This window comes from Triticum urartu, chromosome 6 (genome assembly GCF_003073215.2).
Source record: "Triticum urartu cultivar G1812 chromosome 6, Tu2.1, whole genome shotgun sequence".
Classification (NCBI taxonomy): Eukaryota; Viridiplantae; Streptophyta; class Magnoliopsida; order Poales; family Poaceae; genus Triticum; species Triticum urartu.
The window spans coordinates 375374458-375446546 of NC_053027.1; the positions used below are offsets into that span (position 1 = coordinate 375374458).

At 49.7% G+C, this 72089-nt stretch overlaps 1 protein-coding gene across 1 annotated transcript; it reads right to left on the reverse strand.

Annotated features, from left to right (window-relative positions):
- Positions 1-30852: 30852 nt before the first annotated feature.
- Positions 30853-31737, reverse strand: LOC125517611. The gene is made up of 2 exons (XM_048682821.1): positions 31492-31737; positions 30853-31367 (listed from the first exon to the last, which is right to left on the reverse strand). Exons 1-2 carry the CDS (start codon positions 31608-31610, stop codon positions 31157-31159), a joined length of 330 nt encoding a protein of 109 aa, XP_048538778.1. The 5' UTR covers positions 31611-31737; the 3' UTR covers positions 30853-31156.
- Between the last annotated feature and the right edge of the window lie 40352 nt (positions 31738-72089).

Here is a 72089-nt window from a genome sequence, read left to right on the forward strand (position 1 = left end):
GGCGAGAGACTGGTCGCTGTTCGGCGAGGTTTTTCGAGTCCCTAAAGACTTATGCCGCTTAGGGCGAGGGGCCGGCCCTGTCCAGCTTAAAGGCGTGTATAGCGCCCCGAATTCGGCCTTCCGAATACCAGGGGCTTCGCCGAAATTTAAAATTATAGAATTCTATGGCTAAGTGAGAGTGATAAAGCATTATTAGTCCGGTTGCCTTGTTCGTTGTGCTGAGCACCTCCCTCGAAGGACCCAAACATGGGAACAAGAGTGCTCAGGTTTATCCCGAACACCCCAGCACTCGTGGCATGGGGGTAGAAGCCGAGGACTAGCCATCTCTCAGATTGGATAAACAGCCAAACAGAAGGTAATATTTTAAATTCAAACAAGCGTTGCATAGCGCATATGAAACAAGTTTTCATAAATACTGGATAAAACGAGCAAGTTTACTCAAATATTACATCTTTCGAACACTCATCCGCGATAAGACGGGCACCCGGCAGAACACCCTTGTAGTACATCTCAGGGTGGCGGTGCTCTTTGCCCTCCAGCGGCCCCTCCTTGATCAGCTTCACGGCGTCTAGCTTGACCCACTGCAATTTCACACGGGTGAAAGCCCGACGTGCACCTTCAATGCAGACGGATCGCTTGACGACCTCCAGCCGTGGGCAGGCATCCACAAGCCGCCTCACCAGGCCGAAGAAGCTATTCGGAAGGGCGTCGCCAGGCCACAGCCGGACTATAAAGCCCTTCATGGCCTGATCGGCCGCCTTATGTAGCTTGACCATCTGCTTCAGCTGGCCGCTTATCGGCACCGAATGTTCGGCCTCAGCATACTGAGACCAGAACAGCTTCTCCATCGAGCTTCCGTCCTCGGCCTGGTAAAATTGTGCGGCATCGGACACACTGCGGGGCAACTGTGAATGCTCCTGAAGAGCTCCGGATCCGGGTAAGTAATCAGTAATTTACTTTTACATGCTTGCTTTGCATATAGGAAGCCTTACCCGTCGCTATCTTCTTCATTGCGTCGATCTCCTGGAGGGCCCTCTGGGCCTCGGCCTGGGCACTCTTTGCGCTCTCAAGGGCCGCGGCAAGTTCAGACTCTCACGTCTTTGAGTCAAGCTCCAACGCCTCGTGCTTTGTCATGAGAGCCTGGAGCTCTTGCTGCACCTCGCCCACCCGAGCCTCGTGCTTCTCTCGCTCGGTGCGCTCCTTGGCCGTTGCATCTTCGGCCTTGGTTAGCGCTTGCTTCAGGGTCGCCACCTCGGTCATGGCCCCTGGAAAACATACAATGATCCTGTCATTTTGCAATCGCGTCCTTTTTTATATATACATATCTATAGACGGGGTATTACTTACCCTTGTTCTCCTCGAGCTGCCTCTTGGCAAGGCCGAGCTCTTTCTTGGACCCCTCCAGGTCCTGCTTCAGTACGACGACCTCCGCAGTTAGTGTGGCGGATGCCAGCAGCGAAGCCTGCACATGCATATTGACATACTTATATTAGACTCCTGCGATATTATTTGATCCTCTGTTCGGCTTTTCTTTGTGAACACCGAACAAAGCATCAGGGGCTACTGTCTATGCGGTAATTTCTACTACATTTTAAAACACTTACCTCAAAGCCTGTTAGAAGGCTGGCACAGGCTTCAGTCAATCCACTCTTGGCGGACTAAACCTTCTGGATCACCGCACTCATGATAGTGCGGTGCTCCTCGTCAATGGAAGCGCTGCGAAGCGCTTCCAGCAGATTGTCCGGTGCCTCTGGATGGACAGAGGTCATCGGCACAGGCGTCTTGCCCGTCTTAGAAGGAGACCGCCTGCCCGAGCCCGGAACCGCTGGAGGGTCTGGCGCGGTGTTCGGCTGAGGGCCAAACTCGGAGCTCTCGGGGGCCCCATCCCCTCGGCTCCCGGAATCCGGAAGGCCGCCTTGAGGCGCCTTCGGGACTGTCTCCCCTCGATCCGGTGCCTCTTGAGACAACACCTCGGCGTCGTCAGCAGGATGAGAGGAGGTGGCGGTCGGGACCGGATCGCTATCCATGTCCGACGAGCCCAGGGAGCCGTCCGATGATACCTCGATATTGGCTCGTGGCGGCCTGCGTAATTATGTTCGGCGATTAGGGAAAGCAGTGCGACAAAGGAATCCTATGGGTTACTTTGGTATCCAAATACTTATGATCTCCCCGGGGGCTTGGCCCTGGGCAACCACTTGTCTTCGCCTTCGTCAGCGGCGGTGGAGCTGTCCGGAAGGAGAGTCCTTCCCTTCTTGGACCCTTCGCCCCCCAGTTGGGGCGACCTTCCTTTTTCTGTCTCCCCCAGTCGGTGGGGGAGCATCTTCTTCTTCTTCTTCTTCCTCGTCTTCGGGGGAAGTGTGTGCCGCAGAGTCATCGGACGGTGAGTACGACGACGCCTGGCACTCTTTCGAGCTCCCTTGGCCTTCTTGGTCTTCTTCGGCACCTTATAAGGGGCCGGAGTCAACATCTTCGCTAGAAGAACTTCTGCGGGGCCTTCGGGCAAAGGAGCCGGACAGTCGATCTGTCCAGCCATCTTCTGCCAGTCCTGTCAAAGGTACGGGAATTTAGATCTCGCATAGAGTCAATCTATATAAAAAATAAGTATTCTGTGAAAGGTAAAGCAGCTTACCGCACTGGCTTGGCGCTTCGCGCTGAATCCGCGATCCTCAGTAATAGGGGGAGGGACCTCAGCACTTTTGAACAGCACCCTCCAAGAGTCTTCATGAGTCGTGTCGAAGAGCCTGTTCAGAGTCCGGTGCTGCGCCGGATTGAACTCCCACAAGGTGAACTCCCATTGTTGGCACGGGAGTATCCGGTGGATGAGCATAATCTGGACTATGTTGACAAGCTTGAGCTTCTTGTCCACCATGTTTTGAATACATGTTTGGAGTCTAGTCAGCTCTTTCGAACTACCCCATGACAGGCCCTTCTCTTTCCAGGAGGTGAGCCACATGGGGATGCCAAATCGGAACTAGGGGGCCGCTACCCATGCGGGGTCGCGCGGCTCGGTGATATAGAACCATCCCGATTGCCACCCCTTTATGGTTTCCACAAAGGAGCCCTCGAGCCATGTTATGTTGGGCATCTTGCCCACCATGGCGCCTCCGCACTCCGCCTGGCGGCCGCCCACCACCTTCGGCTTGACATTGAAGGTCTTCAGCCATAAGCCGAAGTGGGGCTTGATGCGGAGGAAGGCCTCGCACATGATGATAAACGCCGAGATGTTGAGGACGAAGTTCGGGGCCAGATCGTGGAAATCCAGGACGTAATAGAACATGATCCCCCGGACGAAGGGATGGAGAGGGAACCCCAGTCCGCGGAGGAAATGGGTGAGGAATACTACCCTCTCATGGGGCCTGGGGGTGGGGATGAGCTGCCCCTCATCTGGGAGCCGGTGCGTGATGTCGTCGGGCAGGTATCCGGCTCTCCTCAGTTTCTTGATGTCTCCCTCCGTGACGGAGGAGACCATCCACTTGCCTCCCGCTCCGAACATGATTGGAGAAGGTCGAGGTGGGAAGTGCGGACTTGGGCGCTAGAGCTCGAGTGTGCGAGAACGGATGAGCAAGGGAGGAAGAAGGCGTGGATAGAAAGGTGAATCCTTATCCCTTTATATGGGCGGACGAAACTAAGCATCCCCACTTGCCTGGTAAAACTCGCTTATCCCCCAAGCACCGCAATTGATGGCACGGTTGGGTTACCCACGCCCGTATTGATGAGAATCCCGTAATAAGGGGACACGATCTCTGCTTTGACAAGACGTGTCGAAAAACTGCCTCGCGTTATGTGCGGGGCTGGTTAAAAGAAACGGTTCGAATAATCACCGGGCCATGGCATAACGTCGTGCTGCCAAAACAAGCCAGGAAATTAGATCTGCGAAAATATTATTCTCTCTGCGGTGGAATGTGGAACTTATTTTGCAGGGTCGGACACTATCCTCGTATTAAAATTCTTCTGCGGTATATTCGGAGAAGGAACCCGCCTTGCAATGCCGAAGACAATACTGCGTGCCGGACTCATCGTCATTGAAGCCTGGTTCAGGGGCTACTAAGGGAGTCCTGGATTAGGGGGTCTCCGGACAGCCGGACTATCTCCATTGGCCGGACTGTTAGACTATGAAGATACAAGATTGAAGACTTCGTCTCGTGTCCGGATGGGACTCTACTTGGCATGGAAGGCAAGCTAGGCAATACGTATATGGATATCTCCTCCTTTGTAACCGACCTTGTGTAACCCTAACCCTCTCTGGTGTCTATATAAACTGAAGGGTTTTATTCCATAGGACAACAACCATAACATACAATCATACCATAGGCTAGCTTCTAGGGTTTAGCCTCTCTGATCTCGTGGTAGATCTACTCTTGTACTACCCATATCATCAATATTAATCAAGCAGGACGTAGGGTTTTACCTCCATCAAGAGGGCCCGAACCTGGGTAAAACATCGTTTCCCCTGCCTCCTGTTACCATCCGGCCTAGACGCATAGTTCGGGACCCCCTACCCGAGATCCGCCGGTTATGACACCGACACTTGGTGACGCCCCGGAGCTTTGGCTTCGGCACCGCTCTAATGGAGATTAGCACTCTCACGAGTGTGAACTTCGGGATAAATCCGTGTCCCCGACTCACTTGTGGTTATCTCATACCCACACCCTTTACTTTCCGCAATTCATACTTGCCCATATTGATATATCTTGCGATAGTTGAATTGCTTAGTTGTTCCTTCATTTCCATATCTTATGATATAGTTGTGCTTGCTAGTTTGCTTAAGTGCATATCTTGTTTAGCATAGGTTGTTGGTGCACTTAGTTGATCCTAGCATATTTAGGATTTGTGCTTGAAAAGTGTCTGTTAGTTTAATTCTGCATTAGGATAAAGCCAAATCCGAAGAAGTTTTAAAACTCCTATTCACCCCCCCTCTAGTCGTCATCTAGATCTTTTCAGCCTCGTTGTCGAATTGAGGTAGTAGTTTACGCTTCAGGTAACTTTTGGTTGGGCGCTCGAGGCCGTATTCCTTGGCTACCAGGACATTAGTCCACCTGTCATTAAGTAGGTCTTGATCAGCTTGAAGCTGCTACCGCTTCTTTTTCAGGCTCCTTGCAGTGGCAATTAGCTGGCGCTTAAAGCGCTCCTGCTCGAGGGGTTCCTCAGGCATGATAAAGTCTTCATCGCCGAGGCTCACCTCTTCCTCGGAGAGTGGAAGATAATTACTGTCCCCCGAGTCCTTGTTTACGGCCTGTTCATCAGGGCTAACTTGCCCATCTTCCCGATCGTCCTGTGTGGAGTTTGGCTCGACGGGGTCTCCTTGGTCTTCGGCGTCGTCCGGAGTATTGTTGTCTCTCGTGCCAGTATCGCTGTCTTTTCCATGGCACGATTTAGAGCGGCGCCGCTGACGTCGTCGCTTTGGCTGTATCACAGGAGGTTTATCCTCGACTGGATCTTTATCATTATCGTCGTTACCCTCTTTGGGTGCATCCGCCATGTATACGTCATACGAAGAGGTGGCCGTCCACCGTCCGGTAAACGGCAGGTTTTGGGCTTGCTCTTCTCCGACATCATCGTCCATATCGTCGATGTCTTCGGAGCCGTAATCGAGCATGTCAGTTAAGTCCTCGACAGTGGCTATGAAGTGGGTGGTGGGTGAGGCATAAAATTCCCCGCTGTCGGCGTTCTGGGAATGGGGGTCCCCAGACTTGCCTGCCTGCGGCCTGCGGCGTGGCTCAAAGGGGGCCCCAGCACGGCCCATCTTCACCAACGCAAACTCAAGACCCTCTCGAGGGGCCAAGCCTCGCGGGGCGGACGACACAGAGCTTCCTCAGGCACGGCCTCATCAGGCTGGCTCACGAGGAGGCGGAGAGATCAAGGCGGGGTATCTCGCGAGGTGCCCGTGACGCAAGCCATGACGACTCAGGGCGCCAGGCGGATGCCAGCCCGCGCAGCGTCCTCCTTTCCTCTTTGTCGCAAAGGGGGCAAGCGCAGCCGCGGAGTACTAAGGCATCAGGCAAAGGTTGCCGTTTTGGTGCAACGTGACCAAGACCAGGAGGACTACGAGACGGAGGTCACCGTGGAGCCCAAGACGGCGTCATCACCAGAGCTTTGCGCAGGCGAAGACTACTTTTGTCAGGATAGTTGATACTTGCTGTCCCCCTTCAAATTAGCCCGCCATTGTTGGCTGCCTTCCCGCTCAATATTTGGGGAGAGGACCAGGGCCACTATAAATAGGACCGGCCACCCGCGTAGCAGGGGGTTTGGCTCAGTCTCCTCCAAGGGCTCGACAAGTAGAGAGGTGGTAGAGAGAGAGAGAGAGAGAAAGGTGGCTGAACTCCTCCCAGCAGTTCATCGCCCCAGCCAAGAACAGACCCTCGCGAGGCTGTTCTTCCTTGTACTGTCCATTATCATCAGCCCAAGAGGCAATCCACCACATCACACACTGGAGTAGGGTATTACACCACAACGGTGGCCTGAACCAGTATAAACCCTGTGTCCCTTGTGTTGTTCTTTTCGTAGCTTTGATCCTAGCGTGGCGGAGGGGTGCAGGGAGGTAGGAGGTGAAATCTCCGCGCGCACCCCAGTGTTCGAACCTCAAGGGTCTGCCGGAACCCGAAATCCGACATTTGGCGCGCCAGGTAGGGGTGCGCCGGAATTTGTCTTCCACCGCTCCGTGCCCCGTCGCGTCGTCATCACCATGCCCGGCGACCAGGAGGGCAACCCAGACCCATGGGCTGTGTGGCCCGCCCGCGCAGAACCGCTCGCCTCGGGCGACCCCGTGCCCCAGGCAGCTCGCGGTCCGCAGGGCGCTGCGGGCCGCGGGCGACGCGGACAGGCTTCGACAACTCTTACACCGCGGCAGGCACGGTCGGCAGCGAGGGCCTCCAATCACGCCGCGACCACGACATCGTACACCCGCCGGGAGTAGGCGAACACGAGAGCCGCACTCACGGTGGCTCGAGAGCTGCTGTAGTGCAAACTGCTGGAGGGCAGCCATGACGTGCTGCTGGAGCGAGTGGCAGAGCTCCTGGGCTTCGCCGCCTCGGGGGCTCACCCCTTCTCCACCCAGCTCCCATCTCAAGCCCAGGGCGAACCACGCGGGGGCCCCGCGCGCGCCCACGGGCTCCAGGGCTACTTCGACGCCAGCAAGGCTGTCAGCGCCGGACCGGCGGCGGCGCTGCCCCCGCCCCCGGTCCGCGAAGAAGGACTCAACGCGACCCGTGGCCCCAGCGGGCGGCCGCGCTGCCACCCCACGGTGGGCGCGTCAGGCAGGACCACGTGGCATGCGGGGCATTACGGCGTGGCATTCGGGATGACGGCGCCGGAGGAATACGTGCCCCTCATGATGGACCAAGGACACCCTCACGAGAACGGACAAGGCTCGCTCCTCAGCCCAAGCTGGGGGGACGAGGCACTAGAAGCTGAGCCTTTCCAGGAGCCCCGGGACGGTCCCACTGGCCACGCTGGAGGCAACGATTATCAGGTACCGCTAATTCTTCAGGAGCAGGTATACGCTAACCATGGATTGCAGGAGGTGCAGGTCGCCGCAGCGAGCAGCTGCCCCGCTCCCACCGTCTCCTACCCCTCGGGAGGAGGGCGCAGGGGGCTGCAGGAGAGAGGCAGGGATCCGACATCGCCACCGCGGCGTTCGGAGCAAGGCGTTCTCAAGAGGTAGGCCCTCCGCTGGGGAGGTGCCCCAGGGCCTGCCCCCGGCGGAGGACCCGTGGTCGTCGGGGGAACCGCTGGCGACCACTCTACCCCATCGGGCGGCGTCCTGGTTTCCGGTCGTTGCTGATGGCACTAGAGTGTGGCGCAAGGCGGGGCCCTCATCTGGCGATATGAAGCAAGGCCAGTACCTGTGAAGAAAGCCCAGTGCCTGTGAAGCTCGCCGCCCCATGACACTCTCACGTAATAATGAGTGGGGCTGTACACGCCCCGGAGTCTCAGGGGTGCCGGCCTCAGGCCCTGGGGCTCCCTCCCACGCCCAGTGGCAGCACATAGCTCCGCGCTGGTGAGAAGACGTCCAAGACTAGACTAGGTGCCGGACGCGGCCTTTTGTTTGCTTTTGTTGCTCTTCCCTTTGGTTGCCGCTTTCCCCCGCTGGATTCAAGTTGGATTCGGATTTGAGATTTGCGTGTGTTCGGGGAAGGGGTGCTTAGTATCGTTCGAGCAATTTCTCTCGTTTCGGTTACCGCTTCGCCTCAGCTGCCTCCCCTCGTGAGCCCCTCGCGAGGCGGGTTAGGCCTAGCTCGCGCGCAGCCCAGACTGCCGCCGCCGCGTCCTCTCAGGAGGGCGTCTTACTGCAGGTCCGACGGATTCAATCAGGAAACACTCCGGGCTCCACAGTCTCCTACAGGCTGCCCCAGGGCCAGCACGGGACAAAGGTAAATTAGCCGACCAGCGCGTCGCTTAAGCCAACCACTTGGCGCGGGCGCATGGGCAATGTAGCTTCTACTGATACGATAAGCACAAGTTTTACATGAGGGGCTCCCCCTCCAAAATGCTCTCACAGCTATCAGGCCAAAACCTGAGTCCTATTCATACAGGGTAAGCAGGAACGATGCGCAATGAGTCGGATGAATCTCCCAATGCGTCCTCAGGAGCGCCATCGGGGCCGTTGCTGGCGTCGCTGAACTCGCCCCCGCTGCCCGCATTGCCACCAGCGGCGTCAGGGCCACCCGTCACGCCGCCCTGTCGGCCGCCATGATCGCGTCGTCGTTGTCCGAGGCGAAGGCCCTGATAAGAGCCTCCACATGGTCTTCCACCCAGTGCGCCAGTTCACCTCGGACGGCCTGGGGGACTGGGGCGATTGCGGCGTCGAAATCGAAGTGGGGATCCATGCTCCAGAGATGGCTGAAGACACGAGAAAAGGCGCGCCTGAGCAGGGCGCAACTCCTCTCCTCCACCAACCTGTCAGCCCTGATCGATCGCGCCTCCAGCTGCGTCACCACGTCAGTAAAGAATTGAAGATTGCCCGCGTAGTTAACCGCGTGCGGCTCGCCAACGATCTCCTCGCAGATGTTGCCCAAGGCCGCGTTGGCCCTCTCCCGGAGCGTGGTCAGCATGGGGCCATGCTCATGCTCCAGGAGCCGCTGCTGACGTATCTCGTCCGCATTCTGGCGCGCGACGGCCTCAGCCTCCTCCACCCGCTGGCGAAGAAGGAGCACCTCAGCCTGGGAGGTGGTTAGCCCACCTTGCGCCACCTCAAGGGCGGCCCGGGAAGCATCGGCCCGCCGCATCACCTCCTCCAGCTTGGCCCTCAGGGCAGCAGTCATGCCTTCGGCTTCGGCCCGGATCAACCCTAGCTTCTCCTCGAACTCGTGCTCGAGGTTCAAATGCGCCATCGCCACCCGACGTCCGACCTCCTCCAGGACACGGGCTTCCTGTGCAGCGACATCGTCCTCCGCCTGTGTCACCAAGCGCTCCCTCGTCTCCAGACGCTCGTACTCGCGGGTACGTTCGGCGGCTTCCAGCATCAGCGCCTCCTCACGCTTCTGGAGCTCCGCCAAGTCATCGGAGACCACCCTCATCGACGCGAGGGCTGCCTCGCGCAGCTCCATCTGCTCCTCCAGCGAGTGGCACCAGGCCAGGAGCTCCCGAGCCCGCTCCTCTACAGCCGTTCACCGCCGGTCAGCCTCCTGAGCTTCCTCAGCAGCCCGTGATCGGGCCTCCCGAGAGGCCACCAACGACGCCTTGGCCTCTGCTTCATCAAGGTCGCGCTGACGGCGCGCAAGGGCGATGGCACCCTCCAGCTCGCGCCTCTCTGTAGCCAGGCGCATGCCCTCGGCCTCAAGGCCCGCGTCTTCATCAGCAAGCTCCTCACCAAGCAGGCTCACTGCGTCAGTCGCCCTTCGAAGGAATCCTTGGCGGAGAGCGTGACGCTCCCGAGCGCGCTCAAGCACGTCTTCCACACCATCATCTGCCCCAAGCAAGCGCCGGGGGCTGCAGGTCAGCACTCCCCCTCCGGGCTAGGGGCTGGGGGCTGGCGCTCTCGCGACGGCCAGGCACGCCGCGTCAGAAACCCGACCTGGGGCTAGCCCGACCTCAGGAGAAGAGCGCAGGAAGCGCCTCAGCCAATCGCAGTCCACGACCAGGCGAGAAGCCCATGGCAGGTTGGCTATGCCACGAGAAGGCTCGCGAAGGAGGATCGCGAGGTGCGCGGGGCCACGATACGCCTCAGGATGGTCCGCCTCCTCGATCGCCCTCACCACAAGGGCTCCGCTACTCGGGGCGCTCGAGGACGGTGGAGGGGGCAAAGCCAAAGGGGACGGCTCCTCAGCCGTCTCAGCAAGCTCGGCTGGAAGGGGCCTGCGGGGCAAGGGTCAGTAAGAGCAACGGAAGGATCAGGAGCAGGGAAAGGAGAAGGCTTACTCATCAGTGGCGAAGTACTTTCTGCGCTTCAGCAGGCGACAAGGGTAACCGTCGCCCAGGGCCTCCCTTCTCTTCCTAAGAGCCCCAAAGTCCACGCGGAAGCGGCCTAAGAGTCAGGCGCAGGGACCGACCTGCGACGAAGATGGAGCATCAAGACGATCAGCGTCAGGGGCGCCTGCCTGATGTGCGCCGCCAATCGCCTCCCCGAGAGAAGCAGCTGGAGCCTCAGGGGCCCCAGTCACAGGCGCAGAGGGCAGCTGTTTGTCACCCTCAGCCTCAGCGGTACGGGCCCCGATAACTGCTTCCTCGTGAGCCTCGTCCGGTGCCATCACCATGCCGGGAGCCCCGTCGACCTCTGGCACCTCGTACCTCCCTGCTCCGCCACTCGAGGGCGAGTCACCTTGGCCGACTGGAAGGGCAGTCACCACCACCGGATTCTCACGAGACCCCTGAAGGCCGGCGGGGCGCAGCCCCCACTCATCAAAGGCAGGCATCTGCTTCACAAAGTCGACCCTGCTCTGGCAGAGGTACAGCAAGGCCCCTCCCTGCCGGACGCTGCCGGGGTTGGGGTCCCCAGCTAGGGTCAAGAGCGCCGTGTTCAGCACCTCAGGAGCCAAGTCCTCTTCCTGGAGCCTCATACTATCCTCGCGCCCACGGAAGGCCCACATCCGGCGAGAGTGGCGTTCAAGAGGAGCAACGCAGCATAGCAGGAACTCCTTCACCACCTTGGGCGCTGTCACGCCAAGCGACCTTAAGAGCGCGAAGCGGCGCCAGACGAAGACGAGCCGGGGGCTCTCAAGCGCCACCTGGCCCCAGCCCGAATTGGGGACAGCAGGCGAGGTCGGCTCCGTTAGCAGGGGGCTGGGCACCCCCGCGTCCACATACAGCCACCGCTCGTGGAACCCAACCGCGGGCAGGGGGAGCTTGAAGTCAATCCCAGAGGCGGCAGTCTCTGGCGCGGCAACGAAGCTTACACACGCCCAGCATTGGGTAGGGTCGACAAGATGCAGCGAGAAGAAGTGACGCAGCAAGGCAACCGAAGGAGGGATGCCCACCATGGCTTTGCAGACGAAGGCGAACACCGAAAAGAGGGTGATGGATTCAGGACTCAGATGCAGCATGTGGATCTGATAGTGGGAGAGCACGGCATTGAAGAAATCAGAAAAAGGGGGAACCAGACCTGCCCACAGGGCGTCGGCGAAATATGGGACCTCGGTAACTATCCTGCCGATGGAGAAGTGGGACACGGGCCAGGCCGTCGTTCTCCCGCATTCATTGAAGATGGTGGCCAGAGCCAAGCTGACCTTACCCGAACCCTCGGCGGGGGCCGCCAACGGCGGCGGGCGAGGCGGAGACGCGGGATTCTTCCCTTCTTCGTCGGGGCCATGGCGATAGGAAAGGAGGGGAATGATTCGAGATTGAATTGAAAACAGAAACCAGGGTTCGAGCGGAGGAAGGACAGGAAGCGCTCGGGCGATAAAAGGGGAACGGCTGTGTGCGACTACGGGTCCGCCTAGCAAGGCGCAAGATAAGGAGGGCGTGGGGGAATAGTGCCGCCCACGTCCAATCAACCGCCACGCGGCGCTCAAGGCCGCAGGCTGTTAGGGCCCGCGGCGCTTCGCTCTTGCCCTTCCGCCTCCCTGCACGGCCAAGTCCGGGCGCGCCTTGGGCCCGGGGGCTACTGTCGGCGTTCTGGGAACGGGGGTCCCCAGACTTGCCTGCCTGCGGCCTGCGGCGTGGCTCAAAGGGGGCCCCAGCACGGCCCATCTTCACTAACACAAACTCAAGACCCTCGTGAGGGGCCAAGCCTCGCGGGGCGGACGACACGGAGCTTCCTCAGGCACGGCCTCATCAGGCTGGCTCACGAGGAGGCGGAGAGATCAAGGCGGGGTACCTCGCGAGGTGCCCGTGACGCAAGCCATGATGACTCAGGGCGCCAGGCGGGTGCCAGCCCGCGCAGCGTCCTCCTTTCCTCTTTGGTGCAAAGGGGGCAAGCGCAGCCGCGGAGTACCGAGGCATCAGGCAAAGGTTGCCGTTTCGGTGCAACGTGACCAAGACCAGGAGGACTACGAGACGGAGGTCACCGTGGAGCCCAAGACGGCGTCATCACCAGAGCTTTGTGCAGGCGAAGACTACTTTTGTCAGGATAGTTGATACTTGCTGCCCCCCTTCAAATTAGCCCGCCATTGTTGGCTCCCTTCCCGCTCAATATTTGGGGAGAGGACCAGGGCCACTATAAATAGGACCGGCCACCCGCGTAGCAGGGGGTTCGGCTCAGTCTCCTCCAAGGGCTCGACAAGTAGAGAGGTGGTAGAGAGAGAGAGAGAGAAAGGTGGCTGAACTCCTCCCAGCAGTTCATCGCCCCAGCCAAGAACAGACCCTCGCGAGGCTGTTCTTCCTTGTACTGTCCATTATCATCAGCCCAAGAGGCAATCCACCACACCACACACTGGAGTAGGGTATTACGCCACAATGGTGGCCCGAACCAGTATAAACCCTATGTCCCTTGTGTTGTTCTTTTCGTAGCTTTGATCCTAGCATGGCGGAGGGGTGCAGGGAGGTAGGAGGCGAAATCTCCGCGCGCACCCAAGTGTTCAAATCTCAAGGGTCTGCCGAAACCCGAAATCCGACACCCGCCCTCAACCCCTAGTCCGGGCTGGGCGTAGTTCGAACGTTGCTCCTCTATAATGACGAGGGATCGCATCAAGTCCAGAGCCTCGCTTAAAGGTGAGGTTTGGCTTGGGAGAAGAGAGTCCGTGGAGTACGGCGGGAAGGAGACTCCTTGGCCGAGCTCATACGATGCTGACTCCGAGGGTTCGGAGCAAGTGTCCGGAGAAGAGTCCGGCTTCATGATGGTTACCAGTGACACTACTTCCTCCGGGTCTCCCATACAGGGCTTAGTGATTGCAGATAGTCCGGTGGGCTCAAGAATCCCATCTTCGGACCCGGAGATGCACTCCGGATATAAGGCCGGAGCAGAGGTTGGGGTTGTGAACCCTTGGAAGATCAAGTCTCCTCCGATATCAGCGACATAGTCTAGATTTCCAAAACTAATCTGGTGACCTGGGGCGTAGTTGTCGATCTGCTGCAGATGGCCAAGCGAGTTGGCCCGCAGTGCGAAGCCGTCGAATACGAAGATCTGGTCGGGGAGAACCCCCCTGTTGGGGAACGTAGCAAAATTTTAAAATTTTCTACGCATCACCAAGATCAATCTATGGAGTCGTCTAGCAACGAGGGAGAGAGGAGTGCATCTACATACCCTTGTAGATCGCGCGCGGAAGCGTTCAAGAGAACGGGGTTGATGGAGTTGTACTCGACGTGATCCAAATCACCGATGACCTAGTGCCGAACGGACGGCACCTCCACGTTCAACACACGTATGGTTGGGAAGACGTCTCCTCCAACTTGATCCAGCAAGGGGGAAGGAGAGGTTGATGAAGATCCAGCAGCACGACGGCGTGGTGGTGGATGCAGCAGGATCTCGGCAGGGCTTCGCCAAGCGCAAGCGGGGAGGAGAGGTGTTACGGCGGGAGAGGGAGGCGCCAAGAGCAAGGGGTGCAGCTGCCCTCCCTCCCCTCTCTTTATATAGGGGCCTTGGGGGGTGCCGGCCCTAGGAGATGGATCTCCAAGGGGGCGGCAGCCAAGGGGTGGCTTCCCCCCCCCCCCAAGCCAAGTGGGGGGCGCCCCCACCCCTAGGGTTTCCCTAACCCTAGGCGCAGGGGAGGCCCAAGGGGGGTGCACCAGCCCACTAGGGGCTGGTTCCCCTCCCAATTCAGCCCATGGGGCCCTCCGGGATAGGTGGCCCCACCCGGTGGACCCCCGGGACCCTTCCGGTGGTCCCGGTACAATATCGGCGACCCCTGAAACCTTCCCGATGGCCGAAACTGAACTTCCTATATATAAATCTTTACCTCCGGACCATTCCGGAACTCCTCGTGATGTCCGGGATCTCATCCGAGACTCCGAACAACTTTCAAAGTTACTGCATACTAATATCTCTACAACCCTAGCGTCACCGAACCTTAAGTGTGTAGACCCTATGGGTTCGGGAGACAAGCAGACATGACTGAGATGCCTCTCTGGTCAATAACCAACAGCGGGATCTGGATACCCATGTTGGCTCCCACATGCTCCATGATGATCTCATCGGATGAACCACGATGTCGAGGATTCAATCAATCCGTATACAATTCCCTTTGTCAATCGGTACGTTACTTGCCCGAGACTCGATCGTCGGTATCCCAATACCTCGTTCAATCTCGTTACCGGAAAGTCACTTTACTTGTACCGTAATGCATGATCCCGTGATCAACCACTTGGTCACATTGAGCTCATTATGATGATGCATTACCGAGTGGGCCCAGAGATACCTCTCCGTCATACGGAGTGACAAATCCCAGTCTTGATTCGTGCCAACCCAACAGACACTTTCGGAGATACCTGTAGTGTACCTTTATAGTCACCCAGTTACGTTGTGACATTTGGCACACCCAAGGCACTCCTACGGTATCCGGGATTTGCACAATCTCATGGTCTAAGGAAATGATACTTGACATTCGGAAAAGCTATAGCAAACGAACTACATGATCTTTGAGCTATGCTTAGGATTGGGTCTTATCCATCACATCATTCTCCTAATGATGTGATCCCGTTATCAATGACATCCAATGTCCATAGTCAGGAAACCATGACTTTCTTTTGATCAACGAGCTAGTCAACTAGAGGCTCACTAGGGACGTGTTGTGGTCTATGTATTCACACATGTATTACGATTTCCGGATAACACAATTATAGCATGAACAATAGACAATTATCATGAACAAAGAAATATAATAATAACCATTTTATTATTGCCTCTAGGGCATATTTCCAACAGTCTCCCACTTGCACTAGAGTCAATAGTCTAGTTACATTGTGATGAATCGAACACCCATGCAGTTATGGTGTTGATCATGTTTTGCTCTAGGGAGAGGTTTAGTCAACGGATCTGCCACATTCAGATCGTATGTACTTTACAAATCTCTATGTATCCATTTTGAACACTTTCATGAATGGAGTTGAAGCAACGCTTGATATGCCTGGTCTTCCTGTGAAACCTGGGCTCCTTCGCAAGGGCAATAACTCCAGTGTTTTCACAGAAGAGAGTCATCGGGCCCGACTCATTGGGTATGACTCCTAGGTCGGTAATGAACTCCTTCACCCAGACTGCTTCTTGTGCTGCCTCCGAGGCTGCCATGTACTCCGCTTCACATGTAGATCCCGCCACAACGCTTTGCTTGCAACTGCACCAGCTTACTGCCCCACCATTCAAAATATACACGTATCCGATTTGTGACTTAGAGTCATCCAAATCTGGGTCAAAGCTAGCATCGACGTAACCCTGTACGATGAGCTCTTTGTCACCTCCATAAATGAGAAACATATCCTTAGTCCTTTTCAGGTACTTCAGGATATTCTTGACCGCTGTATAGTGTTCCATGGCGGGATTACTTTGATACCTTCCTGCCAAACTTACGGCAAGGTTTACATCAGGTCTGGTACACTGCATAGCATACATGATAGACCCTATGGCCGAGGCATAGGGGACGACACTCATCTTTTCTCTATCTTCTGCCGTGGTCGAGCATTGAGCCGTGCTCAATCTCGTACCTTGCAATACAAGCAAGAACCCCTTCTTTGACTGATCCATTTTGAACTTCTTCAATATCTTGTCAAGGTACGTACTCTGTGAAAGACCAATGAGGCGTCTCGATCTATCTCTATAGATCTTGATGCCTTATATATAAGCAGCTTCTCCAAGGTCCTTCATTGAAAAACACTTGTTCAAGTAGGCCATTATGCTTTCCAAGAATTCTATATCATTTCCCATCAATAGTATGTCATCCACATACAATATGAGAAATGCTACAGAGCTCCCACTCACTTTCTTGTAAATGCAGACTTCTCCATAAGTCTGTGTAAACCCAAACGCTTTGATCATCTCATCAAAACGAATGTTCCAACTCCGAGATGCTTGCACCAGCCCATAAATCAAGCATTGGAGCTTGCACACCTTGTCAGCATTCTTAGGATCGACAAAACCTTCTGGCAGCATCATATACAATTCTTCCTTAAGGAAACCATTAAGGAATGCCGTTTTGATGTCCATTTGCCATATCTCATAATCATAGAATGCGGCAATTGCTAACATGATTCGGATGTACTTCAGCTTCGCTACGGGTGAGGAAGTCTCATCGTAGTCAACCCCTTGAACTTGTCGATAACCCTTAGCGACAAGCCGAGCTTTATAGATGGTTACATTACCATCCGCGCCTGTCTTCTTCTTAAAGATCCATTTATTTTCTATGGCTCGCCGCTCATCGGGCAAGTCAGTCAAAGTCCATACTTCGTTTTCATACATGGATCCTATCTCGGATTTCATGGCTTCCAGCCATTTGTCAGAATTCGGGCCCGCCATCGCTTCTTCATAGTTCGAAGATTCACCGTTGTCTAACAACATGATTTCCAAGACAGGGTTGCCGTACCACTCTCGTGCGGAACGTGTCCTTGTGGACCTACGAAGTTTAGTAGAAACTTGATCTGAAGTTTCATGATCATCATCATCAACTTCCTCTCTAGTTGGTGCTGGCACCTCAGGAACATTTTCTTGAGCTGCGCCACTTACCGGTTCAAGAGGTAATACTTCATCAAGTTCTACTTTCCTCCCACTTATTTCTTTCGAGAGAAACTCTTTCTCTAGAAAGGACCCATTCTTGGCAACAAAGATCTTGCCTTCGGATCTGAGGTAGAAGGTATACCCAATAGTTTCTTTAGGGTATCCTATGAAGACGCATTTTTCCGATTTGGGTTCGAGCTTTTCAGGTTGAAGTTTCTTGACATAAGCATCGCATCCCCAAACTTTTAAAAACGACAGCTTAGGTTTTTTCCCAAACCATAATTCATACGGTGTCGTCTCAATGGATTTTGACGGAGCCCTATTTAAAGTGAATGCGGCGGTCTCTAAAGCATAGCCCCAAAATGACAGCGGTAGATCGGTAAGAGACATCATAGATCGCACCATATCCAATAGAGTGCGATTACGATGTTCGGACACACCATTACGCTGAGGTGTTCCAGGTGGCGTGAGTTGTGAAACTATTCCACATTTTATTAAGTGTGTGCCAAATTCGTGACTCAAGTATTCTCCCCCACGATCTGATCGCAAGAACTTGATTTTCTTATCACGTTGATTCTCAACCTCACTCTAAAATTCCTTAAACTTTTTAAAGGTCTCAGACTTGTGTTTCATTAAGTAGACATACCCATACCTACTCAAGTCATCTGTGAGGGTGAGAACATAACGATATCCACCGCGAGCCTCAACACTCATTGGACCGCACACATCAGTATGTATGATTTTCAATAAGTCGGTTGCTCGCTCCATTGTTCCTGAGAACGGAGTCTTGGTCATTTTACCCATGAGGCATGGTTCGCACGTGTCAAATGATTCGTAATCAAGAGACTCCAAAAGTCCATCTGCATGGAGCTTCTTCATGCGTTTGACACCTATGTGACCAAGGCGGCAGTGCCACAAGTATGTGGGACTATCATTATCAACCTTACATCTTTTGGTATTCACATTATGAATATGTGTAACATTACGCTCGAGATTCATTAAGAATAAACCATTCACCATCGGAGCATGACCATAAAACATATCTCTCATATAAATAGAACAACCATTATTCTCGGATTTAAATGAGTAGCCATCTCGAATTAAACGAGATCCTGATACAATGTTCATGCTCAAACCTGGCACTAAATAACAATTATTGAGGTTTAAAACTAATCCCGTAGGTAAATGTAGAGGTAGCGTGCCGACGGCGATCACATCGACCTTGGAACCATTCCCGACGCGCATCGTCACCTCGTCCTTCGCAAGTCTCCATTTATTCCGCAGCTCCTGCTTTGAGTTACAAATGTGAGCAACCGCACCGGTATCAAATACCCAGGAGCTACTACGAGTACTGGTAAGGTACACATCAATTACATGTATATCACATATACCTTTAGTGTTGCCGGCCTTCTTGCCCGCTAAGTATTTGGGGCAGTTCCGCTTCCAGTGACCATTTCCCTTGCAATAAAAACACTCAGTCTCGGGCTTGGGTCCATTCTTTGACTTCTTCCCGGCAGCTTGCTTACCGGGCGCGGCAACTCCCTTGCCGTCCTTCTTAAAGTTCTTCTTACCCTTGCCTTTCTTGAACTTAGTGGTTTTATTCACCATCAACACTTGATGTTTGACGGTGTCCTGGACTAGGGGGTACTCACCACGTCGTCTCCCAATCTATTAGATTGGGCCAAGGACCCCCATGGCCGTATACTCATGGGAAAGTTTGGACAGCTGCCGCATACAAGGAAGATTCCACAAGACTTGGCGATCAAGACAAGGACTTCTCCCCACCGGCGTATTCGGCTAGGACTCTTGTTAACCTAGGCCTCTGGTGCATTATATAAACCAGGGACAGGCTAGTCGATAGAATATACAACATACACAACAACAATCATACCACAGGCTAACTTCTAGGGTTTAGCCTCTCCGATCTCGTGGTAGATCTACTCTTGTACTACCCATATCATCAATATTAATCAAGCAGGACGTAGGGTTTTACCTCCATCGAGAGGGCCCGAACCTGGGTAAAACTTCGTGTTCCTTGCCTCCTGTTACCATCCGGCCTAGACACACAGTTCGGGACCCCTACCCGAGATCCGCCGGTTTTGACACCGACATTAGTGCTTTGATTGAGAGTTCCACTGTGTGATCGACAAAAGGATCGATGGCTCGCCTGCAGATCAACTGCGACTTCGGCGTCTTCGTCACCAGTTCGACTGGTCACCTTGGTTCGACCAAGAATTGCACCCCGTGTTCGGATCACCATGTTCGGACGAGGGCCTTCATCAAACATCAACTACGATCTCTATCAAGATCACAGAAGAATCATCTATGGAGCTAGGGGCTCAACGTCAACATTGCCCTCATGCGACCGTGCTGTTTTTTTTGGACAGCGAACTCGTATCTGCCGCCACCACCTCCTCGAGTATCGCTTTGACGATCGCTTTGGTGGAATTGTGCAGAATTGAGTCTATAACAACCCTGGAAAATTTCGTCGAGTTCCGATGGATGAATCTCTGGCAATCCACGATATACCGGAGCCCTGTCAAATCTGGATGGGAATTTGGATGAGTTTAGGGCGTGGTGTCCAGCTTCTAGCTCGAACGTCCTTTGGAAGATCCAACCGTTGATCGGCTGCGGAATTCCTATATCTACCACCTCTCAAAATTTCAGCTCGATCTGACCGTCCAAACTCCAGGAACCTTCCGATTAGTGCATCACTTTTCGGATCTGTTTTCTGTGCGAAAACGAATCCGACCCGAGTTCATCTTTTTTATGAACGGGATTTTGGACATCCCTTTTGAAGGAAGTTTTGTATGGGGTATTGTGTTTTGTTCCCGAACACATCCCACGGCTGCTAGTGTCAAACCAGTCCGGCAATATTACTCCACGGCTGCCGACCTGCGCTAGACACGTCGTCACTTTAGCCGAGCTCAACTTCTTCGGATCATCATCTCGGCAAGCTGAACAAGAGTCCGGCATCGTGAAGGATAAATCATCATCAACATCGCCGCCCCACGGATTACACAGAGCGGTCATACCGGCATCGCTGCACGGTCGCTTCATCAAGCCGGCATCGACCACGTCACGACATGCATCGACAGGGCCACACTATTGCTTCTTCAAGCTGGTGTCCATCACGCCGACCTACTTCGACTCATCGGCTGACGTCGAGGCTTCGACATCTCAGCTGGACCGGGGGCTTCGCCATCTCTTCATCAACCTACTCCGGACACTTCGGCGTCACTAGCCGACCAGCTCCCTCACGTTAGCTGGGCCGAGGGCTTTGCCTCGGCGAGTCAACCTTTACCAGCATTGCCATGGTGTCGTTTTATCGCCCATCAGGCAATAGGTGTGCGGAGCGAGTCCCAATTTTGGGAATCACCTTCCTTCGAATTGCTACAGCAAATAAACCAGGTGCTATTAATCCCAGTATTTTTTGCTTGTTTGGGTTCATTTTTCCCAAGGAATTATTACTCTGGTTTGTCCATGATATGTACACAGGTCTATCAAATGGTGACCGCATTAACGACGGTCGCGTGGTGGTTCGATCAGTTTCCGTACATAGTCCGGCGAACGCCGCATCCGGAGCTCGGACCGACCTGTGAATTCAGGCTTTGCCACGCCTTTACTACATCACGCCGACGCCCTGCATCGGCATTGACTTCGGCACCAGGCCATATTTCTTCTATTCCTCACTTTGCATAAATTATTTATTATGCAACATTTTTTTAATTATCATTATTACTATTATCTTCGGTTTGCACTATTTTTTGTGCACAGGAAAATGATCCGGGGACTTCGGCGTCACTCTGCCGGTCTGCATTGACCGTGCTATGTCACCACTTTGGTGTGTCGAGCTCTCCGCTCCGCCACCTCGGGACCAGCTTGGGGGATGGAACCTTGCCCCGCATCAAGCTAGGACCGCGTCATCAATACCGAACACATTAACTAGCTAAGCCGCTTTCATGCTCAAAGCTTTAATTTCTAATTTGTGTTCGGTTCGACCAAGCATTATACTTTTTTGGAAAAAAGTTGCTTGTAAAAAATTTCCTTGTCCAAACTTTGTTTGTGACGCATAAATTCAAATACCCAATTCATTTGGGGGCTTCCTTCATGAAGCTTTTCCACTTGTATATGATTATACTTGTAGGCTTCGTTCCTTGTTCGTGTATTACGCCACAATATGCACCATATTGACTTAAGCGATTTGCAAGCTGGGTTGCCTCGCTCCTGTGTTTACCCCTACATTCCCGATTGTTCGGCTAGGGAGTAAAGGGAGCACCTCTGCGATTGTCACGATCGGGTCGCCCGAGCCAGACCTCAGACTGGGTGAAGCCAAAAGCTAGCGCTCTTATAGTTTTCATTGATGGTCGGCACACAACGGAACTCATGAGTACAAAAAATCTATTGCACAAGTCTCATAATAACAATGAGCACCGAAGAAAGGTATGGATGGGGAAACTATTTTCTTCGAAGATGCTTCTTACACTTCACGGTAATATAGCATAAGTTCCCTGAGCGCGCTTTGTCTGTTATAGCCTTATGGCCTGATTGCCTGGTTATTGGAAACACCGTCGATATTCTCGACCAATGGAGTACATAACACTTTTCGGTCCTTGACCGAAGAGGGAGAAGCTGACGGTCGGTTAAGACGCGTTTAAAGTTCGGTTGAACATAGATATGATATAAGTACTTCGATACATGCAATCATTCTTCTACCCAAGTCACTTGGGGGCTCTTAAGTTTATTTGAGCCGTTTTATAATAAGTGTTCTTCTTAGTCGTTGCAAAGTTATATTATTATTTATCACTCCTTTTTTCAACACGAGTGTGCGGTCACTAGCCGGGGAGCCTAATTTCTCTCTCAAAGCCGCTATAGTTTAGTTTGCTAAACTGGCATGATGAGAAGTACTCCGCCCTCGGGATAGGAGGTTGAAGCCGTAGGCTGACCCGCTCGAAGTCTTGAGATAGGATGTATCATGTTAAAGCACGACAGATGCACTTCTTTTTTCTAAGACCAACTTTCGGATTGGCACCAAACACTTGATATTGTTCGGACGTCATGTTTTTACTGACGTTTCTTGGTTTTCCAAGCTTTTTGGCACTTTTAAACTATTTGTGCTTTTCCAGCATTAGTCTCGCAGTGCAACACCGGACACCTTTAGGGATTCGGCAAAAACATTCTCAGATATTGCTATATATGCATCGGTTTCGAATTGTGTCTTCGGTCAATAGTTGGGTTGCCCAGCTCTTGCGCTTGCCTCCTACGTTCCGCTTTGTTCGGCTAGGTGTGCAAAGGGAGAACCACTGTGATTGTGCTTCCAGCTCACATGGTTAAGCTCCTCAGTGGAGAAAGCCGAAAACTGACTGTCACAATAAGCGCAAACTGGTCAGCGATCCGATGACGGTGTTAAATGACGGGCCATTCATAACAATGGCCGAAGTGTTTACGGCTTGATCTCGACTGTCGCCAAACACTACCGGGGGCTAGTAACTGGCCTCCCATACTAAATCCTCAATATTATGCTCTTACGTTGGAGCTGAGGTTTCATGATCATGCTCAGCATTACAACCCAAAGAAAGGAATCGATAGCGGGACTATTTTCTTTGGAAGACATTTCTTCTGTTAAACAGTAATATAACATATCTCTCTGCGTACCTTTGTTTATAAAACCGTATGGCCAGATTGCCTTGTTTGTTGTAAATCTTTGCCCTCATAAAGGCTTTATAAAGTAGAACAAACACTCCTCGGCTACTGGCCGAGGAGGTGGAAGCCGATGGTCGGTCAACAAAGTTTTGTACAATGCGGATCCGAGCATTAATGACGTAAAGTACTTGGATACATAGAGTCATTACACATAATTTGTGATTTTACTATGGATATTGATCCTTAATTCGGCCACCCGTGCCCGCATTAAGGCTCGGGGGCTACTGGGCTTCGGGCTTATTATTTACAAATATTAAAGGGGCACATTGATCCCCTGATCTGGTGTTACCACCCGACCAGTGTCTCGGGGGCTACTGCATTGCTTGTCCAATGCAGAAAATTTTATGTGCAATATAGTTTTCGAGGAGATTTTGATCCTCGGGTTGGTCGGCCGCACCCAACCTGAGTCTCGAGGACTGAGCACGCCGCTTTTAGTGTCCCGAAGTATTCTGCCGAGCTTGGACTTGATCCTCAGGCCGATTTTGCAAATCAACCTGAGTCTCAGCGGCTACTGGGATCAGCGGTCTTACGTCATCCTTCAGGTGCATCTCGGGTTTTAGACCGATACACACCTTGAGGGCTACTGGCTATATATCTCGGCAGAGAATGAATTGCACCAATAAAAAATATTCACAAAAATCGGCCCACATTCGGGGTGGTGCACCACCTCCGAAGCAGCCCGGCATAAAGCTCGGGCGCTAGTGGCTGGCTCCATAGAGGGCATTTCCGGCATTAAGCTCGGCTAAACTCCTTCAAACTTCTTTGAACCAAGGCGATTTAAGATACCTCGAATACAGTCCGGCGTTAGAGCTCGGACGCAAGAGGACGCTGCCGCCTGGGAAAAACTTCAAACCCGATGTGTGGCATAAAAATAACAAGGCATTGATAAAGGCCAGAAACTTAAAGGGGCTCCTCGGATACCCGACGTGTAAACTCATCGAATGCATTTCGGCGATCCTCAAGATCGAAGATGAGAAGATTTGTTGAACTAGTTTTCAAGACCGATGACCAAAGATGAAGAATAGTTCGGAAGAATCAAGGAGCGTCCCTAACTTGAAGACTGGTTCAGGGGGCTACTAACGGTGTCCTGGACTAGGGGTACTCACCACATCGTCTCCCGATCTATTAGATTGGGCCGAGGACCCCCATGGCCGTATACTCATGGGCCAGTTCGGACAGCTGCCGCATACAAGGAAGATTCCACAAGACTTGGCGATCAAGACAAGGACTTCTCCCCACTAGCATATTCGGCTAGGACTCTTGTTAACCTAGGCCTCTAGTGCATTATATAAACCAGGGCCAGGCTAGTCGATAGAATATACAACATACACAACAACAATCATACCATAGGCTAGCTGCTAGGGTTTAGCCTCTCCGATCTCGTGGTAGATCTACTCTTGTACTACCCATATCATCAATATTAATCAAGCAGGACGTAGGGTTTTACCTCCATCGAGAGGGCCCGAACCTGGGTAAAACTTCGTGTTCCTTGCCTCCTGTTACCATCCGGCCTAGACGCACAGTTCGGGACCCCCTACCCGAGATCCGCCGGTTTTGACACCGACAATGTTCCTTTTTGATTTCCACCTCTGCTGATTTCAGCATTGAATACACCTCAGGAATGGTCTTTTCCATCCCCTGCATATTGAAGTTCATCACAAAACTCTTGTAGCTCGGTGGAAGCGACTGAAGGATTCTGTCAATGACCGCGTCATCCGGGAGATTAACTCCCAGCTGAGTCAAGCGGTTATGCAACCCAGACATTTTGAGTATGTGCTCACTGACAGAACTATTTTCCTCCATTTTACAGCTGAAGAACTTGTCGGAGACTTCATATCTCTCGACCCGGGCATGAGCTTGGAAAACCATTTTCAGCTCTTCGAACATCTCATATGCTCTGTGTCTCTCAAAATGCTTTTGGAGCCCCGGTTCTAAGCTGTAAAGCATGCCGCACTGAACGAGGGAGTAATCATCAGCACGTGACTGCCAAGCGTTCATAACGTCTTGGTTCTCTGGGATAGGTGCATCACCTAGCGGTGCTTCTAGGACATAATCTTTCTTGGCAGCTATGAGGATGATCCTCAGGTTCCGGACCCAGTCCGTATAGTTGCTGCCATCATCTTTTAGCTTGGTTTTCTCTAGGAACGCGTTGAAGTTGAGGACAACGTGGGCCATTTGATCTACAAGACATATTGTAAAGATTTTAGACTAAGTTCATGATAATTAAGTTCATCTAATCAAATTATTCAATGAACTCCCACTCAGATAGACATCCCTCCAGTCATCTAAGTGAAACATGATCCGAGTTAACTAGGCCGTGTCCGATCATCACGTGAGACGGACTAGCCAACTTCGGTGAACATCTTCATGTTGATCGTATCTTCTATATGACTCATGCTCGACCTTTCGGTCTTCCGTGTTCCGAGGCCATGTCTGTACATGCTAGGCTCGTCAAGTCAACCTAAGTGTATTGCGTGTGTAAATCTGGCTTACACCCATTGTATTCGAACGTTAGAATCTATCACACGCGATCATCACGTGGTGCTTCGAAACAATGAACCTTTGCAACGGTGCACAGTTAGGGGGAACACTTTCTTGAAATTATTACGAGGGATCATCTTATTTAAGCTACCTTCGTTCTAAGCAAATAAGATGTAAAACATGATAAACATCACATGCAATCAAATAGTGACATGATATGGCCAATATCATTTGCTCCTTTTGATCTCCATCTTTGGGGCTCCATGATCATCGTTGTCACCGGCATGACACCATGATCTCCATCGTCATGATCTCCATCATCCTGTCTTCTTGAAGTTGTCTCGTCATCTACTACTTCTACTACTATGGCTAATGCTTTAGCAATAAAGTAAAGTAATTACATGACGTTTATGTTGACACGCAGGTCATAAATAAATAAAGACAACTCCTGTGGCTCCTGCCGGTTGTCATACTCATCGACATGCAAGTCGTGATTCCAATTACAAGAACATGATCATCTCATACATCACATATATCATTCATCACATCCTTTGGCCATATCACATCACAAAACACTTGCTGCAAAAACAAGTTAGACGTCCTCTAATTGTTGTTGCAAGTTTTTACGTGGCTGCTATAGGTTTCTAGCAAGAACGTTTCTTACCTATGCCAAAAACACAACGTGAATTGCCAATTTCTATTTACCCTTCATAAGGACCCTGTTCATCGAATCCGACCCGACTAAAGTGGGAGAGACAGTCACCGGCCAGCCACCTTATGCAACTAGTGCATGTCAGTCGGTGGAACCAGTCTCACGTAAGCGTACGTGTAAGGTCGGTCCGGGCCGCTTCATCCCACAATGCCGCCGAATCAAGATAAGACTAGTAATGGCAAGATAATTGACAATATCGACGCCCACAACTGCTTTGTGTTCTACTCGTGCATAGAAACTACGCATAGACCTAGCTCATGATGCCACTGTTGGGGAACGTAGCAGAATTTTAAAATTTTCTACGCATCACAAAGATCAATCTATGGATTCATCTAGCAACGAGGGAGAGAGGAGTGCATCTACATACCCTTGTAGATCGCGCGCGGAAGCGTTCAAGAGAACGGGGTTGATGGAGTCGTACTCGACGTGATCCAAATCACCGATGACCTAGTGCCGAACGGACGGCACCTCCGCGTTCAACACACGTACGGTTGGGAAGACGTCTCCTCCAACTTGATCCAGCAAGGGGGAAGGAGAGGTTGATGAAGATCCAGCAGCACGACGGCGTGGTGGTGGATGCAGCAGGATCCCGGCAGGGTTTCGCCAAGCGCAAGCGGGAAGGAGAGGTGTTACGGAGGGAGAGGGAGGCGCCAAGAGCAAGGGGTGTGGCTGTCCTCCCTCCCCCCTCTTCATATAGGGGCCTTGGGGGGGGCGCCGGCCCTAGGAGATGGATCTCCAAGGGGGCGGCGGCCAAGGGGTGGCTTCCCCCCCAATCCAAGTGAGGGGCGCCCCACCCCTAGGGTTTCCCTAACCCTAGGCGCAGGGGAGGCCCAAGGGGGGTGCACCAGCCCACTAGGGGCTGGTTCCACTCCCAATTCAGCCCATGGGGCCCTCCGGGATAGGTGGCCCCACCCGGTGGACCCCCGGGACCCTTCCAGTGGTCCCGGTACAATATCGGCGACCCCCGAAACCTTCCCGATGGCCGAAACTGAACTTCCTATTTATAAATCTTTACCTCCGGACCATTCCGGAACTCCTCGTGACGTCCGGGATCTCATCCGGGACTCCGAACAACTTTTAGGTTACTGCATACTAATATCTCTACAACCCTAGCGTCACCGAACCTTAAGTGTGTAGACCCTACGGGTTCGGGAGACAAGCAGACATGACCGAGATGCCTCTCCGGTCAATAACCAACAGCGGGATCTGGATACCCATGTTGGCTCCCACATGCTCCACGATGATCTCATCGGATGAACCACGATGTCGAGGATTCAATCAATCCGTATACAATTCCCTTTGTCAATCAGTACGTTACTTTCCCGAGACTCGATCGTCGGTATCCCAATACCTCGTTCAATCTCGTTACCGGCAAGTCACTTTACTCGTACCGTAATGCATGATCCCGTGATCAACCACTTGGTCACATTGAGCTCATTATGATGATGCATTACCGAGTGGGCCCAGAGATACCTCTCCGTCATACGGAGTGACAAATCCCAGTCTCAGTTCATGCCAACCCAACATACACTTTCGGAGATACCTGTAGTGTACCTTTATAGTCACCCAGTTACGTTGTGACGTTTGGCACACCCAAGGCACTCCTACGGTATCCGAGAGTTGCACAATCTCATGGTTTAAGGAAATGATACTTGACATTCGGAAAAGCTATAGCAAACGAACTACACGATCTTTGAGCTATGGTTAGGATTGGGTCTTGTCCATCACATCATTCTCCTAATGATGTGATCCCGTTATCAATGGCATCCAATGTCCATAGTCAGGAAACCATGACTATCTTTTGATCAACGAGCTAGTCAACTAGAGGCTCACTAGGGACGTGTTGTGGTCTATGTATTCACACATGTATTACGATTTCCGGATAACACAATTATAGCATGAACAATAGACAATTATCATGAACAAAGAAATATAATAATAACCATTTTATTATTGCCTCTAGGGCATATTTCCAACACCCCTCCCAGGGCGGCATTATTGTAGATGACTAATGGAGCCATGGAACCTTCTGATGACGACACAACGAAACTCTCAATGAAAACACCAATGTCGGTGTCAAAACCGGCGGATCTCGGGTAGGGGTCCCGAATTGTGCGTCTAAGGTTGATGGTAACAGGAGACGGGGGACACGATGTTTACCCAGGTTCGGGCCCTCTTGATAGAGGTAATACCCTACTTCCTGCTTGATTGATCTTAATGAATATGAGGATTACAAGAGTTGATCTACCATGAGATCGTAATTGCTAAACCCTAGACGTCTAGCCTGTATGATTGAGATTCCCTCTACGGACTAAACCCTCCGGTTTATATAGACACCGGAGGGATCTAGGGTTGTACAAAGTTGATTTGCAGAGAAAGGAATCTTCATATCCGAATGCCAAGCTTGCCTTCCACGCAACGGAGAGTCTCATCCGGACACGGGAGGAAGTCTTTTGTCTTGTATCTTCACGGCCCATCAGTCCGGCCCACGTCATATAGCTCGGACGCCTGAGGACCACTTAATCCAGGACTCCCTCATGCGGAGTAAATAAAAACGGAGGGAGTAATTGCATTTGTTGTGTGTGCCTTTTTTTGAGTTGGGTGGTGGATGCCTTCAAACAACATAAAATGATGCAGCTTCCCACTTTTTAATACATTGTTAATAGAAGATAAAATACTAACTCTACTACAAGAATCTTCATTTGAAGGGTCAGTTAAGGAATACAATAGGTGTATTAGCAAACATTTTAGCGCATCCTATGGTTCTATAATTGTGTTCGAGATCAACTTAGATTATATATAATTATCTTTATAATAATATGCCCGATCTGGTCAATCCAGGCAACCGGTGGTAACCGTTGTTGAAAAACATGTTAGGGGTATGCGACTATTTTCGGACAATAAAGGGCGGCTCAGATCTTACCTCTCCGGTTCTGTCAGACATTGACTTCTTTTTGTCAGTGTCATCTTGGCATGTCATTTGTTATGCCGGTCAAAATGCGTATATATTGGTAAAAAAATTGTCCTCTTCTAATTAAAAGGTAGCGTTCCTGCCAATTACTCGGAAAAAAAGTCAATGCTATCTCTTAGTCGTTGACTATCCCTAGTGACGACAGCTACAACCCGTCGTGCATAAATGTTGTGTCGACCTTTCATGATACGAAGAGATGGCAAAATAATAGGTTTTGACTGCTTCTGCGCATGATCTTTTGAGCTTCAATCTTCAAACATATTTTGTTTCTTATGGAACTTCCATTTTTTTTCTTTTTGTTTTCGGTTGGTGAGTATATAGCCTTCCATTTCAAGTTTAATATCCAACACTATGAGCTATAATGAGAAAGTTTTTGACAGTGACACCATATCATATCGAACAAAAAAATAATAGGATTTAAATGCAAAAGACATGAAAATAACCTATCCCAAGACATTTGTGTGTGTGTGTGTGGGGGGGGGGGGGGGGGGGGGGGTGTCCAGATTAGAATAGAATTGCTACATTTGGATCCAGACAATGTAGTAACGTGATTATTATTCATTTCGTTTCTTCTTACTTGATTTCGGGTTGTATGTAGGTTAGATTACTCTGATACTTATAGATTAAAATGTTAATAAAGATGTACAAAGAAATATAGCAATACAAAAATGCTTTTAATGACAACTGTATTACAAGATCCCCCTCTACCAGTAAATAGTGCAATAGTGTTTGGAAATAGGCACCGTTTGCACGATGCCGACATTTTGTCTCCTAGGGGCATATATATATGCTTCCTGATGAAAAGTAAAATTATAAAACATATTTAGAATAAAAAACTGAATTGTTTTACAACATGCATACCCGTGCCTTCTATCTTCCTGTTAGATTCCGCAAAAATATGTCATATGTTTTTATCTTGGCCAAAATGAAAAGAAAATCCTGTGGTGTAAAAAGCAACTTTTGAAGCACTAATTTGATTTGTTTTAGCACATGTCACATTCTTGTGTTTTTTTCATTAAAAATTTACATACATCCAAAGAGTCACGAACAAATACATCTGAACAGAATTATGGACTTTTTTACATTTGTAGAACTATTTTTCACATGTGGAAGCATATCCTCCAGCAAGCCGTTTTGAATATCCGCCAACTCTTACACATATCTTCCCTTGTTGCTTTTCATATAAGTAAAATATATCCTCCACAAAAAAGTAAGATATATAAATTATAAATAAAAATATTTTTCTTCACGAAACCATGTAATATTTCACATGACTAATTAAATACTATTATGTGTATTATGAGTCAACATTACTTAAAAGTAGAGAAGTTTTATTGTACGGTCTCTATGATGGCAATCTATAGATAGCAACTTTCATTAGCCATTTTCGGTAAATTTGTATCTATCAGCGGACGGTCATTCTTTTGTTTGTTTTGAGGGCAGGGGTTCTAGCTGGAGGCGGATCTAGGGTGGCGCTGCCAAAATTGTAAAATATTTTTTCTTATATACTTAACACTAGATAGTTAACAAGCTCATGCTATTTTAAGACTTTTTATTAAGACTATAATGATGTTTACATCAAATCTTACTATCTGTAGTGTAAATTTTCACATTTTTAAATTGTGGTACCCCCCACATTTTAGGTCAGGGGGCTCTAGGATGTTAGAAACAATGAAGAAAGTAGCATTAATTGTAGCTGAGTAGGATATGCTGATTTCGCAAGAGAGAGAGAATGTGTGTTTGTATGCAAGATAAGATCATAAAAACTACAAGTCGATCAATTCTCATCTCTCAAACATGCTTTATCACACTCTTAAAGTGCTGTGGGTGGTCGATAGCCCCCCCCCCCCCCCCCCCCCCCCCCCCCCCCCCCCCCCCCCCCCCCCCCACACACCCCTGGCCCTGTAATCCTGCTCATAAAGAAGAAAAGGAAGGTGGCCATAGACAATGCAGTCCACTGATGCTGGCTGGTCAAAGAAGGCATTCAAAACGGATTTGCACTGCACTCTGGGCAATAAATAAGAATACTTTGAACGGCCACTGCATTGACCGGTTTTGGGGGGCAACTGAATAACTAGGAACCTACTACTACACAGGAGGGCTAGATGCCCCTCACCTCACCTCACTCACACCGATTTTTTTCCCTACTACTACTACACACGACGAAGCCAATAGAGACGGATATTATGTCTAGCAAATTAGCTAGAGAATGAGGCTAACACAGTCACCAATCTAAATCAGGAGGCGAATTAGTCACCGCGAACAGTCACCGGCGAAGTCAGGACGAATCGAACTTGTAGTACTTGTCGACGGCGGCGACGACGTCCCAGGTGCAGCTGAGCCCCTTGGGGAAGACGACGAGGTCGCCGGCGCCGAACTCCACGCACTCGGACGACCCCTTGATGTGCGCCCGCACCTTGCCCTTCACCAGGTAGCACGTCTGCCTCGCGTCGAACTTCACCGGGAACTTCCCCGTCGGGCAGCCCCACCTGCACGAGCACGGCAAACAGGATTTAACCGCTGCACAAGCCCACTTAGACGCCCGCCCCCCCATGGAAATGATGGAACGAAGAATCAAGAAATAGCTGGCGCCGGTGATCGGTCGGTACTCACTTGGGCCAGGACCTGACGCCGAGCTGAACCAGGCGCGACTCCGGCGGGCCGTGCTCGACGGCGATGGAGAGGACGGGCGGGTCCATGTCCATGCTGACCGGGTTTGAGCTCGAGGCCATGAGCACCTCAGGAGACGGAGGGGGAGGAAGGAGATGTTAGTCTGGTAGGTGTTGAGGCCTCTGGGGCTGGGGAGTCTAGTCTAGGGGAAAGGGCAAGGCTCCAAAGGCAAGCATGACCGGGAGCTTCCCTGTATTAGTACAGCGGAGGGGAGGAATCTCTTTCTCTTCTCGTCGTTAGTGGTGAGGCGTGGGTGATTTTTTTATTATTTCCCTCCAGCATGTGTAGATATTGGGACAGCTGATTCTGTTGACGATATGTCGTGATATATCGACGCATAGTGCCTTTTCTACTTTATGAAAATAAGCAAACTGGTCTCCTTTTCCTAAAATTTAATCCGTGCTTAAATTTGACTATGAATTTCCCTTATAGTATGCCCCACAAGATAGTCAAATCATCCTCACGATGTATGCCCACGATAATATTGTTTGATCCATAACTTTTGCTTATTTTACGATTCCATTCAAAAAGGCAATGATAATCGATAATTCATCCTAGAGCCCGGGCTCAGCTGCTCCTGGTCAGCAAAAAATTCAAAACAAATACTAGAAAAATTCAAAAAATTCCAATTTTTTTTTGTGTGGTAGATAATTTGATACGTGAGATCCGCTCAAAATTTCAATTCATTTGGATATCTGAGTAGGTCTCGGCAAAAAAGACAAATCGGGTCAAAACAGTTCGTGAACAGTAAACTTTTTTACAGACCCCGATTTTGTCTTTTTTGCACAGACTTGCTCAAATGTCCAAACGAGTTGAATTTTTCAGCGAACCTCACGCATCTAATTATCTATGACACAAATTTTTTTTGTATTTGTTTTGATTTTTCCCGTGAGCGGGGGTGCAGCTGAGCCCGGGTGCAGATTCGCCGCACTCAATGATAATTTCTTAACATACAACTCTAAAAGATAATTAGTTCTCAAATTAAGGAGGAAAAACATGGAAGTTTCTTTCCAAATACATAATTCACTGCACTTTCATATGGTGTAGATTAAGGAGGAAAACACATGCTTTTTTGTTTCATATGTGCGCGTATCATTCATCGGGTTTAGATAAATGAGGGAAACGTAGGCGTTTTTCGCTTCCTATGTGCACGTCATCGTTCATTTGGCGTAGACTAAGGAGGGAAAACACTCAGGAACCATACGCCATATTAGAAATCACTAAAGCACGAGAAATCTCAAAGCACGAAGAGGGGCGACGGGGTGAGGTAGTCTCTTGCGCCCTTTTAAGCTTACACCATTCTTTTGAGAATGATGGGAGCAATGATAAAAATTATGAAATGTTGAATGCATCTATACTTATGTGCTCTATAGTTTGGAAGAAAGAGACTATTGGTGCAAACGATTGAGCACGACATTTTTTTGGAAATGGCTAACTAGGAAAATGACATGTCGGTTTAAGAGGCAAGCATCTAAAGATTGTCAGGGTTGATATCTTGTTTTGTGTAGCCTACCGCCCTCTTTAGATTGGTCTAACAGACTATTGGTGCAAACTTTTGAAGTTCTCTATCTTGGGGCACTCTTTAAAGTTCTTAGGGCACTGCCAAATTAATATTGTATATGTTGATACTTTTTACAAAGTTTGACCTGGCACAAATCTAATATGCGGAGTAAAAAGGACCGAAGGGAGTATAGAGAAATCATATAAAAGCTCTTCCAGACTTCAAAGTTGTTGTACACCTTTCTCTTGACCCTACACATGATATATTTGAGCTCCTCCTTAAAAAAAATTGACAAGTACTCCGGAGGGATGTGTGGAGTATATTGGTTTGGAGGAATGTGCTTCAAAATGAAGTCATTTCTAGTGGTCCAGATTGCCCAAAAAACAAGGGCATTGTTTGACTTATTTGCCACCCCCACTCTCTAAATCAGAGCTATGTCACTATCTAAATACTACCAAATCAAGATGTTAGAGCGTAGCCGGACTTGGTGAAAGTGCTAGTTATTGACTAGAGAAGGGGTGAGTAGGCGATTTTTATGAAAGTCTTCAAAACACGGGGGACTTTGAAGACAAACGATAGAAATGAACCTATTGATATGCAGCGGAAAGAAGACTACACTAGACAAGCCATAGTCAAGTAAGCAATGAAGTGAAAACACGAAGACTATCAGCAGCTAGGTAGTATGGATCAGGATGGAAGATGGTATGAAGCCAGACAGTAAAGAGTCTTCACTTAGTGAAGTCAATCAGATCATACAGGCATGCAATGACTTCATGAAGACAACCTGTAAAGTAAAGAAAATTGAAGGATAGAACCAGTAGCTTGATGAAGACAAGGATTTGATAGACCAGTTTCAGTTGCTGTGACAACTGTACGTCTGGTTAGGGAGGCTGAGATTCAACTCAGAAGATCGCGTCTTCACCTTATTCCCCTTGAGCTAAGGACACGCAGTCCTCGCCCAATCACTCTGGTAAGTCTTCAAGGTAGACTTCCAAACCTTCACAGACTTCGTTCACCAGTGATCCACAATGACTCTTGGACGCTCAGAACGCGACGCCTAACCGGCTAGAGGATTCACAGTCCTCAAGTGTAACAAGTCTTCAGGTCACGCAGACAGAAAGACTTCAGTGATGCCTAACACTCTTTGGCTTTGGGTGTTTTGGGATTTGTCCTTGCAAGGATCTCTCTCAAATGCTTCGGAGGTGGGTTGCTCTCAAACGACAAAAGTCGTGCACTAACTCTGAGCAGCCACTAATTTATGGTGTAGGGGGTGGGATATTTATAGCCAGGAGGCAACCCGACCTGATTTGTTCGAAATGACCCTGGGTCACTAAGGAACTGACATGTGTCCAACGGTCAGATTTCAAACGCACGCGGCAACTTGACTTGGGCTACAAGTAAAGCTGACTCATCTAGCTTTGGATAAGATTTGCTCTCATTGTCTTCACTCGAAGACATAGGATTTGGTTGAGCATCACTTCAGTCACTCTGACTTTGTTCACTTGGACCTCACTTAACAGTATGATGGTTCCTATGACTCAACAAAGAAGAAAAGGAAACTACGAAACAACTATGTCTTCATATTCCATAGTCTTCATACGATGTCTTCTCATATCATAGTCTTCAATGTGAATCTCTTCACAGACCACCATTGTCTTCAATGTCTTCACACATTTTTAGGGGTCATTTCTGGCAGGTAAACCGAATCAATGAAGGACTCCTACCTGTGTTATCCTGCAATTCTCACAAACACATTAGTCCCTCAACCAGGTTTGTCGTCAATACTCCAAAACCAACTAGGGGTGGCACTAGATGCACTTACAATCTCCCCCCTTTTTGGTGATTGATGATAAACTGGTTGAAGTTTTCAACGGGGATAAAAGTATATGAAAGTAGAGAATTATGGCATTGTCTTCATAAGTAGAAAGAGGCTCCCCCTGAAGATGTGCATATAAGTAGTTTGCTTTTGAATGCAAAGCACATAGCAGGTTTTACTTTGTGGAGATCCTTTTCAACTTATGAAGGCAATTTATCATGCATATAAAGGTATAACGAAGATAATGACATGCATAATGAAAAATGGGCGTCTGCGGAATGACTTCATGCGGAATTTATCATCGCATCACATAGTAGCACAAAAAGTAGGAGACGACCATCGAGTTTAAGTGTTACAACCCAAAGAACCAAATGTATCAAGGGACGAGAGTTGTAAACACTTGGCAAAAATAGTGCAACCACCCATAAGGACTCGTTTGAAGACTATCAACTCATATGCTTCTCCCCCTTTTGTGAGTAATGGCCAAAAAGGTTTGAAGACATAGAGTATCTACTTGTTCCCATCAGGAGTAGATGAAGGTGCAGGGTCGACATTGGAGTTCGATGGTGCAGAAGGGCCTGGTGCAGTGTCGAGATGCAGTGAAGCCATGGTTGGTGAAGTGGCATCGTCTTCTTCATCGACGACTCTCGCAACAACAGTTGCAGCCGAAGATGAATACTCAGAGTCTTATATGGAAGGAGACCGACGCCAGCTTGCATTCTGTGGAGGCTTGGAGTCAAATTTGAAACCTTCTGCGAAGCCATCTCGCGAAGATCTTCTTCAAGGCATAGGAGTGTGAGACTCTTCCAAGACCTTCGTGTAACGCCCCGGACACACCCGCCGGTGGTCGTTACTCCTGGCGGGATCTAGACTGGCCCCACAGATCAATACTAGTCTTTTCTGTGCACTTTGTCCTCACTCGTGCGCACCCGGGAGCAACTTCCCGATCGGTCACCCATCCTGAAACTACTCCAAGCTGAGCACACTTAACTTTGGAGTTCTTTCCGAATGGGATCCCAGAAAAGAAGAAATTCCTTATTGATATGAGTAGTCTATCATCCCTCTTAAGCCAGGCTATCACATACACGCCCACTCAGAGGAACCGACGTCCTCATCGGGCCATAGGAACATTCCTTCTAGGCACATACGTCTGTGCATCCAGTCCGGTACATGTGCCATGCCGTGTGCCACGACAGGTCACAAACGTCATGAACAACATGACCGCGCACCTGTCCGCAAACATCCGTGTAATCGCGAGGGTCAGCTCTGATACCAACTTGTAACGCCCCGGACACACCCGCCGGTGGTCGTTACTCCTAGCGGGATCTAGACTAGCCCCACAGATCAATACTAGTCTTTTCTGCGCACTTTGTCCTCACTCGTGCGCACCCGGGAGCAACTTCCCGATCGGTCACCCATCCTGAAACTACTCCAAGCTGAGCACACTTAACTTTGGAGTTCTTTCCGAATGGGATCCCAGAAAAGAAGAAATTCCTTATTGATATGAGTAGTCTATCATCCCTCTTAAGCCAGGCTATCACATACACGCCCACTCAGAGGAACCGACGTCCTCATCGGGCCATAGGAACATTCCTTCTAGGCACATACGTCTGTGCATCCAGTCCGGTACATGTGCCATGCCGTGTGCCACGACAGGTCACAAACGTCATGAACAACATGACCGCGCACCTGTCCGCAAACATCCGTGTAATCGCGAGGGTCAGCTCTGATACCAACTTGTAACGCCCCGGACACACCCGCCGGTGGTCGTTACTCCTAGCGGGATCTAGACTAGCCCCACAGATCAATACTAGTCTTTTCTGCGCACTTTGTCCTCACTCGTGCGCACCCGGGAGCAACTTCCCGATCGGTCACCCATCCTGAAACTACTCCAAGCTGAGCACACTTAACTTTGGAGTTCTTTCCGAATGGGATCCCAGAAAAGAAGAAATTCCTTATTGATATGAGTAGTCTATCATCCCTCTTAAGCAATGCTATCACACTTCGACAGGCTTCATGAGCAACGAATGAGTTCTTGGTGGCCAAGTTTCTGATGTGATTGACGTCCACCAAGATACTCTGCATCTGACGCTTTAGCCAGTCATGATGCTTGTCCTGCTTCTGATGTAAGGTCACAAGAAGCTCTCGGTCATTGAGAACACGAGAACGCTTCCGAGGCCTTTGAGCTATTGTGCTGTCAGTGGCTTTGGTGTTGGCACGGTGAGGCACACGTATATTACCAGCCAGAGGATAAGCAAGGGTAGCAGCATTTGGAACATGAATCCCTTCTATGGGCTGCGTGAAGCTTTGATGATCAACATTGTGAAGATATAGTGGCTCCTTGGCAGGCTCTGGATAGATGGCTCGACGAACAGATCAACCTCAGGCAGAAAGACAAGATGGTTGCGCGCTGAGGGCTGATAGTCAACAGTAGAGTGAAGCTTGATCAAGCGCATCACCCATGGAGCATAAAACTTTAGGCCAAACAGATCAATCCCAAATGCAGCAAGTTGTCTGGTGAAGAAATTCTGGGTGTTGAATCTGATGCCATTGATGATTGTAGGATCGAAAGTATGTCTAGAGAGGGGGTGATTAGACTACTTGACCAAATAAAACTTAACCTTTTCCCAACTTTAGTTCTTGGTAGATTTTAGCTAATTTAGGACAAGTCAAGCAATCATCACATGATTCAAGCAAGCATGCAAAGAGTATATTGGCAGCGGAAAGTAAAGCATGCAACTTGCAAGAATGTAAAGGGAAGGGTTTGGAGAATTCAAACGCTATTGGAGACACGGATGTTTTTCCCGTGGTTCGGATAGGTGGTGCTATCCTACATCCACGTTGATGGAGACTTCAACCCACGAAGGGTAACGGTTGCGCGAGTCCACACAGAGCTCCACCCAAGGGCAACGGTTGCGCGAGTCCACACAGGGCTCCACCCACGAAGGGTCCACGAAGAAGAAACCACCCACAAAGGGTCCACGAAGAAGCAACCTTGTCTATCCCACCATGGCCAACGCCCACACAGGACTTGCCTCACTAGCGGTAGATCTTCACGAAGTAGGCAATCTCCTTGCCCTTACAAACTCCTTGGTTCAACTCCACAATCTTGTCGGAGGCTCCCAAGTGACACCTAGCCAATCTAGGAGACACCACTCTCCAAGAAGTAACAAATGGTGTGTAGGTAATGAACTCCTTGCTCTTGTGCTTCAAATGATAGTCTCCCCAACACTCAACTCTCTCTCATAGGATTTGGATTTGGTGGAAAGAGGGTTTGAGTGGAAAGCAACTTGGGAAGGCTAGAGATCAAGATTCATATGGTAGGAATGGAATGTCTTGGTCTCAACACATGAGTAGGTGGTTCTTTCTCAGAACATATGAGTTGGAATGGTGTGTGTGTTCTGATGGCTCTCTCATCGAATGAGGAGGAGGTGGAGGGGTATATATAGCCTCCACACAAAATCCAACCGTTACACAGTTTTCCAATCTCGGTGGGACCGAATCAATAAGCTCGGTCGGACCGAAAATGTAAACCTAGTGACCGTTAGTGATTTTTGGTGGGACTGACATGCAACTCGGTAGGACCCATATGGTTAGGGTTTGGGCATAACGTAATCTCGGTGAGACCGATTACACAAACTCGGTGAGACCGAATTTGGTAATTAGCTAACCAGAGAGTTGGTCAGGCAAACTCGGTGGGACCGATTTGCTCTTTAGGTGAGACTGAGTGGAACTCGGTGAGACCGAAAAGTTACAAAGGGGAAACACTGAGTTTACATTGCAATCTCGGTGGGACCGATTCGCTCTTTCGGTAAGACCAAAAAGTTACGAAAGGGAAACAGAGAGTTTGCAACCCCATCTCGGTGAGACCGAGATCCTTATCGGTAGAACCGAATTGCTAGGGTTTGGCAGTGGCTAATGACAAGTGAAACTCGGTGGCGCCGGATAGGAAGAATCAGTAGGACCGAGTTTGGCTTAGGGTTTAGGTCATATGTGGATATGGGAAAGTAGTTGAGGGTTTTGGAGCATATCACTAAGCACATGAAGCAAGAGGCTCATTAAGCAACACCTCATCCCTCCTTAATAGTATTGGCTTTTCCTAAAGACTCAATGTGATCTTGGATCACTAAAATATAAAATGAAGAGTCTTGAGCTTTTGAGCTTGAGCCAATCCTTTGTCCTTAGCATTTTGAGGGTTCCACTTTCACATCCATGCCATGCCAATCATTGAGCTTTCCTGAAATAATCATCTTGGAATAGTATTAGCTCAATGAGCTATATGTTGTTATAAATTACCAAAACCACCTAGGGATAGTTGCACTTTCAATGATGTAAAACACCAAAATCTTCATGGGTGCTTCAAGTTTGGCTTCAGAAGTGTATCCCTTGATCGGCCATAGAGTACGCCTTAGGATGTGATAGACTGTGCGGGGCAAGTAGTCGAGGTTCTTGACAAAGAATTCCTTGGGATATTCAGCATCGTTAGGCAATGGCTTCATCATGCTGAGCATCTGACTCATATTTGGTTCAGGCCGCTGAAAGATACTCTGCAGTTCATTATTGTGAAGATGAAAACCAGGCTCATACAAGTCACCTGGAGTGGGCAGGGAAGTAAGCTCAATAATGTCTTGAGCTTTGGCTTCGTGGTGCACATCGCCTGACATCCACTCAAGGATCCATGTCTTCAGATCCCTGTTGTAGCCACGAATGTGAAGAGTGGCATAGAACTACAGCAAGAGCTCTTCATTCCAGTGCTCCTTGTCAGTGACGAACTATAAAAGACCAACCTCCTTGACGCAATCAAGGGCTTCTTCCAGACAGTGCAGCCCAGCAATGGCCTCACAATCAAGACGCATGTGTTGAAAGATTCACTATTGATTGTATAGGATGCATGAGTAGTAGTTGCGCTGTTGATAGCTCCAGAAGCGATCAGAAGAGATCTTGGGCTTCGAGTATGGATTCTTGGCACTCTCAAAGAAGGTATTGTGTGCCCTGAAGCTGTTCACGCTGAACGATCCTGGGGAGGTTGCAACTCCTGGAAGCCTTGGTAGCCTAGGCTTTGGCTTCTGAACTTGTGGCCTCTGCTCCACATGATAGTCATATTGAGATCCGGGAGCAGTGGGAGGCACCATGACTGGCCATTTCATAGTGACCAGCTGTCCATGATCAAAGGCCTGTTCAATTTTGTGAGGCCATGGAGATGGAATAGTGGCTTCAGGTTGAACTTGAGCTTCATGCAGCACATTGGCTTCAGATTCCATATTATCTTCAGGTGCCACATTGTTGTCAGGCGCCACATGGTCTTCAGCCATGACAATGTCATTGGCTTTAGCATCGGTGTTTGTGGCCGCCTCAGTAGTTTCAACCTTCGTTTGTTCAATGACAGGAGGGTCGGGCACACACTCATTCTCCCCGAGAATGACTGGTTCAATAGGAGGGGGTGTAGCAACTCTTTCTTCTTCTTCTCTTGTTTCTTGATTGTCATCGGCTGATGTAGCCGGGGTGTCTTCAGCAGTTTTTGCTTTAGACTCGAAGTAATTCATAGTTGGGGTGGCTTCAGGAAACACTTGACGTGCTACTGAGTTGTGTTGCACTTCCCCTTCTGAAATTCTCGACATGGTGACCTGTGGCCTGGGGCCTTTGTGAATCCTGCAGAAAGCGGGCGACGCGTGTGGAGACAGAGTGGTCTGAACCATGTAGCTATCATCTTCAAGCACCGGAGTGGTGACTTGAGGTGTTGGAGTTCTGGGTATGTCTTGATGAATGGGGGTGTCTTCTTGAGGGCGATCTGCCCACGAATCATCCTGAGCAATTGGCATCAAAGGACGACCAATGCTGATGAGTTCGATGCTTGTAAGAACAGGTGATGATACCAATTGATGCTCGAGTTGAGGACGGACTTCATCATCTTCAACATTGTCTTGATGACCAATTTCTTCAGCTGTGATGGGGTCAACACAATTGGAACTTCTTCATCTTCAGGAGCCCCTGTGGAAGCAGGCTTGTGGATCACAAGTTGACGTTCTTGGTTGGTGGAGGCTGGACAGGCAACAGAAATGGGCTCAACCACAAGGGGCTCAGAGGCCGCAGCACGCTCTTTCTTTGAAGACTTCTTCAATTTCTTCTTTGATGGTGTATCATCAGATGCATTCTTGTGCTTACACTTCCTAGCATCAGCTTCAGTTGCCCTAGTTTTCTTCAGTTCTGAAGCTGCTGAGGGGATCTTAGGCTTCGAGCCTGTCATGCTGGCAGGGAAGACAATACGAGGTTCTTCCTACCTTGGTGCTTCAATTCGGACCGCAGCAGGCTTATTCTTTTGTTTGGCAGCCATCTTGGGGTCAATGCCAGGGCGCCCAAGAGCCTTGCGTTTCTCAGCCTCAATATGTGCTTGAACACATTTCTCTGCGAAGTATTTCATCCGCTCTCTTGAGCCTTTAGCTTCTTCATGTTTCTTGTGAAACTGTTTCTTGAGCTCATGCAACATCTTCTTGAAGGTTTGAACATCAGCCACGCTGAGCTTTGCCATGTTCTTCTTGAACTGCGCCTTTTCATAATCAATCTTGTTTCTCAACTCAACGATTTTCTGAGCCAGGGCCACTTCATTTGCAATGGCTCCATGGAAGGTGACGCTGATGTCCACAGGAAGCTGAAGATCATCAATGCTGATGCTCCGGTTGTCAAACCATTCATCAATGAAATTGTTTTGTATGTCCACATCAAAGAGGGGCAGATCGTTGAAGATCGCCGCCTCTTGCTTGCTCTTGATCAGTATCTCAAGGGCTTCATCACCAAAGTCTTCGTCACTTGACAGATCAATGGTGTTTTCCTCGTTCCTGAGAATGACAGCGGGAGTCAGTTCATGTCCAAAAATCTTCATGGGTTTCTTCTTGGGCTTCTCCGTCTTCTTGGAGACACGAGAAAGATCTTCAGATTGCACACTGGGTTCAGGAGGTGCAGTTTCTAATGGTTTCACACATGAAACTTTTGGTGGGACAGAGGGCTTCGTAGCCTTTGTCTTCTTCTTCTTCTTCTGCGGCTTTGGTGGAGCTGGCGCTTCGTCAGAATCTGCATCATCAGTTGAGTGCTCCACAGTGGCCCCCTGTACAACTATGTGAGTGAGAAGGCCATCAAGGTTGTAGAAGGGGCCGATGACATTCGGATTGGCATCACGGGTGCCATCAGCCCTTGGAGCAGATGGACCAGGGTTGAAGTCGAGTCCCAGATCCTTCTTGTTCTTGACAGCAGACTCCTTGGCAAATTGGTAATTGCGCTTGAAGAGATTGTCATTGCGACACCATAATAGTGATGATGGGTCAGCATTCTCTGGCTGTGGCCCTCATGCAAGGGTAGAAGCCTTGAGAAATGGCTTCAGACTTGGACTTCGGCTGCAGATTTCTGTATAGAATATCTCCCCAGGGGCCCTTGATGGCATTCTTTTCAGCATATTCAATAGTCACAAATCTGTATTTGTACCATTCCTCAGCCCAATATCTTCGAATCCATTGGATTCGGGTCTTGCGCTCGTTGTAGGTTTCCTCTGGGTCTGTCTTGTACATTTCAAACAGATCAGGAGGTAAATCCTTAGCTGTATCCCCACGGCGTTGCCTGCTGCCCTTCCTGACAGATTTTTCAATTGCCATGAGATTCATACTGAAGGGCTTCAGAACTGTGAATGGCTTCCTTTTGCTGGTCAAACAGGAACTAGCTTCAGGAGAGTTGATGTGACACTGCAAAAACTCTGCAAATGAATGCAGACTATGAGAACCAAGGGTTTCTCCCATGGACATGTACCTGTGACAACATTAAGGTGCGAGGGAAGGGGAAGAGGTCATATGCATTCATAGAAGTTTTTGAAGATAAATCAGTTTGAAGACATTGACCTCATAGTGCGAAGACATTCACTTATTTGAAGAGAGTCGGTTCCAGATTTGTACGAATCCATGAATACGTACAAGTGAGGAATCTAACTATTTATGAAGCATAAGTGAATATACTTGGCATGATATGAGATGCAGACAAGGGCAAATCCAGATTTGGAAGTTGAGAAACCACTTTTGGTTGAAGTGGATGGATTTGACAGATCAAAAAGGCAGTAAAAAGGTAGGTTTTATTTACCACTTACGAACTGCTAGACGAGGTCAAAGATAGAGAGGCCGAGCAGTTCAATCTTCCGTGCCCTAACTTGGCGGCGGAATACACCTATGGCAGCGGCGGAGAAGACGAGGTCCGCGGCCGGCGTGAGGACAGCGTCGAAGAAGTCGTGGCAGCTAAGCACTTCGTCTCTGGCATCGACGCGAGCTAGCGAAGGCGCTAGAGTTTGTGCGAGGTGACGAGGTGGAAGAAGAGATAATGACCGCGGTGAGTTGTGTATTTAATGGAAAGGGACAGCACAACGTAATTATGCAGGTGCCCCTGGTGGTTCACATCTGAAGGACACGTGGCTTGCATGCAACTCATTGGGAGTTGATCCATGTTCCCACGCACGCCTGGATTGTCAGATGGTCATTGCCGCTTCTCCGGTATTCAGGAAACCAGGATGTGGCATTTAAAACAGTTTTAAACTCTTGTCACTTTGTCTTCTACTGACAAGGATTCAGAGAAGACAATCGACAGGTTTCTATAGAATGCATACGATTTGGATAGATAGAGTTTGAGATAGAAGCACAGAGTGGGTTAGGGTCCGATCACATTCACTTAGATCAAGAGGGATTCAAGCATGAAGACATAGCTATAAGTGAATGCTGTAGAGGACAGAGCATGAATATATATATATATATATATATCAGACCAACTCAACATTGCGAAGGAAAACCTTGAAGTTAAAATAATGTTGAAGACAAATCAAATGCGAAGACTATGTAATTATGATGCCACATGAAATCCTTCGAAGATATTGTGGTGGTGGCATTACCCACCGTATAGGAAGTATTAGACCCGGACACGACACACAATTATCATGGCATTCCGAAGACAAATTCCGCGTTAATGTATTCACACTTAGAGTGTATGTCTTCATTGATTGAAGATATACGTTATTTCGTGTGTTGCACATCTAAGTCATCAATATGCATAAGCGTTAGGATGTGTGTCCAATCACAGGAAATTTGAGGATTCTAAGATATTTAGATCACACCACAACTTGCAAAACCTTTTCTCATCCAAGGGCTTTGTGAAGATATCTGCCAATTGCTCTCTAGTGTTGACGTGATTGATATCGATATCTTCCTTCATGACATGATCTCTGAGAAAGTGATGACGGGTCTGAATGTGCTTTGTCTTCGAGTGCTGGACTAGGTTGTTGGCAATCTTGATGGCGCTTTCATTGTTGCAGTAAAGTGGCACTTGCTTCAGATGGATGCCATAGTCCTTGAGAGTTTGCTTCATCCATAGAGGCTGAGCGCAACAAGATCCAGCAGCAATGTATTCAGATTCAACAGTGGAGAGAGATACACAATTATGCCTCTTCAAAGACGAATAGACAACAGATCGTCCAAGAAAGTGACATGTGCCTGATGTGGACTTGGGATCAACCTTGTCACCAGCATAATCAGCATCTGAGAATCCAACTAGATCAAACTCTGAGCCCTTTGGATACCATAATCCTAGATTTGGGGTGTAAGCCAAATATCAAAGAATTCGCTTCACAGCTAAGTGATGTGACTCCTTTGGTGCCGCTTGGAATCGGGCACACATGCAAATGCTAAGCATTATACCTGGCCTAGATGCACATAAATAGAATAAAGAACCAATCATGGAGCGGTATACCTTTTGATCGAACTCTTTACCATTGTCGTTGGGGCCCAACTGACTTTTGGTTGGCATTGGCGTCGTGTGTCCTTTGCAATCTTGCATTCCAAACTTCTTCAGGCAATCTTTGAGGTATTTCTCTTGAGATATGAAGATGTCGTTGTTCTGCTAACGAATTTGAAGAGCGAGGAAGAATTTCAGCTCACCCATCATAGACATCTGATATTGCTCTTGCATCATGTGCCCAAACTCATCACTGTATTTCTTGTCAGTGCAGCTGAAGATAATGTCATCCACATAGATCTAGCACACAAACAGTTCACCATCGTTTGTCTTCATGAAGAGAGTGGGACCCAGGGAACCGGGTTTGAAGCATTTGCTCTTTAGGAAGTCTTTGAGGGTGCCATACCAAGCGCGAGGGGCTTGTTTGAGGCCATACAATGCCTTATTGAGCTTGTATACCATGTCAGGATGTTTTGGGTCTTCAAAGCCAGGTGGTTGTGCAACATACACTCCTGCTTCAATCTTGCCATTGAGAAAAGCACTATTCACATCCATTTGGTACAAGAGGATGTTGTGATGGTTGGCATAGGCTAGCAGTATGCGAATGACTTCAAGCCTAGCCACTGGAGAAAATGTTTCATCGAAGTCAATCCCTTCAACTTGAGTGTATCCTTGAGCAACGGGACGAGCTTTGTTTCTGACAACTTGACCATGCTCATCTTGTTTGTTACGATAGATCCATTTGGTGCCAATTATGTTGTGCTTGTGAGGATTAGGACACTTGACCATTTCCCACACATTGTTCAGCTCAAACTGTTTAAGCTCTTCTTGCATAGCTTGAATCCATTCAGGTTCCATGAAGGCTTCAACAACTTTCCTTGGTTTAAATATAGAGACAAATGCAAAGTGCCCATAGAAATTTGCTAGATGTGTTGCTCTTGAACGAGTGAGCGGACCAGGTGCATTGATGCTATCGATTATCTTTTCAATATGCACTTCATTTGCATCCCGAGGATGTACTGGATGAAGACTTCGGTCTTGCTGATCATTGTCTTCATTGTCGGCATTGACTTCAGGCTGTGCATTATCTTCAGGTTGATTAGGTGCAGAAATGATGAGTTCTTCTTCAGCCTGAGCCTATAAAGGTATGATTTCTCTAGTACCCATAAGCTTGATGGATTCACTTGGTGAGACTTCATCTAGCACATTTGGCTGGTGCTCTCTTTATGAGCCGTTAGTTTCATCGAACCGCACATCCACAGTTTCAACCACTTTATAGTGAAAGAGGTTGAAGACTCTGTAGGAGTGCGAATCCTTTCTGTAACCAAGCATAAAAACTTCATGTGCTTTCGGTGCAAATTTTGAACTGTGATGCGGATCCTTGACCCAGCACCTAGCACCAAACACTCTGAAGTAGTTGACGTTTGGCTTCTTACCAGTCAGTAGCTCATAGGATGTCTTCTTTAGAAGCTTGTGAAGATAAACACGGTTGATGACGTGGCATGCAGTATCAATGGCTTCAGGCCAAAACTTCCTAGGAGTCTTGTACTCGCCAAGCATCGTCCGGGCCATCTTAATGAGGGTTCTGTTCTTGCGCTCCATGATGCCATTCTGCTAAGGTGTGTATGGAGCTAAGAACTCGTGAGTGATGCCCAATGTATCCAGATAAGTGTCAAGGCCGGTGTTCTTGAACTCTGTGCCGTTGTCACTTCTAATGTGCTTGATCTTGATGCCATAGTTCATCATGGCACGATTGGGGAATCGTCTGAAGACATTCTGCACTTCATTCTTGTAGAGAATTATGTGCACCCATGTATATCTTGAGTAATCATCAACAATGACGAAACCATAGAGGCAAGCAGTGGTAGTAAGAGTAGAGTAGTGAGTAGGGCTGAATAAGTCCATATGAAGCAGCTCGAAGGGACGTGATGTCGTCATGATTGTCTTCGAGGGATGCTTGGCCCTTGTCATCTTTCCAGCTTCGCAGGCACCACACAGATGATCCTTCTTGAGCTTGACACCCTTGATGCCTACGGCATGATTCTTCTTCGCGAGAGTGTACAAGTTCCTCATGCTATCATGCCCTAGCCTTGCCAGAGCCAGCATTCTGAAGCTTTTGCTAGAAGACATACGGCCAACTGTGGTCCTGCTGAGAAATCTACCGTATACAAATCATCCTTTCGATACCCTTCAAAGACTAGAGATTTGTCAGATTCCATAAGCACAATGCAATGATATTTTCCAAATATCACAATCATGTTCAAGTCACAAAGCATTGAGACAGACATTAAGTTGAAACCAAGGGATTCAACAAGCATAACTTTATCCATGTGCTGATCCTTTGAGATTGCAACTCTACCTAGACCCAATACTTTGCTTTTACCAGTGTCAGCAAATGTGATGTGACTCTTGTCAGATGGACATAAGGTTGAGTCCATGAAAAGACTTCGATCACCAGTCATGTGGTTAGTGCATCCACTGTCCATAATCCACTCAGAAGCCTTTGGTATCGTATCCTACAATGCAGTTAGGGGGATAGGCTTCACCAAGGGAAATGTGAAGCATAAACATTTGACGAAGAAGCATATTATCAAAGTTCAAATCCTGGTTAGGGAAGATAGGATGACTGTCGAGAAATCCAGGAACAAAATACATAGTAAGACCATTTGGGCATTTTATCGTGTGCCCCACAAGATGTTTTAGGTCCCCAGCATAAACATTAGATGCCTTTGATTTCCGGCTGGAGACCTTTCCCTGCAAAAGAGAGTTAATTTTTCTTAACCACCCACATCTTTAGGGGTGGCTTATAAGCAATGAGTCTAAGTGCAGCATCTGAGAACTTTGGATTTGGAGCCCTGGAAAATAATCTTGCAGGAGGAGAATAATACTCATAAGAATAAGTAGAATAGTTCTTGGTCTTATGAACATAGAGGTTTGATGAAACACACTCATATTCATAGGTCTGAGTATGGTTTCCCTATAAAACATTGGCATTAGGGTGACTCTGGTGAGTCCTTTGTGTGTATGAAGCCTTTGGACCATATGAAGCCTTTGGTCTGGGGTTTGTCTTCTTCCCAGGTGGTGTCATGATGACATTCACCTGAAGATTTTCAAGACAACTCTTGGGCACCCAGATCTTCTTCAAAGGGGTCCATTCCTGCAGTTAGTACCTATATACCTGGCAAACACTTCACCATTCTAATTCTTGAACAGTTTATAGTTTGCATCAAAGGATTCATCAAGGATAATAGGGTTAGCACAAGTGGAGCCAGATAAGGTAGATGGATCCACTGAAGGTCCCTTTGCAGCAACCCATGTGGTTTTGGGGTACTGCTCAGGCTTCCAGTTGGAACCATCAACATTCATTTTCCTCTCGAACCCAACACCCTCTTTCCTAGGGTTTTGGTTCAAAATCTGTTTCGTGAGGACATCGCACAGTGTCTGATGCCCTTTGAGGCTTTTGTACATCCCTGTTTCAAGCAATGTCTTCAACCTGGCATTCTCATCAGAAATAGTAGTGGTATCCTCAGAAGAGGGGTTAGTTTCCACATCAGCAGTTGAAGACATAGCAACAGTAGTAGCAGTAGAACATCCAGCAACAGAAGCAACATTATCGCACTCAAGACATTTTAAACATGGTGGATCAAAGTCTTGCTGAGCGGAACTAGTCTGTTGAGCACGGAGTGACTCGTTTTCCTTTTGAAGATCTTCATGAGCCGATCTCAAGTTCTCAAGCTCTTGCTTCCTTTGAAGATAATCATAGGAGAGCTTTTCATGAGTAGTTGAGAGCGTTTCATGATGACTTTCAAGTTCCTCATACTTAATATGAAGACTTTTAATGTCTTCAATTAAGGACTGAGTTCAAGTCACTTCCGTGTCCAACAGGTCATCGCTTTTGTCTAGCAACTTTTGAATATGTTCCATAGCATTTTGTTGTTCTGTTACAATTTTGGCAAGTGTTTTGTAGGTAGGTTTAGATTCACATTTAGAGTCATCTTCACTTGAAGTTTGAAAGTAAGCATAGCATGAGTTTACCTTGGCACCACATGCCATGAAGCAGTAGGTAGGAGCAGAGTCATCCTCATCATTAACATCAGTGTTGGTGACGAAGCCATTGTCTTCAGTGTCAAAGATGGACTTGGCGACATACGCTGAAGCTAGAGCCAGGCTTGCTACGCCTGAATCAGATTCCTCTTTAGACTCCACCTCTGCCTTCTTAGATGCAGACTCCTCCTCTGAATCCATCTCCTTGCCAACAAACGCACGAGCCTTGCTGGATGAGCTCTTCCTATGTGATGAAGACCTCAACAAAGACTTGGAAGAAGACTTTGAGGATTTCTTCTTTTTCTTGTCATCGGAATCATATTCCTTGCCCTTCTTCTTCTTCTTGGTCTCATTGTCCCACTAAGGACACTCAGAGATGTAGTGACCAGGTTTCTTGCACTTGTGGCATGTTCTCTTCTTGTGGTCACATGAGGAAGCTTCATCGTTTCTTGAGTTGGATATTGAGGACTTTCTGAAGTCTTTCTTCTTGCTGAACCTCTGGAACTTCTTCACAAGCATAGAAAGCTCCTTACCAATGTCTTCAGGGTCCTCAGAACTGCAGTCAGATTCTTCTTCAGACAAGGAAACGACATTTGCCTTCAAAGCACGAGTTTGGCCATAGTTGGGACCATATATATCTCTTTTCTCAGGTTGCTGGAACTCATGTGTGTTGAGCCTCTCAAGTATGTCAGGCGGATCAAGAGTCTTGAAGTCAGGGTGTTGGGGATATGACTATCAGGTATGACCTGCCGAGGAGGGGCCCGGCCATCCCTATGGCAGTTCATCTCAATGAAGCCCAAGAGCATATTAACAATGGCGGTTCATAGATAGGCTTAGTAGAGGGCCCAAACCCGAAGGCGGCTTAAGGCCCACGGATATAAACCGCCATGCCTATAAACTTGTATTGTAAGGCATGTAAGAAAGGTCACCGAGCTGGATACGTTGTATAAGCCGGCCGGGACTCTGTAGGCCGCAGGGCGTCAACCCGTGTATATAAGGGGACAACCCAGCGGCGGCTTAGGACAAGAAACAACAGATCGAGAGCCAGGTTAAGCGTATTTACTCCCTGCTCATCGAAACCCTAGCAATTCCACCTCCAACTGTATTAGGCTTTTACCTTCACCGCAAGGGGCCGAACCAGTATAAACTCCACATGTCCTTTTTCCTGATTAACCCCTTTAAGCTAACCTCATCGCGATGGCTCCACGACTAAGTCCTCAGAATAGGACATCTGCCATGACAATTCCACGATAGTTGGTGCCCACCGTGGGGCTGTCGCACGATGGTTTCAAGTTCTTAGAGGGAAACTTCGAAGGGATCAAGGGATATGTTGTGGGCCGGATGACCAAGAGTCTTCGCGGCAAGCTCTACATCGACGACGCAGGCTGGGGCCCTGAGGCCGGCTCAATTAAGTACGGATACCGGGTCCTCTTCGGCAGAATTCACGTCTTCATCGGCAAGATCGGTGAACCGGGCCCTGAGCTGGACATCGATCTGCACCGACATCATCGAGACAGCTCAGCGTGCGAGACCCGCCCGGGTTCGGCCCGCCATGAATCGTGCCTTCGTGGGATTTATCCATGGAGCGGAACCTGAGGATAGATCGGCATCTGTGTAACGCCCGGATAATTAGGCTACAGTAAAACTCTCCTAATGATGCCATGTCATCTGTGATTACTGTTGCTAAACTTTGGTTAGTTCAAACCGATTCAAAAATCAGTTCAGAAAAATGGCAAACAACAAAAGTTTTTAAAAGTTGAAACTAAAATGTTCGGTCAGTGCCAAATATTGCACTGGTAATTATGGTGAAGTAAACATATTTTTAGAAAATGCCTAAATACTTTAAAATGAAATAAAACAAAAAAGAAAATAAATAAAAGAAAGAAATTACAAAAAAACAAAAAAGGGAAGCCCCCTGGACCAGGCGGCCCACCTGGCCCCGCTGGCCACACCCGGCCTCACTCCCCTGCCTCGTCCCCTTCCCTGTTCCCCCGACCCGGGTCGGAACAGGGGCGCGTCGCCACCGGACCCTCTCGCCGGCGTCGAGGAGATGATAAGGCCACCACGCCCCCGCCTCCTCGATCCCGCCTCCCACTCGCCCCCACGCTCGCCTTCTCGGTCCCTGCGCCTCCCTCTCCCTTCAGATCCACCTCGCTCCTCCCCTCATTCCCCGCTGCAACCGAGCACCGCCATGGCCTCGCCGCCGTAGAACTCGCGGCCACCGCGACCTCCGCACCTCTCCGACGTGTCCGCTCGCTCCCTCTCCCTCGACTACGCCTCCCCGACGAGCCGCAGGACGCCGGACGCCCACGAATGCTGCCCCGGCCTCATTTTCTTCCTTGGATCCCCGACGCGTCTCCGACGAGCGCCGTCGACTCTGCTGCTACTAAACCACCACGGGCCATCTTGCGTGCCGCACGGTGAGCTTCTCCTCCCCCTGTTGCTCCTCGTTGGCCCCCTAGCGCTCTGTAGCCAGCTGCCACCGTAGCTGAGCTCTGGTCGCCGCCATGCACTACACCGCCGCGGCCACAGATGCCGTCGAGCTCGTTCGGGCACAACATCAAGCTCCTGCGAGCCCTACGCGCCCGCGCACTAGCCTCCCTGTGCCTCTTAGCGTCTTTCCCGTCGAGGACCCGACTACGCTGCCGCCTGCGCGCGTCGCCGGCGCCCTTCCGGTGACCAAATGGTCAAGGGGCTGAGCCCTTTGTGCTCAGCGTGTCGCGTAGCTCCACCCTAGCCTTCCCGTTAGCCCCGAAGCACGCTGCGTCGCCATCTTCGTCTCACGCCCGAACCACCTCGCCGCCGACGAGCCTGTACTGCTCGACTCTGGCCACCACAGCCTCCGCAACCACCACCATTCGCTCCGCCGTCGTCTTGCCGTTCGAATGCGACCGGTCCCGCCCATTTTGGTGGCCTACAGACGAAACCCGAAGCTCGCCCAAGCCGCGCCACGAAAACGAACTCGCCGGCGTCTAAATGTCGGCCAGCTGACGTGGCATGCGTGGGGTCCACCCCTGGGTCACTGACAGTGGGTCCCAGGGGCCCAGTTGACCTGCTGACCAGTTCAACGCTGACGTGGCCGCCTTCTGTCTCACTGACGCCTGGGCCCCACCTCCCTTTTAAATAACTAAAACGATTTTATAAATAAAAATAATTAAATTAGTCTAAGCACTCACTGACAGGATGGGCCCACGTCCTTAATTAACCCAATTAATTAGTCTAAACCCCCTTTAGTACCCTGTCAATGACATGTGGGTCCCACTGGACCCACCTGTCTGGTTTGACTGGTCAGCCGACCTGTTGACCAGTTGACGTCAGCATTGCATCATGCTGATGTCATAATTCCTTTTTGTTAAATAAGTAAATTCCAATAAATGATTTAAATCTTTAGAAAATCATATCTTTTAATCCGTAACTCGGATGGAAATACTTTCTACATGAAAGTTGCTCAGAACGATGAGACGAATCCGGATACGCAGCCCGTTCGTCCGCTGCGCATCCCTAGCATAGCAAAGACGCAACTTTCCCCCTCCGGCTCCTCTGTCCGAAAATGCGAAACACCGGGGATATTTTCTCGGATGTTTCCCCCCTTCACCGGTACCACCTCGTACCGCGTTAGGGCACACCTAGCATCATGCTTTGTCATGTCATGCATCGTCATGCATTTGTTTGCATTATATTTATTGTTTCTTCCCCCTCTTCTCTCGCTAGACACCGAGACCGGTGCCGCTGCTACCCAGTACGACTACGGTGTTGACGACCCCTCTCTCTTGCCAGAGCAATTAGGCAAGCCCCCCCCTTGATCACCAGATATCGCCTACTCTCCTCTATACTGCTTGCATTAGAGTAGTGTAGCATGTTACTGCTTTCCGTTAATCCTATCCTGATGCATAGCCTGTCCTTGCTACCACTGCTGTTACCTTTACCTTCAATCCTAATGCTTAGTATAGGATGCTAGTTTATCATCAATGGCCATACATTCTTGTCCGTCTACCATGCTATACTATCGGGCCGTGATCACTCGGGAGTTGATCACGGGTATATACATATACATAATATATGATACTTGTTGTCGGTGTCAAAACCGGCGGATCTCGGGTAGGGGGTCCCGAACTGTGCGTCTAGGCCGGATGGTAACATGAGACAGGGGACACTTTGTTTTACCCAGGTTCGGGCCCTCTCGATGGAGGTAAAACCCTACTCCTGCTTGATTAATATTGATGATATGGGTAGTACAAGAGTAGATCTACCACGAGATCAAGGAGGCTAAACCCTAGAAGCTAGCCTATGGTATGATTGTTGTGTATGGAGTTGATCCCCTACGGACTACAACCCTCCGGTTTATATAGACATCGGATAGGGTTAGGGTTACACAAAGTCGGTTACAATGGTAGGAGATCTTGAATATCCGCATCGCCAAGCTTGCCTTCCATGCCAAGGAAAGTCCCATCCGGACACGGGACGAAGTCTTCAATCTTGTATCTTCATAGTCCAGGAGTCCGGCTGAAGGTATAGTCCGGTTACCCGAACAACCCCTAATCCAGGACTCCCTCAGTAGCCCCCGAACCAGGCTTCAATGACGACGAGTCCGGCGCACAAATTGTTCGGCATTGCAAGGCGGGTTCTTCTCCAAATCTTGTGTACCTGTAGGAATAATGTCCTATTCTTGTAATGTAGTGCTCCTTGGCTTCCATGCCCAATAATGGCCATCTTCTACGTGTAAAGCAGATGCGAAAAAGCCGGGGCGTTTTTACCTTTACACCACTGGCCGTATAAACAAGCCGCCTATTTAACGGGATGGGGATTTAGATCCAAACCACATCTCCTCCTTTCCGCGAGTGATCATCAGAGCGCTTCCAGCAAAGGTCTATTCCAACATGACCAGCCGTCGTAGCTCCTCCCCTCGCCCCTCCGGTCCCAAACCCGGGGACTGGGAGAGTTGTACCATCCCGCATAGCAAGTTAGCATCACTTCAAGCCCAGGGATTCCTCCCCCAGGCATGCATGGTCCCAGTCCGAGCCGGTCTCGCCACCTATAATGGCAGAAAACAAGCGGAGAGCACCCCCAATCCTTCTAGGGGAGAGCGGGTGTGCCTCGTCCCCTATCTATTAAGGGGACTGGGATTCCCAATTCACCCATTTCTCCGCGGGCTTCTGGAGTTTTACGGCCTCCAACTGCACAATCTCACGCCTGCCTCCGTGTTGCATATTGCGGGTTTCGTCGCCCTTTGCGAGCTATTTTTAGGCGTTGAGGCTCATTTCGCACTGTGGAAGAGGTTATTCTGCCTGGTGCCCCGTTCTCAAAAGGGGTCCATATACCAAGTGGGCGGAGCCGAAGTATGGCGCATCGCCGGGACCGGATACCTATCCTGAACCCCAAAGGAAGCGTCCGAGGACTGGCCTTCGGAATGGTTTTATATAGATGACGTCCCGCTACCGGACCCTATCCGGGTCGGTCTCCCTAAGTTCAACAATGCTCCATTGAAGAAACACTTGAGCTGGCGTGCGCGGAGCTCTCAGAGAGAAAGCGACAGAGACGTCCTTTACCTGATGGGCCGGATAATACTGTTGGATAATTTCGGACTAACCATGATTGGATTCATGGCCGCATGCATTATGCGGGGGGTGCAGCCGCTTCAATACAGAGGCCACCCAATGTGGGAATTCAACGGGGAGGATGACACCACCCGTTATGGTTGTAAAGGGCCGGCCTCAGCTGCCGCTCTAGAAAAGATCTTATCCTCTTTGTACAAGGGAGAAAAGGAGGAATTCCTCCGCGTCAATCCGCGGGCCGAATTCAGTATGAACGATCCTCCAAGTTGGGTAAGTGAACAATTGCGCTTGCCCGTTTGTTTTATACTCCCGTGGTTAGATAGGTAGTCTAACGACTTCAATGGAGGAACTGCGACAGGAGGTAAAAAATATCAGCAGCCGCCCTCCACAGCCCGAGGACCCAGAATGGTCCCTCGATCCGGACTCCGAAGAGGATCCGAACATATCGGTGGAGCTTATCGACGGGGTGTTCTATCAGCTAAGCAAGGACAATACCTTGGTAGCCATCACGGCTGATTACCCAGGGTTAATCCCGGCCTCCCAGGTGACGGAAACCGGAGTCTCATTCGCTTGATAGGGATTACACTCTCATGTATTTCGGTGTTTCTGATGACAACCGCGTTTTGCAGGGGAGATTTCCACGGCAGGAGGCCAAACCTGCGGCGGCTAGCCAATGAGGGGCCGCAGAGCCCCGTAGGGCAAAAAGGAATGAAGTCTGGACTGAAATGCCGGCGCAAAGGTATAGTGCACCCTCTGCTTCCCTAGAGTTATTCTGTCAGGGTCATATTAACGTTCGTGCTATCTTCAGGATGAAGAGACCTCGCCGGACTACATCCGGAGAGGTTGCCAATCGCGCCTCCACCAGCTAGGCTCCAACGTCTGGCCAGGAAGCGGAGGCGAGTACAAGGCGCGCACCGGACGCTCCTCCGAGAGAGGATGCGAACAGGTTGTCCGCCACAAATTCAGAAGTGGAGAGTGCCATGAACCACAGGCATCGCCGGACAACTCTACGCGACGGTTGTTTCTCCCAAGAGGCTTTAGATGCCTTTAATTCGGGAGATGCGTACCTCCGTGCCGCTCAAAATGGTTTAGCCAGAGCTACAGAGCAGTATGTGAAAGACATACGGGTAAGACAATTTTGGTTAAATATATACATATGCCTGTAGCCCCCGAGACTTGAAACAGTTAGAACAACTGATTTAAGGATCATTTAATATGCAGATTCTTACAGAGAAGAATACTGTACTGTCCCAGGAGCTGGAGAAGTGCAAGGCCCAACTAGAGGCCGCACTAGCCGCAGCAGGGGAGCCCCGAGAGACCCCCTCAGGTAAAATACACTTTGAAAGATTAGTATTGTGCGGTGTGGGTGCAAATCTGACAAGTTAAATTGGAGATGGCGCCGGACTCGATCCGGACAAGCAACAACTCTTACGCCAGCTAAAGGCCAGTGAGAGTATGTTGACAAGGGTGAGGCGAGAGAAGAATGATCTTCAGGATGCCAACACCAAGCTGGATGTCGAACTTAAAGATGTTCGTGGCCAGCTGTTGGACTCCACGAAGGAGAATCAGCGGCTTCGACGCGGCATTTTTAGTAAGTGCTTGAACGAACTTTGAAAAAAGAGTTTGGCGAGGAAGTCGATTAATAGAGTAATGTCTGTAGGTATGCTCACAGGTCGTCCTGCAGAGGAGATGCCCGGTTCTACGGGTGACCTTCTTCCCGAACTCATGCAACTGCACGAGCGAATTCGGCAAGCGATGCGAGGTGTTGCCCAAGCCTTATGGCCTGCCCACTCCGTGCCCGAGAGCCTTGGAGAGCTTGCGAAGAAGCTGAAGGGAGCTCGGTGGCGCTTCCGGTTGTGGAAGATATCAGCCTGCCGACAAGGTGCTCGAGAAGCCTGGGCCATGGTGAAGACCTGTTTTACGAAGTCTGACCCGAACCACATGGCCGAGGTCGGACCAGTGGGGCCTGACGGGAAGGAGATCCCTATGAGCTTAGTATACGGCCAAGTAGAGTTGGCCGCAAAGTATTCCCAGTAGGACTGTAAATTAGACAGCCTGTTAGATGGTATAGAAGAGGAATACAATGAGTCATAATGACTATGTAATTTTGAATTGACATGTGTAATGCCTTCTAGCCGGATTGTAGATCGTTTGTCGTTGCCGAACTTTTCGCTTCAACCTCGAGACCTGACAGTCTGGAGTGTGTCCGAATACCATAGTGGTTATATAAGAACCGTGGTATGCGTGGAGACCAGGCGTAGGGGTCATTAGTGCTTTATCAGACAAGTGCCCAACTAGTTATGTTATATTACATGGTTAGTAAGAAACATCTTCCAGAGAGAATAGTTCCGTTAGGGGTTCCTTTCGCTGGGAGGCATGCCCTAAAGTGCATGTCCGGACTGCGTAAGAAGACGCAGAAAAAGCATCTGGGGGCGCATAAAATGGGTAAAAAGATCATCTTTTATCTCACCGACCGAATATTCCCTTAAGAACGCTAGCTTTCGGCTTCACCCAGTCTGAGGTACACATCCGGGTGACCCGGCAGTAACACTCGCAGAGGTGCTCCCTTTACCACCTAGCCGAACAATCGGGAACGTAGGGGTAAGCACAGGAGCCACGCAACCCAGCTTGGCCAAAACTTAAGTCATATCGATGCATATAATGGTGAAGAAAAAGGTACATGCGGAAGTTTGACGCATGTGTTGGGCATGAAGCCCATATAAATAAGCTTCTGTTAAAGAAGCCCCCAGGTTTAATGAGCGCGAGTGGCTCATCACTTAGATGAGCCTTTAAGGGCGATAAAAGAAAAGAGGGGAAGGAGAGAAATGTAAGACAAAAAAATGCAAAAAATGGACAGAGGAAGGAGACGAACACAGAGTCCGGCGCTAGGCGTAGAATCTTCGGAGACGGGTGGCGTTCCATGGGTTCGGCTCGAGTCGGTTATCCGACGCATCTCACAGGCGGTACGCCCCGCCAGTCAGGACTTGGTCGACTATAAATGGACCTTCCCACTTGGTCTTGAGTTTGTCCTTTTTCTTCTCCGGTAGGCATAGAACTAGTTCGCTGACATTGTAATTTTTGGCCCGTACTTCTCTGCTTTGATATCTTCGAGCCTGCCGTTGATAGAATGCGGAACGGGCTTTTGCCACGTCGCGCTCCTCCAAAGCGTCCAAACTGTCCTGCCGATCGAGCTCGGCTTCTCTTTATTCGTACATGCGCACTCGAGGTGAGTCATGAATTATGTCGCAGGGCAGAACTGCCTCTGCGCCGTACACCATGAAGAATGGTGTGTATCCGGTGGTGCGATTCGGCGTGGTCCGCAGCCCCCAGAGTACGGAGTCGAGTTCCTCTACCCAGTGCATATTAGATTCCTTAAGGGACCGCACTAGTCTGGGTTTAATGCCGCTCATGATAAGACCATTGGCACGTTCGACCTGGCCGTTGGTTTGTGGGTGATAGACGGAAGCATAATCGAGCTTGATGCCCATGTTTTGCACCAGAGTTTTACCTCGTCGGCGGTAAAGTTTGTACCGTTATCGGTTATGATGCTGTGGGGGACACCATAACGGTGTACAACCCCGGATATGAAGTCTATCACAGGTCCGGATTCGGCCATTTTAACAGGCTTGGCTTCTATCCATTTGGTGAATTTGTCCACCATGACCAGTAAATATTTCTTTCTATCGGTCCCACCTTTAAGGGGTCCGACCATGTCAAGCCCCCAGACCGCAAAAGGCCAGGTGATTGGTATAGTTTGGAGTGCGGTGGGTGGCATATGGCTTTGGTTGGCAAAAAGTTGGCAACCAGTGCATCGTTGGACTAAGTCCTGAGCGTCTGCCCGGGCCGTCGGCCAATAAAAGCCTGTACGGAAAGCCTTGCTAACAAGGGACCGAGCAGCGGCATGGTGACCACCGAGTCCGGCATGAATTTCAGCCAGAAGGTTCCGCCCTTCCTCTTCGGAGATGCACCTTTGAAGGACTCCGGTAGTGCTTTTCTTATAAAGCTCTCCCTCATGGACTCTGTAGGCTTTAGATCACCGCACTATGCAGCGGGCCTCGTTTTGGTCCTCCGGGAGTTCCTGCCTAGCAAGGTAGGCTAGGAATGGTTCCGTCCACGGGGCGATGACCACCATTATTACGTGGGCTGAAGGTGTAATTTCATTGGCAGAGCCTCCAATTGTGTTAGATTGTTCGGCGTCGAGTGGTGCGGCTGGGTCCGGGCTGTTATTTGCGGGTTCCCCCTCCCATTCTACAGATGGCTTGAACAATCTTTCCAAAAAGATGTTGGGGGGGACTGCATCACATTTTGCTCCGTTGCGTGCCAGGACGTCCGCTGCTTGATTGTTTTCTCGGGCTATATGGTGAAACTCCAGCCCTTCGAACCGAGCTAACATTTTTAGGACGGCGTTGCGGTAAGCTGCCATTTTGGGTCCTTGGCATCGAAGTCGCCATTTATTTGGGATATCGCGAGGTTCGAATCCCCGCGTACCTCTAGGCGTTGAATGCCCATGGATACTGCCATCCGGAGGCCATGTAGAAGGGCCTCGTATTCGGCTGCGTTGTTGGACTCCGTGTACATAATTTGTAGTACATATTGGACTGTGTCTCCTGTGGGGGACGTCAACACGATGCCAGCCCCCAGTCCGGCCAACATTTTGGAGCCGTCGAAATGCATGATCCAGTTTGAGTATGTGCCGTACTCTTTAGGGAGTTCGGCCTCCGTCCATTCTGCGACGAAGTTGGCCAAAACTTGCGATTTGATAGCTCGCCGTGGCTTATAAGTTATATCAAACGGGAGGAGCTCTATGGCCCATTTCGCGATCCGGCCCGTTGCATCGCGGTTGTTGATAATATCGTTAAGTGGTACTTCCGAGGCTACTGTTATGGAACACTCTTGAAAGTAGTGTCGTAGCTTTCGGGATGCCATGAATACCGTGTATGCAATTTTTTTTGATAATGCGGGTACCGTGATTTGCATGGAGTGAGGACAGTGGACACGTAGTAGACCGGCCTTTGAAGGGGGAATTTGTGTCCGTCCGTTTCCCGCTCGACAACGAGCACTGCGCTGACAACTTGATGTGTTGTTGCAATGTACAATAGCATTGGTTCGCCGGTGTTTGGCGCGGCCAGGACTGGGTTTGTTGCCAATGTGGCTTTTATTTCATCGAGTCCGGCCGTGGCGGCATCCGTCCACTCGAAGTGTTCGGTGCGCCGAAGGAGGCGATAAAGGGGCAGTGCCTTTTCTCCCAAGCGGGAGATGAAGCGGCTTAGAGCCGCCACGCATCCGGTTAATTTTTGTATTTGTTTGAGGTCCTTTGGGATATCCAATTGTGACAAAGCTCGGATCTTGGCTGGATTTGCTTCAATTCCTCTACCGGATACAATGAAGCCCAAGAGCTTTCCGGCTGGAACGCCAAAGATGCATTTTTCCGGGTTGAGCTTGATGTCGTATTTTCGGAGGTTATCGAATGTGAGCCTCAAGTCGTCTACTAGAGATTCGACATATCTTGATTTGATGACCACATCATCCACATATGCCTCCACCGTTTTGCCGATCTGATTTGCCAGACATGTCTGGATCATGCGCTAATATGTTGCGCCGGCATTTTTTAGCCCGAAGGGCATTGTGTTGAAGCAGAATGGGCCGTATGGTGTGATGAATGCTGTTGCAGCTTGGTCTGATTCTGCCATCTTGATTTGATGGTAACCGGAGTATGCGTCGAGGAAACACAACGAATCGTGTCCTGCGGTGGCATCGATAATTTGATCGATACGGGGGAGGGGGAAGGGATCCTTTGGGCAAGCCTTGTTAAGGTCTTTAAAGTCGACACACAGGCGCCAGGATTTGTCTTTCTTTGGTACCATCACCAGGTTTGCTAGCCAGTCCGGATGTTTTATGTCTCTAATGAATCTGGCCTCCAATAGCTTGGCTAGCTCTTCTCCCATAGCCTGTCTCTTAGGTTCGGAAAAACGCCGAAGGGCTTGTTTGACAGGTTTGAATCCTTTTAGGATATTTAAGCTGTGTTCGGCCAGCCTGCGTGGGATCCCTGGCATGTCTGAAGGGTGCCAGGCGAAAATGTCCCAATTCTCTCGTAGGAACTCTCGCAGTGCGGCGTCTACATCGGGGTTCAATCGTGCCCCGATGGAAGCTGTTTTATTGGGGTCCGTTGGATGGACCTGGAATTTGACTATTTCGTCGGCTGGCTTGAAGGATGTGGATTTGGATCTTTTGTCGAGTATCACATCATCCCTGTTAAACGTGGAGCGCAGCATAGTCAGTTCCTCGGCCGCTAAGGCTTCGGATAGTGCCTCGAGGGCTAATGCGGCCGTCTTGTTTTCGGCGCGGAGTGCTATGTCCGGATCACTAGCTAGAGTGATAATTCCATTCGGCCCGAGCATCTTAAGCTTCATGTACCCGTAATGGGGTATCACTTGGAAGATTGTGAATGCTTCCCGCCCTAGTAAGGCGTGATGTCCGCTTTTAAACGGGGCCACCTGAAACATGACTTCTTCGGACCTGTAATTATCCGGCGTGCCGAACACCACATCTAGTGTGATTTTTCCTGTGCAGTGCGCTTCCCGACTGGGGATTATTCCTCTAAAGGTTGTGCTGCTTCGCTCGACGCGGTTCCAGTCTATTTCCATTTTTTGAAGGGTTTCCTCATAAATGAGGTTCAGTCCGCTGCCTCCATCCATGAGCACCTTGGTGAGGAGAAAGCCGTCCACTATGGGACTGAGGACCAATGCGGCTGGTGCTCGGGCTGTTCGGAATCTAGGTTCATCACTTGCGTTGAAGGTGATAGCAGTGTCGCTCCATGGATTTATTGTTGCAACTTGATAGACTTCGGCGAGGCTGCGGAGTGTTCTTTTTCACATATTGTTTGATGCGAAAGTCTCGAAGACTGTGAGAACGGTACTGGTGTCCTCGGGCTGGCTTTCTGCGGCCTCCCGATTTAAGAGGTCCTCGCCAATTTTGGCTACCTGCCGGAGTATCCAACACGCTCTAAGGCTGTGAGTTGGTGTGGCGTCCTCTGTACTGAGAATTCTACAGGGTCCATCAAGCCACCTTTCCAGTACGGTTCCATGCCCTGTAGAGGGTTTTGGCTTTTTGCTATTTACTCCGGGTGTCTTATGATGATGCACCCTCTTAGTTCGGACGGGATTATTATTCAAGGCCGGATTATCCCAAAATTTTATTTCGGTTTTCCAGGAACTTTCCATCGCACAATACTTTTGTACTATGAATGCCAAGTCAGCGAAGCGTGTAATATCACGGCGACTTATGGCGTTAAGGATTCCCTCGTCCGTGCAATTACTGCAGAAGATTTATATTGCGTCTCCCTCGCGGCAGTCCTTTATCCTGTTCATAACCAGGAGGAATCTGGCCCAGTAATGATGTACTGTTTCGTTGGGCCTCTGCCTGACTTGGGAGAGATCGCTTATATTCGGGTGGGTGGGTGTTGTTGAATCTGAGACTTCACCTGATCCAAGATTCGGAGGCCGAAGAGTTTCCGAACTCTGAAGTTCGGATTCTTGGATGTTGTCTAGCGAGTCCGGCCCGTTGCCTGATCCTAAGCTCAGGTCTTGAGTTACATCCTCCTCTCCGCGGGTATCCGGCTTGGAGGGGTCGGGAATTCGGACGTAGCTGGTCCTTAAAATAGATGAAGGGTCGCCGCATTGCGCCTCTACCACGACAACGTGGTGGGTGACTTGGGGAGAGTTAATTTCTCTTAGATCAGGTTTAAGCCCAACCTGGTCGTAATCCGTAGCGACCCCCAGGGCGGCGATGCGATCCAAGAGCCCGTTTACGGAAGAGAGCTCCATTGGATCTAGCTGCTCGGCGAGCTCCGAGCTGACGTGTAGGTTGCTTTTGATGACCCGAGAGGTCACCGTCGGCGCAACAGCCGAACAGGCGGTCATGAGGAAACCACCTAGCCGGAGGGTTTGGCCGACAGCCAAGGCTCCCTTAGCAATGACGCCGTCTTTGAAGACGGGAGAAGGCATCCTTCCTGATTGTGACGGCACAGAGGAACTCTCAATGAAAGCACCAATGTCGGTGTCAAAACCGGCGGATCTCGGGTAGGGGGTCCCGAACTGTGCGTCTAGGCCGGATGGTAACAGGAGACAGGGGACACTTTGTTTTACCCAAGTTCGGGCCCTCTCGATGGAGGTAAAACCCTACTCCTGCTTGATTAATATTGATGATATGGGTAGTACAAGAGTAGATCTACCACGAGATCAAGGAGGCTAAACCCTAGAAGCTAGCCTATGGTATGATTGTTGTGTATGGAGTTGATCCCCTACGGACTACAACCCTTCGGTTTATATAGACACCGGATAGGGTTAGGGTTACACAAAGTCGGTTACAATGGTAGGAGATCTTGAATATCCGCATCGCCAAGCTTGCCTTCCACGCCAAGGAAAGTCCCATCCGGACACGGGACGAAGTCTTCAATCTTGTATCTTCATAGTCCAGGAGTCCGGCTGAAGGTATAGTCCGGCTACCCGAACACCCCCTAATCCAGGACTCCCTCATTGTGGTGACTAAAGACGGGTCGGCTCGTAGGAGTACCCGCGAGTGATCCACGGATTGGGTCTGAAAGGACGTTTGTCCCGACGGCCCTCTGAGTGGATCTTTGTGGCGAAGCGACAGGGCAGGTTGAGACCACCTAGGAGAGAGGTGGGCCTGGCCCTGGTCGGCATTCGCGGTTATTTCAAAATAACACGTTTAATGAGATCTTGGTATTTGATCTGAGTCTGGCTACTGGCCTATACGCACTAACCATCTACGCGGGGACAGTTATGGGCACTCAACGTCGTGGTATCAGCCGAAGCCTTCATGACGTCAGTGACTGAGCGGCGCGCACCGGGTTGGACTGGAACTCCTACTCTTGTATAAGGGAGGCTAGGTCTGCTCACCGGCCGCGTACGCAACGTGCAGGTGTGCAATGGGCGATGGGCCCAGACCCCTGCGCCATAGGATTTAGACCGGCATGCTGACCTCTCTGTTGTGCCTAGGTAGGGCTGCGACGTGTTGATCTTCCGAGGCCGGGCATGACCCCGAAAAGTGTGTCCGGCCAAATGGGATCGAGCATGTTGGGTTATGTGGTGCACCCCTGTAGGGAAGTTAATCTATTCGAATAGCCGTGATCTTCGGTAATAGGACGACTTGGAGTTGTACCTTGACCTTATGATAACTAGAACCGGATACTTAATAAAACACACCCTTCCAAGTGCCAGATACAACCCGGTGATCGCTCTCTCACAATGCGACGAGGAGAGGATCATCGGTTAGGATTATGCTATGCGATGCTACTTGGTGAACTTACCATCTACTCTCTTCTCCTGCTGCAAGATGGAGGTTACCAGAAGTGTAGTCTTCGAAGGGACCAGCTATCCCCCTCTTATTCTGGCATTCTGCAGTTCAGTCCACCAATATGGCCCTTTACACATTTACCCATGCATATGTAGTGTAGCTCCTTGCTTGCGAGTACTTTGGATGAGTACTCACGGTTGCTTTCTCCCTCTTTTCCACCTTTCCCTTCTTCCTGGTTGTCACAACCAGATGTTGGAGCCCAGGATCCAGACGCCACCGTCGACGACGACTTCTACTACACTGGAGGTGCCTACTACTACGTGTAGCCCGCTGACAACGACCAGGAGTAGTTTAGGAGGATCCCAGGCAGGAGGTCTGCGCCTCTTTCGATCTGTATCCCAGTTTGTGCTAGCCTTCTTAAGGCAAACTTGTTTAACTTATGTCTGTACTCAGATGTTGTTGCTTCCGCTGACTCGTCTATGATCGAGCTCTTATTCGAGCCCTCGAGGCCCCTGGCTTGTAATATGATGCTTGTATGACTTATTTTATTTGTAGAGTTGTGTTGTGATATCTTCCCATGAGTTCCTGATCTTGATCGTACACGTTTGCGTGTATGATTAGTGTACGATTGAATCGGGGGCGTCACAAGTTGGTATCAGAGCCGACTGCCTGTAGGAATCCCCCTTCCACACTCCTTGGCCGAAGTCGAGTCTAGACATTACAAAAACTTTTACTAACATGGCTGTGTGCCTTACGGGCCCACGTCGCCATCTGGGTGGTATTAGGATCTTTTACTCCTCGATCCTTACTCTGGGACTCTGAACTCTCTCCTACTCGGGTTAAATGATTTTACTAACTTTAACATTAGGATCCCGTGACCACGTTCACCCCAAAGTTGGATAAGCCCTAGCTATTCATTAGAGTAGTATATTGAACATTATCCACACTGTCAGTTGACTCCTTTGAAACATCTTTGTTTTCAGATGGAACCCACGAGACAGGTCGTGCGCCACACGATGGCCATTGGTGCCTCAGGATCACCTGCTGTGTTGGTTGAGATGATGACCTATCTGGGTTATCGCTGGCACCCTGAGTACACCGTCTATGAGGAGTATCAGGACTTCAACCAGGAGCAGTACCATGCCATCGTCCACCTCTACTCTCGGGAGTATGACTCCACTACCGTGTTGCACACTGCTCATGGTGTTGGAGTGACCATCGACATGGCGGTCCACGATGCTGCTTATGCTGCTCTGACACGTCTTCGTGGAGAGTATCAGGAGTTGGACACCTCCCCCTTCAGGCACATTGCTATCGCATCTGATGTTGGTGCGGAAGGTTACTACACTGCTGCCTACTCCACTGTCACCCGAGAGCCCTTCTACCAGCAGAACTTGGTTCTGCATGCTGATGGGCTGGATCGAGCTAACTGAGCTCTTCACCACGAGTTGTACACCACTCGTCAGCACCTTTACCGTGCTCTGACGATGTTGCACCCCTTTGTCGGATCCAGAGAGCTACCGCGTTCTGCGATCTACCCAGCCAGGACCGTGATGCCCCAGGGCGTCGGTTGGCCAGATGTGGGAGGCTACTCTCCCGCACTTGGTCCTCTTCTGCCACTTGAGCGTCGGGTTCTGCACCAGAGTACCCGCGGCCCCCAGGTTGCCGACGTGGAGTTCCCGATGCCACACTACTGGCTTTCAGGCTACAGCTACATCCGTAGTACCGCGTGGGACTGATGTAGACTTGCTTGTTAGTGTTAGATGCATTCGCCGCGAGCCTGCGTGCCGCCTATGATGTCTTAGACTATGTACTGAACTTTGTGTACCGAACTCTATGCATGATCTCTTTTGTAAGATATGCCGACTACTATGTAGGATCTATCGTGCTGCTTTTGTTGTGCATGTTTCATCATGAATGATTCTTGTCTTTGCAAATTTCTCAATGCTGAACTACCCCTGTTATATATTAGCAGGATGGTTAGACCAGGTGGTCGTGGTCACGGTGGCAACGCCCCACCACCACCTGAGTACATGACTGGTATGATCCAACAGCTTGAGATGAATCGCCAGTTCATGGAGAATATGTTGGCTCAGTTTCCTCGCCCCAATATGAACCAGCAGCCAACCCCAGTAACTCTGCAGGATTTCATGTGCCTGAACCCAACTATGTACCGCAGCTCAACTCAGCCTCTGGATGCTGATGACTGGCTCCGTGGCATCACCTATGAGATGGAGTCTGCTGATGTAGCCCCTGCCAGCTATGTCACCTTTGCTTCCTTCTTCCTGAAGGGACCCGCTGCTCAATGGTGGGACAGCCACAGGCGTACTTTGCCAGTTGGAACAATCATCACCTGGCCAGACTTCCGAGCTGCTTTGCGTGCTCGCTTCATTCCTCAGGGAGTCATGGACCGTAAGAACCGCGAGTTCCGCAGCCTCACCCAAGGCAACAAAACTGTGCAAGCTTATCAGCGGGAGTTTCTGGATCTGTCCCGCTATGCTGAAGAAGACATTGCAACTGATGCACGCAGACAAGAGAAGTTCCGTGATGGCCTTCAAGCTGATATCAAGCTCGCACTTCTAGCGCATGACTTCGCTGATTTCGCCACCCTGGTGAACAAGGCCATCAATGTCGAAACTGGTCTGCAGGAATACCATAGCTCTCACAGGCGCAACCGTGACACAAGCTCATCTTCGGGCCCGTCTTCGCAGAATCGTAAGATATGGATTCCCAACAGTATGTACCAGCCAACTGCACCTGCCCCAAGGCAGTCCTATGCCACACCTCGTTTGCCTACTCCTCCAACTAGGCAGCCAAGGCTTCCAGCTCCACCACCACAAGCTCCTGTTCCCACTCCCAATAATGGTCTGTGCTTCAGGTGTGGTCAACCAGGACACCGTGCTAGGGAATGCAACCAGAACCAGAATCAACTGGCCCTCCCTGCAGCAGGCCGTGGCAACAACCAACCTCGCAACAACAATGCCAGGTCTTATGGTCGTGTTCATGCCAACCACGTTGATCTCAATGAAGTTCTAGACCAGCCTGCTACCGTGATGGGTACACTCCTCGTAAATTCAGCACTTGCATCTGTTTTATTCGATTCAGGAGCATTGCATTCATTCATGTCAGAAGATTTTGCATACAAGCATGACGTTAAATGTGAAGAGATGAACACTTCGGTATTGGTAAAAACACCCGTGGGACAATGTCAAACCTCACTGGTTGGCATCAATGTCCCCGTGGAAATCGAAGGGCTGGAATTCTATGCCTCTCCCATTATCCTGAAGTCGTCTAACATCGACCTCATTCTGGGAATGGATTGGTTGAAAGCGCATACTGCTTCTATAGTTTGCGCCACTAAGGTCGTCCATCTGCTACACCCTTCTGACGAAATAATAGCTTACCAAGCTCATCTAGTTCAGAACGCCGAGGCACGACTTTATGCCTTGAATGCGTTGAAAGCTGCACCACTCGAGGGCATTGAAAACATTCCCATCGTTCGTGAATTCCAAGATGTCTTCCCAGAAGAACTTCCAGGGATTCCCCCTGCTAGAGCTGTCGAATTCATCATCGACTTGAAACCCGGCACCACCCCTATAGCTAAACGACCCTACAAGATGCCGCCGCATGAACTCATTGAGCTTAAGGAGGAAATCGACAAATCTCTTATCAAAGGTTTCATTCGCCCAAGTTGCTCTCCTTGGGGAGCACCTTCTCTCTTTGTTAAGAAGAAGGATGGGACAAACCGATTATTCCAAGACTACCGTCCTATAAACCAAGCTACCATTCAGAATAAATACCCTCTTCCTTGGATCAATGATCTTTATGATCAACTGGCTGGCTCATCAGTGTTTTCCATACTCGACTTGAGGTTGGGTTACCACCAGATCCGTGTTCATGAAGAGGACATCGCAAAAACCACCTTCGTGACTCGGTATGGGTCATACGAGTACACCGTCATGTCATTCGGCTTAACGAATGCTCCCGCCACCTTCTCTCGTCTGATGAACTATATATTCATGGATTACCTCGACAATTTTGTCGTGGTTTATCTGGATGATATCCTTGTATTTTCCAAGAATGAGGAAGAACATGCTGAACATCTTCGTCTTGTGCTGGAAAAGCTTCGAGAGCATCAACTGTATGCTAAGTATTCCAAGTGTGAATTCTGGCTCCCCGAAGTAACCTATCTTGGGCATGTCATCTCCAAGGATGGTATTGCCGTCAACCCTGAACGAGTTCAGGTTATTCTCGATTGGACTCCTCCAAAGAATGTTAAGCAAGTCCGAAGTTTTCTCGGTCTCGCCAGCTATTGCCGTCGATTCCTCGAGAACTTCTCCAAGATTGCCAGGCCTCTGACTAATCTGTTGCATAAGGGTGTCAAGTTCGACTGGACAGACAAGTGTCAGGAAAGTTTCCAGGCGCTCAAAGACAAGTTGACTTCTGCCCCAGTGCTTGCTCCACCTGATACTAAGAAGGACTTCGTCATTTACTGCGACACTTCCCGTCAAGGATTAGGCTGTGTCCTAATGCAAGAGCGCAGAGTGATTGCTTATGCCTCTCGTCAACTGCGCCCTCACGAAGAAAACTACCTAGTTCACGACCTCGAGCTTGCTGCTGTCATTCATGCACTGAAGCAATGGCGACATTACCTTCTCGGTAATCGTTGCGAAATCTTCACCGACCACCAAAGTCTGAAGTATCTATTTACTCAGCCAGATGTGAACCTCCGTTAGCAGAGATGGATGGAGACTGTTGCAGACTTTGACGTGGGTATATCCTATACCCCCGGCAAGGCTAATGTAATGGCTGATGCCTTGAGCCGCAAGTCTTACTGCAATCATCTCCAGGTTCACAAAGTTCAGCCCTCGCTTGTCGAAGAATTTAGAAAGCTGAACCTTCATATTGTTCCTCCTGGAGCACTCGCCCCCCTCCCCCAGAGTTTCAGAACATGAATCTTCGTGTTGTTACTAAGGGTTCTCTAAATACCCTTGCTGTCGTACCAGATCTCGTAGCTGGTATAAAGACAGAATTCCAAAAGATTAAACGTCATCTAGCAGAAGGAAAGCCCTCCTTCTTCTCTATCGACGATGATGGCGCCTTGTACTTCAAAGGCCGCCTAGTGGTACCATGTTCGAGGAAAAACCTGGATCAGACTAAAGAGGTTATGAAAGAAGCTCATGATACGCCTTTGTCTATTCATCCTGGTAGTACAAAGATGTACCAAGACATCCGCCAAAGATTCTGGTGGTCTAATATGAAGCAGGACATTGCTCGTTATGTTGCTGAGTGTGAAGTTTGCCGCCGTATCAAAGTAGAGCATCAAAGGCCTGCTGGAACTCTGCAACCTATCTCTATTCCTGAATGGAAATGGGACCATGTTGAAATGGACTTCGTCACTGGATTTCCCAAATCGCAGAAAGGTAATGATGCTATTCTTGTCGTCATTGACCGGCTTTCTAAAGTTGCGCATTTTCTGGCGGTCAAAGAGACAATCACTGCTAGTCAGCATGCTACTCTCTACATGTCCAGAATTGTTTCACTTCATGGTATTCCACTGGTTATCAGTTCAGACCGTGGCAGCTTATTCACTTCAAGATTTTGGCCAAGTTTCCAAGAAGCTATGGGAACTCACCTGTCATTCAGTACGGCGTTTCATCCTCAGTCGCAAGGACAGGTTGAACGTGTCAACCAAGTTCTCGAGGACATGCTTCGAGCTTGTGTAATTTCCTTCGGTAAGAAATGGGAGGAATCTCTTCCATATGCCGAGTTCTCTTATAATAATAGCTATCAAGCTAGTCTGAAGATGTCCCCCTTTGAAGTGCTATATGGATGAAAGTGTCAAACCCCTCTGAACTGGTCAGAAACTGGGGAACGTCCACTCTTCGGTCCGGATATTATCCAACAGGCCGAAGAACAAGTTCGCATTATTTGCGAGAATCTCAAGACTGCCCAGTCACGTCAAAAGAGTAATTATGACCGTCATCATAAAGACATGATCTATCAACCTGGCGAAAAGGCCTATCTTCGAGTTACACCAATGAAGGGTGCTCACCGCTTCAGGATCAAGGGCAAGCTAGCTCCTCGCTATATTGGCCCATTCACTATTCTCGAAAGGCATGGAAAAGTGGCATATCAACTGGAGCTTCCGCCAAACCTTTCTCAGGTTCACGATGTGTTCCATGTGTCACAACTCCGCCGTTGCTTCAAGGATCCGATCCGAGCAGTGGATTATGAAGTGCTCGAATTGCAACAGGACCTCTCCTATAAAGAGCATCCGGTCCGCATTCTTGACCAAGCTGAACGCCGCACACGTTAGAAGGCGATCAAGTTCCTCAAAGTCCAGTGGTCGAATCACTCTGAAGACGAAGCCACTTGGGAATGCGAGGATCGCTTGCATGATGAATACCCCGCACTGTTTCCTTCTACCTCCTAAAATCTCGGGATGAGATTTCTTGTAGTGGAGGAGATTTGTAACGCCTGGATAATTAGGCTACAGTAAAACTCTCCTAATGATGCCATGTCATCTGTGATTACTGTTGCTAAACTTTCATTAGTTCAAACTGATTCAAAAATCAGTTCAGAAAAATGGCAAACAACAAAAGTTTTTAAAAGTTGAAACAAAAATGTTCGGTCAGTGCCAAATATTGCACTGGTAATTATGGTGAAGTAAACACATTTTTAGAAAATGCCTAAATACTTTAAAATGAAATAAAACAGAAAAGAAAATAAATAAAATAAAGAAATTACAAAAAACAAAAAAGGGAAGCCCCCCTGGATCAAGAGTCTTGAAGTCAGGGTGTTGGGGATATGACTATCAGGTATGACCTGCCGAGGAGGGGCCCGGTCATCCCTATGGCGGTTCATCTCAATGAAGCCCAAGGGCATATTAATAATGGCGGTTCATAGATAGGCTTAGTAGAGGGCCCAAACCCGAAGGCGGCTTAAGGCCCACAGATATAAACCGCCATGCCTATAAACTTGTATTGTAAGGCGTGTAAGAAAGGTCACCAAGCCGGATACGTTGTATAAGCCGGCTTGGACTCTGTAGGCCGCAGGGCGTCAACCCGTGTATATAAGGGGACGACCCAGCGGCGGCTTAGGACAAGAAACAACAGATCGAGAGCCAGGTTAAGCGTATTTACTCCCTGCTCATTGAAACCCTAGCAATTCCACCTCCAACTGGATTAGGCTTTTACCTTCACCGCAAGGGGCTGAACCAGTATAAACTCTACATGTCCTTTTTCCTGATTAACCCCTTTAGGCTAACCTCATCGTGATGGCTCCACGACTAAGTCCTCAGAATTGGACATCTGCCGTGACAATTCCACGATAGTTGGTGCCCACTGTGGGGCTGTTGCATGATGGTTTCAAGTTCTTAGAGGGCAACTTCGAAGGGATCAAGGGATATGTTGTGGGCCGGATGACCAAGAGTCTTCGCGGCAAGCTCTACATCGACGACGCAGGCTGGGGCCCTGAGGCCGGCTCAATTGAGTACGGATACCGGGTCCTCTTCGGCATAATTCACGTCTTCATCGGCAAGATTGGTGAACCAGGCCCTGAGCCGGACATCGATCTGCACCGACATCATTGAGACAGCTCAGCGTGCGAGACCCGCCCGAGTTCGGCTCGCCATGAATCGTGCCTTCGTGGGATTTATCCATGGAGCGGAACCTGAGGATAGATCGGCATCTGTGTAACGCCCGGATAATTAGGCTACAGTAAAACCCCCCTAATGATGCCATGTCATCTGTGATTACTGTTGCTAAACTTTCGTTAGTTCAAACCGATTCAAAAATTAGTTCAGAAAAATGGCAAACAACAAAAGTTTTTAAAAGTTGAAACAAAAATGTTCGGTCAGTGCCAAATATTGCACTGGTAATTATGGTGAAGTAAACACATTTTTAGAAAATTCCTAAATACTTTAAAATGAAATAAAACATGAAAGAAAATAAATAAAAGAAAGAAATTACAAAAAAAACAAAAAAGGGAAGCCCCCCTGGACCAGGCGGCCCAGCTCACAGGCCGGCCGGCCCACTTGGCCCAGCTGGCCACACCCGGCCTCACTCCCCTGCCTCGTCCCCTTCCCTGTTCCGCCGACCCGGGTCGGAACAGGGGCGCGTCGCCACCGGACCCCCTCGCCGGCGTCGAGGAGATGATAAGGCCACCACGTCCCCGCATCCTCGATCCCGCCTCCCACTCGCCCCCACGCTCGCCTTCTCTGTCCCTGCGCCTCCCTCTCCCCTCAGATCCACCTCGCTCCTCCCCTCGTTCCCCGCTGCAACCGAGCACCGCCATGGCCTCGCCGTCGTAGAACTCGCGGCCACCGCGACCTCCGCACCTCTCCGATGTGTCTGCTCGCTCCCTCTCCCTCGACTACGCCTCCCCGACGAGCCACAGGACGCCGGACGCCCACGAACGCTGCCCCGGCCTCGTCTTCTTCCTCGGATCCCCGACGCGTCTCCGACGAGCGCCATCGACTCTGCTGCTACTAAACCACCACGGGCCATCTTGCGTGCCGCACGGTGAGCTTCTCCTCCCCCTGCTGCTCCTCGTTGGCCCC

Excerpts from the sequence above, each read along its gene's own strand:
- LOC125517611 (XM_048682821.1), bottom strand. The coding sequence starts at position 31,610 with ATGGCCTCGAGCTCAAACCCGGTCAGCATGGACATGGACCCGCCCGTC. Across the intron at positions 31,368-31,491 it reads GGCGTCAGGTCCTGGCCCAA|GTGGGGCTGCCCGACGGGGA; the intron begins GTGAGTACCGAC and ends GTGCTCGTGCAG.